Raw genomic sequence first — 72,089 nt, forward strand, 5'->3', positions numbered from 1 at the left:
GAATGTTGAGAGGATTGGGAAATAAACACTATTAAGAAGCACTTTCAAATGGCAAACACATTCAAATGGTAAGCGAGGTTCTGTGAAGCTAGCATTGCCACCAACGTCCTCACCTCGTACCAACTCTAGTAGGGGGTAAATACTAAGTGAAATACGAAAAGGCATAGAAGAACAAACGTAAACTAGTTAGTAAGGTAGCAAAAAATAAACCCAAAATGAAAGTAATGGGTAGAACAAATCCAAGACCATAAAACCTCATCTTGCTGCAAAGCACATACCTAGATCCACTTGCAATAAACCAAGGCCCAAAAAGTTGGAATCACAAAAAACAAACTAGTACCAAGCCATGATAGGTTCCCAAAACTCTATTGCATGCACAAGGGTATTATGCAGGTAATAAATGGATATGACTGCCAAAGAATTTTGGAGTATTTACTTTTGGAATAACTAAAACAATGACCTCGCCAACAATTAAGTGATTGCCCAAACAAGAAAATAACAAACACGTTCAAAATGAAACAAAATATAAACCTTCTAATGTTCTCAACCATGTGCTTCCATCTGGTGGAGCAAAGTTAGGTGTAACAACAACTTTAACACTACCTTGGGGTGACCCAAAGTCCAAACCATGACAAGGCAACTTCACCATAATAAGTAAGTGAGTGCATGTGATAAGTGAGCTTTTCTAGGCAATCTCCATTTCATGTTCCACATAGTCCACTTATTCCTCCTCTTCTCTTGGGAAAATATCAAGCATCATTACTGCTCCTCCACTACCACCACCACCACCATCTCCAGCGTCGCCTCCACCGCCACTACCACTACCACTACCACTGCCACCACCTCCACCACTTCCATCACCACCCATGTTTCTCACCCCATATTAAGTACCTCAAATACACGTATCTCTCTTTCTCCCTCTCTCTCTCCCCCCATCTCCCACTAAATATTCTCTCTCTATTTTCCCTCCTCGTCTCTCTCTTCTTTTCTCTCTCTCTCTCTCTCTCTCTCTCTCTCTCTCTCTCTCTCTCTCTATTGCTCACAAAGACACACACACACACTCTCTCTCTCTCTCTCTCTCTCTCTCTCTCTCTCTCTCTCTCTCTCTCTCTTCCTCCTATCTCTCTCTCTCTCTCTCAAAATTAGCAACTTCTCTCTTTCTCTCTCCACACACACACACACACACACACACTCTCTCTCTCTCTCTCTCTCTCTCTCTCTCTCTCTCTCTCTCTCTCTCTCTCTCTCTCTCTCTCTCTCTCTCTCTCTCTCTCTCTCTCTCTCTCTCTCTCTCTCTCTCTCTCTCTCTCTCTCTCTCTCTCTCTCAATTAACAACTTTCCTCTTTCTCCCCCTCTTTCTTTCTCTCACTCACCCACTCACACGCTGTCTTCTCTCACTCAGTCACATGCACACACACACTCTCTCTCTCAATCTGTCTCATCCTCATTTGCTTATCCTTTGACACAAATCCATGTCATGCATTTGTTTTTCAAAATCCTCTTAATTTTACAAGGGTCAAGGGTTTGCATGAGATCCATTGTCTTAGAAACTTTTAGTAGTTAACATCAAGACATCCCATATGCATATATACATTCATGTACCTCTCTCTTTTATGTGTGTGATTTGCAATTACATCCCAAGATATCATCACTTCCATTGTGTACACATAAGCAAAACTGCATTGCACATATTTTCTCTATACTCAACTGAGCATTATTGTATGAACTTACTAGAAGAGGGTACGATATCGAGCAATTTGTTACACTTATTGCAAAAGCATGTGATATTTATTGTTTTTTAACTTGTTAAAATAGTTAATACTGGAACAAAAATATTACCTCATTGTTATTTAGTCCATTATGCACATACATTCACATGCATGCATGCATCTACACTCCACCCTTCCTTAGATATTTTGCATGTGCTTTATTTATGCATCTTATCATACTACAACTGAGTGAAGGCCTATACACAATCTCCTTTACTTGCACATTCCTCTCTCTTTCTCCTATTCTCTCTCATCCTTATTTCAATGTACTTGAAAATTAACATAATCAAATAATTATGAAAGTACATATTCATTATGCACCTCAAATATCAATTGAGTTTCATTGTTGGAGGGTGGAATGGGTGATCCCTAATAGAGTCCAAGATTGAACCACGGAAGCACGCTAGCTCAATCAAGTAGGGAAGCATGTGCTCCAAGAGAACAATGTCCATCGGATTTCCCTCAAACATTAAAGGCATTAGGTGAGTTCCTCTACATCTTCTCCACACTATCATCCACAAATAGTGTCATTGTTGGGCAGCCAATCAATGTCATCAAAACATTTCAAGAAAAGGGGCTTTTTGTTTGGAAAAAGTGGTTGTGGGAGTTGCTTTACACTTGCCTTGTCCATATTGAAATACAAAGGTTGGTTCTTGCTTTGACTACTTCACACATTCACTTCTAACTAGTTGGAGTAGCTTGCTCAAGTTGTCTTCCCTCATTGAGCTCCAAATGGAAATGCCAAATAAAATGAATATTTTCTTTTTGCTTTGGTTGTCTATGTAGAAGAACCCCATTTACATCGAACATATTTAATTTTTGGGTTGTGTGAGGTAGTTGTATATGTGCACGTGGAAAGGTGAGCACACATGTATTGGTATGATGAAAAAGAGTACTACATTACAGTCAAATATTGAACAAGTTTATATAAACATGTTACCTTTGCTCTTAGAAATCTTCTATCTTTTGAAAAGCAATACAAACAAGCAATTTATGTATTGGAATTTAGTGCTATTGATGCAAGGTCACCATATCCCGCATTGCAATCTAAAATGGTGTCCCCTTTTTTGTGTATGTTTGCAAAAATGAGCTCCAAAACCCCTACCATGTTGCATGCCACCTACAGTATGTGCTATTCATATAAGGGATTAGGAATTTATGAGATGCCCACAAAACATCTTTGCATTAGATTAACAACATTGGATCTTATATTGACCTCTCACTAGCGATCCTAATGCATCTCACATGCACTCATTCGTAGTAATGCCATATTTTGTGAACTCCAAAGGGATAATTCCATTATAAGTGATGTCTGAATGCATGTGTGCTAGCATACATATCACATGTATTTGCATTTAAAGCATGAAATAATAATTTTAGTAATTGTACTCACTAAATGGAGCTAGTAAGTGTGATACGTAAATAGTATCTAGCATGACCACATCATGACTTTAAAACTCTTGCCTCTTTATCTCTAATAACACAGATAGGTGTCTCGCAATGAATAACCTATACCATACGTAAGGCCCAACACTTCTACCCCAACTTCATATGTTTCACCCTCCACACCTTTCTCGATGAGCTCTACCATGGAGTGTGTTGTGGCAAGGAAAAATAACATCTATGTGTCCTTATGCATACGATCAACCAGATGCATGGTATCAATTGACTCCATCTCAATATGGGAGTTCCATGACGGAATTCCATCCTCCAATCCATGCATGGCATCAACTAACTCTGTCTCAATATGGGAGTTCCATGATGGAATTCCATCTTCCAATCCATATATGGCACTATCTTTGGGGAGATGAACCACCATGATATCACATGTTGTGTTTGTAGTTTCTTCATCAACCTCGATCATCTTGTGTTAGTTGACCTCCTCCAACACCTCTGCCAATCAAGAGAATACCTCACTTGGTTGATCACTTTGAAATGAATTTCTTGTCTTGAATGGTTTACAGAGAACAATACGTCACTCCACCTTCACCATCGTAGTGGTATGGGAGACAACATCTTGCAAGGGGTCTTCCACATGACTTTCAACATGGACCTATGTACATTGACCTCATAATTAGCAACATATTCTTCTTTCTAAATGTTACTATAGATATTATTCTTGAGATACATTTATTTACCTATGACCAGCCATCCTCCACCATTGTAGTTGCATGGGAGACAATGACTTGCAAGGGGGCTTCCATGTGACTTTCAATATGGCCCTATGCACATTAACCTCACAATTAGCAACATGTTCCTCTTTTAGAATGTAACTATAGACAATATTCTTGGGGCACGTTAATTCACTTGTATGGTTGGCACATCATCCACCATTTCAGATTCATAATCTTGAATTGTATCCCCTTTGCAAAAAGATGGATCATCCTCATTGACATTGTGTTGTGGCGGGCCGCCGGGGGGGGCTTATTTATTGGTAGCTGCCATGTCCCTTGGCAATGCTAGTCTATGTTCTTACCTTCTTACCTTCCCTACATAGGGTGAAACATCATTATTAATATCTTGAAATGATAGAATTTTCAAAAGCTCTCATGTCATTTGATCATTGCATGTGAAATTCATGAGTATCGTTTCTTTACCTCTCTGCATATGGGCCACATCTACTATCGCTATAGATCTAATACCTTTAGTTCTTTCACCCTCTATACAATACAAAATATTCTTATTGTTACTTCAGTGATGAACAAGGTTTACATGCTTTCACATCATGAGTTTTTTGCACAAGCAAGCTTAATATCTTGGTGCTCTATAATATGTGTGTCAATGGGATGCGATGCCCTATCCTTGACTATTCCCTCACTACTTTTCATCACTATCCCGTGTCTCTTTATAGTGATGTGTAAAATAAGCCTCTCCACTGCAAGATTTGGCAAACTTTCTCTATCCTTCTATCCATGCCAATGATATGGACCTCCTCGGTGGTGCCTTCCACTATAAATTAAGTCCATTGGAAACATGTCAAGGGTTGAAACAATATCCTTTGGAACAATCTGGATGAATATGTAAAAAATGACAAACTTGCAACTTTTAGTTGTATTATCTCTATTGCCTGAATGCATTGTTTGTTACATCATTGGGATTGCTATATGCTCTTCAATGGTATCAATCAAGGGGCCTACATGGTCTAATGGTTATGATTCATGTTCGTTGATATATTTTCACTACAAGAATACAAGAGATGTTTTGGCTATAGTACTTTAAAACAACAAACCTTTTGGGTGTGGAGAAACCAAATCAATTGGCGATGAGTGCCGATCTCTGCTTCACCTTTTTTCAATAATACTAGGTGTTTACTTACTCTTAAGATTTCTTTTTTTGAAAATCGCACTTCTAGTATCAGTTTTTTGTAAACCACTCATACTCTTTTTAATAGGAGACAACAAAATACAATATACTCCTAAGAATGCGACTCATTTTACTTACCATGCCTTTAGAACCTTGTGTCTCTTGCATTTGTTTTTCCCTAAGTATTTTAGGTACAAACCTTTCTCATTGGAGGGGTATTCACCTTCTGGGTAGTCAAGAAATATGATAATCCTTATACATGGATTGATCATCCTGCACAGTGGTCCACCCAGTTCTCTTGGAAAAGTTTGTATAGCATCCCTCTCCATCTCCATACATGAACCTAATATGCAAAGTCACCATTATATTTTTAGAATGGATTGGTAAGATAGTATGGCAAACATACTATAAGAGAAGGATATTGCAAATTACCTGTACAAAAGCCTCCATATTGCCAACTTTGATGACTTGTGTGACTCTATATTTTCATCTGGCTTGAAATCATGGAAGACAGTGTGAAATATTTGCTCTCTATGTTTTCTCTTTATCTCCTACATGTATTGGGAGAACAAATTGTGTTCCACTCGAATGTTATAATAGTCCTCCCAACTTAAGAGTAGTCTCATTCCGTCATCTTGCAACATGGCCCAAAAGGTCTCGTCTTACCCAACTTCAAAAAGGTACATTTTCATCTACTCAAATAAAGTTATGTTGTTTAAGAATAATATGTCAAACTTATGATGCAGATAGTATAGATGAACAAGAATAGCCTACATTCAAGCATGCCCACCAACATTCAAATTTTCTTGTTAGAACTCTCTAGGGCCTCTAGTATCCTTACATGATCTACCTCGTTTAGCCTTGAAGACGCCAATGTGTATATTCTTTGCTCGTTCAACACACCCCCAATCTTGGAGCCCCACTCCAAGCATGAGACAGTTTTGAATTTATAAAAACATTGTTACTTTGGACCAATGTAGTTTGAGTACATATCAATGGCAAGTACAGAGAGGTAGCAACTTATCTATTCTACTTCTCTCTGAGGCTAGGTTCCACAACTCTTAGAAAACGTTGAATTTTTTTAACAAGCTTTTAATTAACACTATAGTACGCCTCACCCCACTTGGTTCTAAACTCAAAGTTAGAGAACTGTGTTCATTTTTGTTCGATTGGCTGCACTGCCATATCATACTCATCTTGCACTTGGTAATTAAGGACAATATTATTGCATTGAGGAAAAATGTATCGAGTGAAATGAATAGTTAAATTAGCTTGAAGAACTACCTATCTTCCATATAACATGGGCAAGTGCAATCAATGGTACCTTGTACCATGGAGAACATGTGCTTGCTTCCTATGCGCTTACACCCATCCCTTTGCATCATCAATTAACTTGTCAAAAATAGTTGCATGGTTAGCCTACTAGCATCCTTTCTTTGCAAACAAGGTCTGGATATGAGGTATGGACAACCTCCTTTTGTGCAAGCTTGTATACATTCTAGATTAGGATTGCATGCAAATTTATTCATCCATGTGACATTTAGCACACAAAGGCATTCCAAGCATATGAGAACAATCCACTGTATACGTATTTGTATGAGATATACCTAACAAAATTTCCATCTTTTCCATGCTTGTCACTTTCACAAGGCGACAATCAACAACACACATTGCATGCATTATTTGGAAAGGTTGTTGCAAACAATTAAATATATTAGTAGCGATGTATGCAACAAGCACATTGAAAAATGTTAAGGGCCTATGGTTTAGGGCCACTCATATGTGCGTATCTCATTCATCCATGCCATGAGATGATGGTTACCATCCCAAATATAAAACATGCAATTTGACAAAAAGGCCCAATCGGTGCCACTGATTTCTACCTCAAACTCCTCGTGCTTCTTTAGCCAATGGGGGTCCCACTCCTTTCTAATGGCATCATCAACCTCCTTGCACTAGCGCCTTTGAGTCTCCAATGATATTATAAATATACCCATCCCTCTATTGAGAGTGTAAGCATGTGAATCCTCCTTATGCTAGATGAGATAAGGGTAGCTAAGTGTGAAAGTCTCACGCTGTCAAGATTGCACTAGTTTTGCATTTTTTAGCAATGTCACCTTCCTTGTTGCCCAATATCAATGTTTGATATGCCATGCTAAAGCGCCCTTGTTAGAAACTAGAGTTGCAGCATTGGAATGTGTGCATAAGAGGGAGAAGAGAGCTCAAAGTACAAGAACAAAATCTTGCTTACTAAGTTTCTTAGAGTACAACTTGGGTACACTCTTCCACACTTTGATAGTGACCCATAGACTGTTTATATAGCCTCTGCCAAGCTAGGGTTAGGGTTTCCCCTGCCCCTAGGGCTATTCACACTCATCTTCCCTTATACTCCCTTGCTTATAGTGGGTTCCTATGCCTATCTTCTAACACCCCCCCTCAATGCCAGGGTGGCATTGGATTACAAGGCATGTAAGATGCCCCCCCCCCCCCCCCCTTCTTGGGATGCCTTTATAAATCAAGCTTACAAGGTTGTTTTAGGTAGATGATTTAAAGAGTCAAAACGGTCGATCTTCAAATGGATTGGAGGCATAGTTGGCCACCAATTATTTGGGTATATCAAGAGTGTTGGGTCATTTACTAGTGATATGCCATGTCTTCTTGCATTTGTTACATTTCATCTTCTCGGGATACTTCTTCCAACAGTTGTTTACAAGATGTCCTTTTTTCTTACAGAAAGAACATCTAGTGAGAGCTGTATGTACCAATACTTGATCAGAGGAAGTTGAAGATGCCCGACTGTTGTTGATTTCATTGTGGTTCCTCTTTTCTTCATCCAAACAAGATTGAATGGTACTTGCCAATGTAGGATCTGGAATGTTGGTGAGAGTGGTTAAAAGAGTAGAAAACACCTATTTTGCAGCTTTTAGGAGAATAGCAATAGCATCTTCTTCATGTATTGGAGCTTGTACAGAGGCAAGCTGTGCCATAAGTCCCTTCATGTGAGAGATGAATTTTCCCAAATCTTCTCCTGATCGATATTCTAAGCTAAAGAATTCAATTTTAAGGAAGATTTAGTATTTTTACCAATGGCTGCATAGATCTTTTCTAGCTCATTCCATTTTTCTTTAGCAGTGTTTAATTGATCAACATGATGAATCAGGGATTCATCTAAGTGTAACATTATGATTGCTTGAGCACGTTGGTCATCCTCTATATCAACCAGATTTGCAAAGTTTACAACTCTACTGCCTTGAATGAGAGGCCAATACCCTCTCTCCATCATTTTGTATTTTATAAGTACCTGCCATGGGTGGAAATCTTTGCCATCAAACTTTGAATTTGAGGACGGACATCAGCATATGTTGTGGTCATTGGGAAGGTCTTACCACTTGTTAGGACAAGGGCAGTGTCTAGTCCCTTACAATTTTTCCATTGAATACGGAAGCAAATCAGACAATTTGAAATCAAAGTTGCAATGAAGAGAAAGGCTGAAAATCATATAAATGTAATATTTCAAAGTATGACTATGGTGGTTCTTTCTTATGTGCAAACTTCTTCCAAGGTTTAATAGTCTTTTTAGGTTTTAATGAAGTAAACCTAGACTGGACTTCAGGCTCCTCCTTGTGGTATGGCTTAGTGGATGAAGCTTGTGTTGGACAAGGTTGGTCTATGATCTCAATGCTTGTTGCTGATGATTCCGAGGAGAATACAATGACACTCATCCTTTTGGACCACCATGGCAGCACATGTGTATGATCCAAGGTAATTTTTCTTACACGATTTTACCATCACAACACAAACTTAACAAACATAGTTCTCCTTAAACTTCAATTCCTATCTTGCACTTCTGTAGTATACAAGAGTTAATGACTCTGGCAATATGGAAGATAAACGAGCAGGATACAAATACACATGTACTTTTCTAGACAAAGATAAATAAAGTGACAGAGAAGTGTGGCCACCCAAGCACTGATTTTCAAGAATTCATGGTAGCCACCAATTGAAGGCCCATCCGCACAGTGTTTAATGGTGAACATAATGCAAGGAAGGGACAGATCTTGCTTATTTCATTGGGAAGAAAGTCTCCAAATACACATATCAAAGTATGTACACATGAGTTTTCAAGATGAACATAAGTGTTTGTGGTGCCACATGTGAAGGAAGCTTAGAGCTTGCTAGCTATGGCTGCCACAAGATACACAGTTACGGTTTGGCAGAGATCTCTCTCTATGGAAGGAATTACCAAAAGCCCTCTTATAGGAGGATGGCCCACTAGGGGGGCTATCAAAACCCCAAGGTAGCCGACATTATTGCGCCCTGTACCAAACAAGCTTCAACTCAAACCAGTCGCCTGCGAAATATGCGCCAAATCTGGAAAAACACGAAATGTCAGCTCCTACGTCGACTAATGTCCGCCTCTGTTGCACCAGACTGAGTCACCCTGGGATAGGCAAGAAGTCCCTAGAAGAAATCAGAAGGAGATATGGCCTCCTTTGTCCTTCCTAAGTCCTCCAATGGAGGTAGGTTGCAGGCAGCTATGGAGGAAAGAAGGATAAGATGAAAGAGATGATAGCTCATGTGCACTTAGTGATTGCTGAGGCTGAGGGAAGCTGAGGAGATCAGAGATGGATCTAATACCATGTTAGAAACCAGAGTTGCTGTTTACCGTAGCACAGAGGAGCAAGAAATGGAAAAAGAGAAAAAGAAAAGGTGCCTGAAATGGCAACTAGACCCGGGAAAAAATTAAATGCACGGGCACGATCCTCAAGAAGTCTTGGAGTCGCCCAAGGAGAGTAAAAGAATAAAAAATGCACCATTGAGTGCGAAAACACTTCCAAAACCTTGTAAAAGAGCCCCAAGCTCACCCCTGTGCAAATTGTATGCATTAGTTGGGGATAGGATGGACTAGAACGGTGGGAAATGAGGAAATGGGCCTAGGCTAATTGCCGGCCATGTAAAAAAGGGGGATGACCACCCATGGAAATTAGGGCATGTATATAAAGTTGGAAAGTGAATGGGAAGCTCATTCTTGTGTGTGGCCAAAGCTTCTTCTTCTTCTTCTCTTGGTTCTTGCCTGCTTGCTTGTGCTTGAGAGAGGGATTGAGAGAGTGTGAGGGAGTGAGGGAGTGATTGTGTGAGAGTGAGGGATCTTGGAGAAGAAGCTCTCCATCTTCACTCTTCATCTTCCCCTCCTCTCTTCTCTTCTCTCGTCTCGCGCGTGGCTATGGAGGACGAAGCTCATGGGAGAGGGATTGAGGTTGCTTGAGCTTGCCTCAAGGATCGTGGAGCTACCAATGTGCAAGAAAGAGGAGGGCACTCGATCGAGCATCAAGGTAAGCTCACTACACCCGTAAGGTAGGCATTACACGTTGGCTATGTGAAAGGTAGCCATGGCTGCTCAGTTCGAAACACTTGAGCAATAAGTGGTCCGTAGGTCTCGGGGCAGAGCTTGAAGCTCCCCTACATTTTGGTTCGGTTTTCGGGGCCGATGGAATCAAGCCTTGAGCGCCGCGCGCATCAGATCGAGCATGGAAGTAGGGTTTGCAGCCTGAACCAATGCTCGAGATAACTAGGAGATTTAGGAGGTTTTAATCCGTGGAACAAGTAAGTATTTGGGTTTGTTGGAAGCATTAGATTAGGACTATTGTTCTGCATTTCTATTTTTCATATTTCCTGCACTAGATTAAGGTTAGATTAGGGTAAGAAAAGAGAAAACAAAGGTTCTGGCTGCTACTGGAAACAGGAAAACAAGGGACCAGATTCAAGTTTTTGGGTGAAATAGAGACAGGGAACTGGCTGTAAGGTTTTGCAGTGCTGGGAAAGGACCTTAAGAGGCTTGGGAGGCCAGGACAGACCTCATTTCTTTAGTTGGCCTTGTGAGAGAGAGAGAGAGAGAGAGAGAGAGAGAGCTTCCGGTTCACAGGACGAGGAAATGCGACCCCGATTCTAGGAGCATTCGATTCGTGTTGCTTCAGGTGAGTTCGGTGTGTTCCATTAGTGCTCTAATTAGTTATGGGAAGTCTATGGTGATTGAGTGCAACAGGCATTAGGAAGGATTCAAACGTGCCAGAATCACGCCCATCGCTGACACAGTCGGACCAACCCGCAGTGGTCCGATCCCCAGAATCGGACCACCCGAGTCTGGAGTCGGACCATCCGATTCCCAGAATCGAACTGTCCGACTAAGAGAGAGTCGGACCAGACTGGTCTGATTGCCAGAATCGGACCAACCCAATCGGACGTGCCATGTGGCACTTAGACTGCTCATTAGAACCGGACCATCGTAGTCGGACCATTGTGGCTGGACTCGAACAAGTCCATAGTTGGACCACTTCAAAAGTAGGACCATCCTCCTGGTCCAATCCCTAGAATCGAACCACCAAGGTCGGACGATTCCCAGAATCAGACCAACCCCATCCAACTGTTAGAGTCAGACCAAACCGGTCCGATTGCCAGAATCGAACCACCGTCTGACTCCCAGAGTCAGACCAGCCCTGTCTGATTCTGAGAATCGGACCATCTTGCCAGAACAAAAAGATAAGGATCTTTTGCTGACCTTGCCACAGACCTGACCCCATGACGCAACCCTGAACACCCCCACAACCCAGTTTTACCATTTGGACCACAAAGACTAATCGAACTTAGGGTGCGGAAAGATCGTAGGATAACCGGGAACCGAGTTGAAAACTCAAATTAGGCTAAGAACGTGGGTAGAAACAAGGTGGAGTTTGCATTAAACGCTTCCTGCATCGGCATTTCACTCTTATGCTCCACTAAACCTGCACAGCAAGAAAAGAGAAAAGCCTGTTTTTGCATCAAGCACCACAAAAGCACTAAGCACAACGTGTGAGTAAGGATCGCCGCTGCTTTCAAATAACAAGGAACACATCTGGATACCTAATAACATTAAGGAACCCACTAGTAGGAGAAGACCCCAAGACTTAGATAGGTGCCTGAGCGCCCTACTAGTAGTACCTAGAGAAAACACAAAGACACGGGAAGCAACAAGATAGAGGAGTGGAAGCTACCGGAGCTAATTGGATTCATCGACAATCTCGTGGAGCTGGAAGTAGAAACAATGTCGGGATAAAGAGGCGACCAAGGGGAAAACCAATTAGACTTAGGAGAATTTCCAACCTCGGTCCAGGAACTCGTCCACGACTATGATCTACTCACTAGGACCGTGATCGAAGGTAGACCTGTAGAGGAAGTAGTGGCTAACCTGGAACAAGAGAGAAGAGCTATCAAGAGAGTGCTAGAAGGCATAATTGCCTACAACCATGAGCAAAGGGCTAGAAGGCTGCAGCAAGACGTGGACATGTACGAGGCTAGACGAGTACTAGACCTAGCTGGGGTAGCCAAGTCCGGACCGAACATAGAGAGGGAACGGGCAGCAGAGGCTGGCATGACGTTGAGTGAACTAGTGGCAAAGCGACTCATGGACAATACATCTGTGGAACAGAGTGCTACTGCCCTAGCTATCGCGCTACTGTCAATATTAGGAGTCACGCAAGGGGCTAAGGGGCAGGCTAGAATCCCCATAGTAGCAAAACAATTAGCTCGATATGAACCTAGCAGTGATTCGTACAACTTCATGGAGCAGTTCGAGCAAATATGTGAGGCGAACGGTCTTACTGACCCTGCGCAGCGAGCTCAAGCCTTCGGCCTGTGCTTAGGTGACAAGGGGAGGACCTAGTACTCTAGTCTGGATGACGCAGAATGTACAAACTTCGGTCGCCTTAAGGGCCTCTTCATCAAGAGGTTTTCGGAGGAAGGGTATTCGAATAACCTCATTGTTAGGTTGATGAATATTAGTCAAAGGGAGAAGGAGGACGTTAGGGATTACGTTACTCAGGTGCGTAGCCTCTACAAGAGAATCCTTGCCAATGAGCGACCTACCGAGAGGGCAGTGTCTACAATGTTCATGAATGGCATTCGGAGTGAGAAGCTCTACAAGGCTTTGGCTAGTAACTCCACCTTACAACGAGACGTGCTAGCTCCAGTCTTTGAGGAGGCAATACGCGTAGATGATCAACTTAGGGAACGTAGCATGAGGACTACCAACCGAGATAGTGCAACCCAGAGGGACCCTGAGAAATCAACCACCTTAGGGGAAAAAGCAACTGCTAGTACGCAGAACAAGGGAAAGAGTATAGACCACGACCAAGGGATGGCAGAGATGAGAATGGAGATTGCGCGGTTGCAAGAGCTCGTAAGAAATCCTATGAGATTGCATGTACAATGTGTGTACTACGGCGGCAATCACCTCCCAATGGAGTGCCAAGATCCTAGATCTCGGCCGTGCTAAAATTGCGGTAGATTCAGACATGATGCAGCACATTGCAGTATGCCGAGGAGATTCCCATACACACAGCAGTACAACCCTCCATACTTAGGTAATAGGCCACCTAATTTCTTTGGCAGGGGAACCCAGTTAGCTCTTCCAGCACCAACTGACTCAAGACCTGTCGTGCCTAGGCTGGAAATGAACCCAACTGGTATACCCAGGCCACCAGGGCCTTTTGTGACTCACCCACCTAGTGATGCTCATGTTCACTTTGTGGAGGAGCCTAATGAGGAAGAGGCATATGTCAACCCGTATGTATCCTACGACGAGGAGGACAACCCAGTTCTAACGGACTATCGGCCAGTGCCGGTGATGGCTTTAGGAAGAGGACGAGTCAGAGGCTTTGGAGGGCCTAGCCAAGATCCAGTCACATGCTGGACTTGCGGCCACCCAGGCCACATTTCATCACACTGCCCAGAGCGAGAACAAGCTAACAAAGACAAAGCGGATCTCCGATGCATAGAGTGTGGAATCACACATCTATTTCCTGATTATCCTAGGCGGAAGCCATCAACGAGCACTGCCAACATGCCATCGGTGCCTTTGGGGCTCTTTGGAGTGGAAACCTTTGGTAGTTAGGATACGCCCATCCCGCTACATGCTATGACGTGAGCTCAGACGAAACAAGTAGGCATCTCCTTGCCAGGGTCAAGTAACCTTGATGCAACCTCAATGGGGAAGAAAAGCCGGAGGAGACAGAAAAAGAGAACCGATGCGAAGATAACCCTTAAAATCGAGGAGACGACTACGCTGGTAACGGAAAAGAAGGTCACAGAAGCAGAGGCAGAGACCTTGGCTCCTAAGACAACAGAGCTAGGGAGTGCCAAGGTAGGGGAATATCCCCACCCCAAACGGCAACTCGAAGCTATAGCCAAGGTCAAGGAGTGGGTCAAGGACACCCAAAAGCACCTCGAAGATGCTGAACCCATATTGGAAGACCCTATGGACGACTTCTCCAGTGTTAGCACACCAGTCTCACCCTCAAAACCACAGGCTAGGAGCATACCTCCACCACTAGGAGTGACTCAGCAGAGCAAGGCCAGGGGGAAGCTTACCAGGGCAGACATAATGCATGGCCTAGAACTACTAGCCTCAGAGGAAGACAAGGGTCCAATGGCCTCCTCACAACTTTGTTGTCCACTCTAGTAACTCTAAGCTTGGAGGATCTACTTAGGCAAAATCACTCCTTGTGGCAGGAGTTAAAAGACTCAATCAAGGGACACGCAGGGCTTGCGGATGCTGATCCGCAAAATCATGATGCAGTTACACGGATCCCAAGTCTAACTCTACACTCAGATCCTAAGTCTTTGCACATCAATGCTTTTTGGAAAGGCACTAAAATGCACGCAGTTTTGCATGTCCTAGCCTTAGGAGACATGACTCGAAAAGGAATTGTAGACACAGGCACCGGTGTTAGTGTGCTAAACCATGTGGTCCTGGAGGCATGGGGAAACCCTCCTGTAGAGACTGGTAGATTCAATGTCACGCTAGCAAACAGAATGAGGGTAAGACTATTTGGGGTCTTAAAGAATTGGCCGGTAAAGATTGCCGGTGTGCAATTCTCCGTAAACTTCATTGTCATGAAGGGAGTGGATTACGACATACTATTAGGCCGACCTTGGATGAGGAATGCACGAGTCATAGAGGATTGGGGCAATGGATTGATTTTCCTAGGGAACAGAACTAGTGTAGTGAGGGTAGAGATGGACACTTGGACGACGACACCTGTCGACCTAGCTGCCATCTCGGCTATGCTAAAAGGCCATACTCAAACGACCAAACCTTATGGATCGCTCACTAGATATATACCTTGCCCTGAGGATGAGAGGGATTGGATGCACATTTTAGCAACCATTGACCTACCATTCTCGGATGAGGAAGGACCACATCAGCAGGCTGCTAAAGCCGCAACCATGCCAACTAAGGAGCCAGTGGTGCAGCTCTGCATGATGGCAGGAAGCTCACTCAACCCAGGCAAGCCGGCCTCATCCCGCATCCCCAACAACAAATTAGAGCTTCAGGAAATTGTAGAGTATCTGACCGATAAACTGGACGCCAATTTGGCTGCTAACTTAAAACCTCTGCGTGACCTTTTAGCTAAACCAGAATGGAAATGGACCAAGGTCCATGACCTGAACTTGTTATATAACTGGGCTTTAGTTACTGACGACAAGGAGATTGAAGAGGAAAGCTTGGGGGATGATGAGCAGTCAGAAGGACAGGACCCGGACGATGAGGAGTATGAGGACTGTCACTCTACTGGAGAAGAGAGTGAAGAAGAGGTAGACATGATACGATAGAGTACGACACGGAGGGAAAAGCGATAGAGCAAATCAAGGCAGACTTAAGGCCTAGGAAAGAAGGGATCAGTCGAAACGAAAAAGGAGTCATGCTAATGGAGTGTGACAAATCCTGGCTAGAACAAATAGGAGCCGTGGATTACGAGCAAGCCGGAGTAGCACAACCATGGGTAATTCCAGTGCTCAAGATAGATTCTCCTACAGAACTACGACCCCTTGGGGAAACACCTTGCTCAAGTGAGGGATGCGAGTTCAACTCAGAATCGGAAGTTAGCACTGAAAGTGATCCCAAGATACAGCAGCCCTCTAAGGTCAAACGCACCAAGGGAGACTTGCCAGTCCACCTGAGGCGCAGGAGGCTAAAGGAGGAGGCCAGGAAGCAAGCAAGGGACTAAGAAGCGGAAAGGCAGAGGAAACCACAGGATCTACCCAAACGGTTTACAAAATTTAAAAAGGGTGACAGAGTGGTGGTCCTGTTAGGTGCAAAAAGACAAGGTCAGACTAGTGAACCGATCGAGGGACCCGCCAAAGTCAAAGAGGTTAACTTGGCTGGGAAAGGCAAAAAACCAAGACCGGTGTTCGTTGCAGATGACTTGGGGGAGGAGGAAGAGACCAAACCGGTTGTGCTCCTATAAGAGTACATTGACGTGTTTGCCTGGACATTTTAAGGGAGTCAACCCAAGGGTCGTGACTCATAACATCCCAATGGTTCCAGATGCAATGCCAACAAAACAATGACCTTACCCCATGAATCCCAAGCACGCCCATGCAGTGAAGGAGGAGATTGATAAACTCATGAGGGCAGGTTTCATATATGAGATCGAGCACACGGACTGGGTATCACCTATCGTGATTGTCATGAAGAAAAATGGAAAAATTCGAGTGTGCGTAAACTACAAAAATTTGAATGCCGCTATGAAAAGGGATAACTATCCTTTACCTTACACCGAGCACATGCTAGAGAGGGTAGCAAGGAAGGAAGCCTACAGTTTTTTGGATGGTTTCTCGGGTTACAATCAAGTGCAAGTGCACCTCGATGACAGGCACAAGACTGCCTTTGCCACGGAATGGGGCGTATTTGCCTACATTGTCATGCCTTTTGGGCTGATGAATGCACCTGCAACTTTCCAACGCCTAATGTGCACTATCTTTAAGGACATGCTTAGGCATGAACTGGAAGTGTTCGTAGATGACCTAAGTTTACACTCTAGTTGGGCTGAACACTTGGAGAAATTGAGAGCTGTCTTTGAAAGGTGTAGGCTGTACCACCTCTAGCTAAACCCCTTAAAGTGCCAGTTCTGGGTAAAACACGGATGCATCTTGGGGCACATAGTGTCAAGGAACGGCATTGCTACTAATGTTTCCAAAGTGAGAGTCATTGTTGACCTACCACCACCGAACAACTACAAGGGAGTTCAGTGCTTCTTGGGACACACTGGATATTATCGACGATTTGTGCTAAATTATGCATTAATAGCTAGACCTCTGTACAAGCTATTGATAGTGTTTGAGTGGACGGAAGAATGCCAGTGTGCATATGAGGAGTTGAAAAAGGCTCGTACGACTGCACCAATATTGTGAGCCCCAGATTGGAACGTAACGTTCCATGTGCACATAGACGCCTCTAAGTTCGCTATTGGAGCCGTGCTATGCCAGCCTAGTGAGCATAACTTGGATTACCTGGTGAGTTTTGCCAGTAGGCAGCTCACAGAGACCGAGATGAACTATTCCACGACAGAAAGGGAGGGCTTGGCCATGGTGTTTGCGGTAAAGAAATTTAGGCATTACATGTTGGCCACTCCCTTTGTCTTCTTTGTTGACCATCAAGCCCTACTGTATCTTGTGAACAAGCCTTGCGCTACGGGGTGCATAGCTAGATGGTTACTCCTTTTACTGGAGTTTGGCTTCTCTGTGGTTGTACGCAAAGGAAAGCAGCACTACATGGCTGACCACATGTCTCGCATACCCACAGGAGAAGCCGCTGGGCAAGGCGTGTCTGACCATTTGCCAGATGCCCATCTCTTTAACTTTTCTAGTGAGAGAGAATTATTTAAAGCTGATCCGATGCCGTATTGGGTCGATGACATAGTGCAAGTACTAGAAAATGGATTACCAAAGTGACCCATTGAGAAGGCCAGGTTGACAAGACTTATCTTGAAATCCAGCCATACCAACTGATAGCTGGCCAACTCTACAGGTTGGGACAAGATGGTTTATTGCGCAGATGTGTATGTGACCATGAGATGCACGACGCATTGAATGAAGCACATGGCGGAATCGCTGGAGGACACTTTAGCACGGACACAACAGCCCAAAAGGTGCTACAATCCCAGCTATGGTGGCCCACCCTATTCCGCGATGCAGCTAAATTTGTAAAGCACTGCGATGAGTGCCAAAGGACCAAAGTACCTGTGCGAAAGGACAAGATTGAGTTGACCCCTGTCATAGCCCAACAACCCTTCGAAAAATGGGTCATCGATTTCATCGGACCTATCAGTCCTGCAACACAATATTCCCAAGCTCGATACATCATAGTGGCGACTGACTATCTAACGAAATGGGCAGAGGTACGAGCCACGAGGAAGAACGACGCTAGGACCACCGCAAAGCTCTTGTGGGAGCAGTTCATTTCACGGTTTGGCTGTCCAATCGAACTTGTAAGCGACCAAGGCACACACTTCATTAATGAAGTGATTGCCCACTTGCTCTCTACCTTCCTAATAATTCATCGGAAGTCCTCTCCCTATTACCCTCAGGCTAATGGCCAAGCCGAATCCACAAATAAAATCCTAGTCAATGTGCTTACAAAAGTCGTGTCTACTTCGAGAAGTGACTGGGACAACAAGCTAATGGCGGCCTTGTGGGCCTATCGCACAGCTTATAAAACGACTGTAGGACAAACGCCCTTTAGCCTGACGTACGGAACTGAAGCCATTTTACACTTAGAATTCTTCATCCCTAGCTTGAGGCTAGCAATCCAGGAGCGTTGGGAGGGAAGAGAGGCTTGGACCAACCGCTTGGTGGAACTCGAGCGCTTAACGGAGACCCGCCTCCTCGCCACTCACTCTCTGATTTGTGAAAAGCCTCGACGAAAAATGTGGTTTGACAAGCATGTCAAGCAGCGAGACTTCGAACAAGGGGACCTTGTTCTGCTGTACTCAGTAAAAGGACATAAACAGAAGATGAAGTTTCGGGGGCTAGAGCCTTTCAGAGTACGCATGATCGGTAGGACCGGGAATGTCGAGTTGGAGACACTTGATGGTGAAGGAATAGGCTTTTTTAATGGTAGCCGCATTAAGAAGTACTATCCTCCTTCACATCCATTACATGAGCCACCCATGCTACAACCCCCACTAAACGTCTGCATGGCTATTGTAACTGACCTTACAGATCAGGACAAAGAAGCAGTGGCACCGGCGTACCTGCGGATCACAATTGCAGCAGGAGCGGTGTATTCTTTCGAAGCCTTGATTGATGAAGGTGCTGACTACAACATCTTAATGCATGACCATTAGACATGCATTGGTCAACCGTAACTACAGCCCACTAACGCTAAACTCGCCCCATTTGGGGGTACCGCTTACCCACTCCTAGGGAAGTGCAAGGTGGTCGTTTCCATCGAGTCTGAAAGTTTGCCAGCCTTCTTTCATGTGTTACCTGACAATAAAGGAGCTGGTAATGTGTCGCTATTGGGTCGCACTTTCAAGAAGCAAACCAACCGTAATGTGGATTACAACCTAAATCGCATACATCTTGCTATCGGCAATGTGCGCATAGTGACGACCTTCAACAAGGACTGTCTTAATTCCCCCACCTTTACGAAGCCACTGGTAGAAACCCCTACGACCACGCTTCAGCTCGAGTCTGAACAGAAGGAAACTATGGCCTCGTGCCGGGCTCTCAACCCCAGGCCCAAACCCACCAAGGGCACTCACAAGGCCGAAGAGTCCAAGTTTCTATGGGTGCCAAAATGGCAAAAACCCCCATCCAGGTAGACCACCCAAGTATGATCCTTAACGTCAAAATTATCAACCGTCCCGGCCCAAGAGGCAGTCTAGGCGCTATTGCCGTAGACACACAACCACACCACGTTGGATTCCCAAAGATCTCTTATGGACACAAGGATACTACGAGGGAAATCCCTGGATTTGGGTGCCTAAAAGTGGCCAACTACGAAGCCCATCTATAAGCAATCTCACCCTAATGAGCGAGGCTTACACAAGGGGCGCCCAGCACATAGTCAGCAGGCCATGGCCAGCTGTGGTTAGCAAGCCTCAGCTCATCTATCGACCAAAGCAAAACCCACAGGCCTTAAACCTACCTACTCCAGAGAACTTACAAACCACTATGACTGTTCACTCAGAACCTAGCACGACCCCCATGCCTCCGGAGCCTCCTGCAACATCTCTAAGTGCATCAGAGTGCAAGGCCCAACCCGTGACACCAATGAGGAAGTCACAATTATCCAATCCAATTGCACCAGCCCCGCCAACGGGTCTTAAACCTTCATATGCAATACGACCTTTCCTCTCTTTGGCTAAGGACCTTGCTGCAACTTCTGGGGATGACTTAATAATCTGCATTAAAATGTTAAACGAAACTTTCACTACATTTGCTAGAAGCTACGAGAGGCTAGACCTAGGCCTCCTTAACGAAACGCTTGCTTCGGATGTTCGTGCATTACCATGCACTTGGGAGGAGTACGAACTTGGGAGGAGTACGAACTTATGACCACTAAAGTTCCCAAAATTTCTGCCGAACTGATAGCAAACGATGAAATCTCGAAGGATCAAGCTGCCCTCAGAAGACTTATCACTTTGTATCGTAAGCCTCCTCGTTCTGCTCCTAAACAGGAGTTGCAAGAGCTCAAGTAGATGGCAAGCTCGCCTTCCACATTCTTGCAGCAGTGGTTTACGCTAAGGATCCAATGGGAGAAAAAAGGTTGTCGCATAATGACCAATGCTTATCAACGTAGGGTGGTTAAAACTATCGAATATGACCCCACTTATGTGGCACCTATCTCGTTTAGGGTCTTGGCCATCACCCGTAATCAGCATTTGGATGACCATGTGCTCGCCCACCCCTACATTGACCAATTCCTCACTGAAGAGGAATTAATGTTGCCAGTCGCCTCAATACTGGAGATCTCTTCCACGATGTTTTGGCCTACATTTCCCAAGTCTCCATCCAACCATCTACTCTGGACTATCATGCCCAACTCGAATACAATCCAAGCTTCTATGATTGGCTATTGGCTAGGTAAGTCAACCCACGCGAAACAGCACTTACCTCGTCCTTCATGTGCTAATCCTAGGAAGGATTCTTTGAAAGATCCCCGATGGAGCGGGGAGCAATGTAAGCAAGAGCAGAGCAAAAATGAAAAGTTATGCTATCTAGCTAGCAAATTGTTATAATTAAGTAAGTTTCTATGGAAGAATATTGCAGAGTAAAACAATAGCAATGGTCAAGCCTCTAAGCAAGTGTACCCATTTTGGGCACATATATTTTTCTCTCAAACTTAGTTCTGATTAGAAATAAGCCGATGTTAGGCATTAATGTGGGCATGGTGTGTTGACAAGTCACCACCATGGCAGGACAAGACAAAGGGGGCAAACTCCCATTCTCTGAAGAGAAAATTATCAAATTCGGCATCAACATCGAGATGCGCAGATTCAGTCAGTTCACTTTCAAGCACACACTGAATCTGGACGAGGCCATCCTGGAGGAACCCATGATCAAAGACTTGGTGGACAGATGCCACCTCCACAAGTACATGGAGAAGGTGGGGCAGGCTGTGGATAACAGCATGTGTGCGGATTTCCTGAGGAACTTCAACAAGAGCCAGAACTATGACACTGTCACAGTAAGGACAGGGGAGCAAGAAAGAAGAATTAAAGTGCCCCTCAATGCAACAATCATAGAAAAGGCCCTGGGGCTCGTGCCCAAGAAAGAGCGAAGGCCGAGACGAGATGTTTACACCATGCTGGAGATCAAGAAAGAAGCGGTGCATACTGTGGATGGAATCAGCTTGGCTGACATCCCGGACCCAGCGGTGAAATTACAAGCAAAGATGATCCATACCCTCTTCTTGGGCCAACGTTACAATGCGCTGATGAACAGGATCGGGGTCCCACTATTGGAAAGCATAGCAATAGGAATTCTTGAAGAGATAGACTGGAATGGATTCATACAGAAGACCATTCAAAGTTCAGCTGCCCTCCTCACTCCGGCAGAAGCACCAGAGCAGGAGGAGAATCCCCTGCCTCAACCGCTCCGCAAGGAAGAAACCTGCGTCAAAAGCAGCTACAATCAGATACGGGGGCATCCTGATAGCCATCATAGACGAAGCAATAAAGAATGAGGGCGTCATGGATGAGGAAGTTGTGCATCAAAGCCCATCAAACCATGAAGGAGGGGAATCAAGCGAAAGAACAATAAGCGACAAGGGAGAGTAGGAGGTGCCGCCTCCACGAGCGAGCAAACCCGAAGAACAAAGCAAAAGTGATAAGAGACAGAAGGAGAAGAAAGAGAAATTAAGTAAGGAAGAACGGACTGACATCAAAAGGGCTCAAAAAGAGTCTCGAAGGGCTGAGGAAGAAAGGAGGAGGAAAGAGGAGGAGGAGCTTGCCAAAATAAGAGAGGAGTCGAAGAAGGCAGAAGAGGATAGGAAAAGAAGGGCGGAGGAAGAAGCCAAGGAGCAGCAACTAAAGGAACTGGCTGAACTGGTGGAAGCTACACAAAGATCGGTGGAAGAGATCCATGGGGGTGGAGAACTCGAACCCGCAAGCCCTGGCCATAAAGCCGAAGCCAGCGCAAGTGTGGAAGCAGCACCGATGGTCGTAGGCAAGGGCAAGTCCCTCCTACATCCACTCCCTCCCTCCTTTGTGCCGACAACGGCTGAAACTATGACTGCAACTACTGCACAACCCATATCTCCCCTCGACACGGCACAGCTCATGACCATGGTGCAAATGCTCGTGAGCAAGGTGGCCGAAATCGTCCCTGAAACTAGATTGAAAAGGCCCACCACCGCAAATGCAGAGTCACGGCAAGACCCCAAACGACAAAGGCTAGTGGCATCGACCACCACGCCCAATTCTCCCATACCTACCACAGACTATGACGCATATGTGGCCGAGTTACTAACACAATTGAACAAGGCAAAAGAAGAGAAGAAGGTGGCCCTGCAGGAACTAAAGAAAGAAAAGGAGATGTCAGGGGCCCTCAGGCTAGAGGTCTCAAGGCAGGAAGCCGACAGACTGAGAGAAATAAAGGCCCTACAGGACCAGCTAGCAGAAAAAAACGAAGGAAGCCCAAAACAATGAAAGCCGCCTTAGGCAAAGGCTGGAGGACGAGAAGCAGAGCCTAGTGGCGGAACAAAGGAACCTAAAACTACTGATGCAGCAATACAGTGATCTACAGCAAAGGGTTTCCCAAGAGGAAAAGCTCTACCGGGAGGTTCAGAAAAGTGAAGCCACTGTTCCACAAGAACGTGCCACGAAGCCCTAGTCATGGCAGGAGCAAGAAGAACAGAACATGTTAATAAGGGAAATCGAATTCCTGAAAAATGAAGGGCCGGGAGTCTCAGCAGTTGAAGCAAAACGGCTACAAGATGAAGTGCAGAGATTGCAAGATGCGTTGGAGACCTCCCAGGAAGACGTAGAAGCCCTCATGGCCATGACCTTTAATCAAAAAAGACTATTCCTCCGTTGAAATCCAGAGCCAAGAACAGTTGGTACAAGAGAAATAAGAAATCCTAGCCGAGGCACACCACAGGCTCAGCATTGTCGATCAAGCAAGAGGGATCGCTAAAGAACAGCTCGCTTAGAAACTAAGAGAAAGAAACCAGTCATGGTTTTTATCAAATGAGTAGCAACATGTAGTAACCACCCTGGCGAGCCAGCTGGAGGAACAAAGGCAAAGGATGGAGGAGAGAGCCATGGAGTGGGAAAGGAAAAACTTTGACAGGGTAAGGGACTTAACTAAACGCCTGGCGGTGGCAGAATGTGAAAGAATGCTTGCCGAAGCCAGGGTTGAGGCTGCAGAGATAACCACTAAGACCCAGCGACAGGCCTTTCTCAACACGGTGCTCATTGTGGCGCAAGCCGAGAGCGATGATACAGTGGAAAAGGTAAAAAGAAAGTTGGAGCTAAGCACTCGAGCTCTAAGATATGGTCTTCAAGAGCGGGAGCTTCCAACAAGTACAGGAATAACTAAAGAGCAACAATTCTACTACCTGCGTTGTACAGGCCTTTCCACTACGGAGCTCAAGGAGATAGGCTTTCAGGAGCAGGAGCAGCCACCGCCACCACCACCAGTCATTCCTCCTGTGGTTGAGCGAAATGTCGAAGAGGGCCCGGACTTCGAGCAAGATAATGACGAAGAGACACAAAGGATGCCGAGTCCGCCTCAACCCGAGATCCCACAGGAGGAACCTGCCGATGCCGAGCTACCTGAACACATAATTGCAGTGAGGAGAAGGAGACAAGAGTTAGCGGAGAAGGCCCAACGCCGAGCATACATACCTCCACAATAACTCCCTGAGGAGCCCATGCCACTGAGAAATGATACACATCCTATAGATTGGCCCAAGGAGTTGGTCATCTGGCGCCAGCAAGAGCTACATAAGAGGCCGTTCGAGCTTTCATTCGCTTTTCCACTCTCCTTGGACCGGGCCCTACCTTTAGGAGTTGTAGCCAATATCAAAGATCTAGTTAACAAACTCGCAAATAGATGGATGGAAGAAAGAAGCATGATAATGACTAGGTGGAGACAAGAGCCACGAGAGTACTAGGAAGACAATGTCAATCTGGTTCCCAAATTCGTCCAAGGCTACGAGGCACAGCCGAAATGGCGAAAGAGGATTTGGGACACCAATTTTGATGCCTGGACCGCATTTTGTAGCTCCCTCCCCGAAGAGCGTAATGATCCCATCTACATGCCCTACCCCCATAGGCATGGAGTGGACTACGATAGAGATTTACATGGGGATTATGACTTCTCGAAAATCTATAATGTAAATGCTAGAAGCCCGGAGGAGTGCTTAGTATTTAGGGTGGAAGATATACTTCCCTCCATAAATTGTTTTCTTGTAGATTTCTCTTCCTGCCCCGATCCAGCATTCTTAACCACTTGTAATTACCTCAGACTTCTCAAATTCCTGCTACTCCAGAAACCTGCAGTAGAGGAAGCCCATTTGCCCCCACTCTTTTTTTATATTAACCTAGGAATAGATAGTAGAGCCATGACTAGGTTGATGATGCACGCTACTCTCCTCCCTGCCTTCTGCTTAAAGCTCTTAGAGAATATGAGTGACACCCGTTTTGCAAGGTGTAATCACCTCTTCTTGTCCACCACTCCTCTAAGAGCTAAAGCCAGTATTAAAGAATACCTACAAAGTCGCGCATTTTTATCACAATGCCTGCGACCGCCCCGCGACTAAATAGCTGCCCCATACCTTGCCCAATGTACTCTCTCTCATTCAAAAAAAAACAAAACAAAACAAAAAAAAAAGTGCTTGCAGTCTTCCTTCACTATTATGGTGCACCACCCTCACTGCATCTAGAGTCCTCTCTAGCCCCTCCCCCACTTCACACTTGGGCATCAAGGGCAGGACTTTTCAGACCTCTCACCCTAAGTTTTGCACCGCACCTCCAACACCGCACGAACTCGGTCCTCAAGTGTGGGACATTACCAAGGGCTTGCCCAAGGTTAGACCCATCTCCCAATTCCACTGGCACGGGCACCATGCACTACACAGTGAGACAGACACACCCCCTAGGAGTGCACCACTTTTTTTGCAGGTCATGTTCATGTTTCAAGAATGGGCTGCTTGGTTGAAGGACATCATCTACTATATCCTCCAATGACAAGGAATTTTTTCACGAGTCGGAAATGACCACATTACCGCAACTTCAGGCGCTTCGCTGCGAAGGTTTAAATGGCTCAACAGATTTCATGTTGCCAATCATCCACCTACTGATGGCTGCCATGACTAAACCAAATCAAGCAGAAGGAAACCCCAGTGATGGAGCTGCCATTGGCATAGATCTTGGAACCTCATCGTCTGATGATCCATGCCCACCGCCTCAAGATCTACAGATCGCTTTTGATACCACAAGCCTGAAGACTTTCAACTCAAAATTGAAGATCCTCTATTCACCATCAAAAGTTTTCAGCCCAGGCCACGGCTTTTCAAGGCAACCAGTGTTCAGGGGGTTTCCCCAGAATAAATCCCTCCAATACCATCCTCCTAAGGGATTGCTTATTGCTTCAAGCATTTCAGATACTCAAAAGACGACCAGCTCCATAAAGGCTCCAGAACAGTGTGAAGGATGCCAAGAATCTTCATGAAGCCTAAAGCACGCTGGAATCTCTACTCGTCATCGTGATCAAACTCCATCACCTCTCATTCACAAGCATCAGTGTCACCTCCCCACCAGTTCCACCTAGCAATAGCACCATCTATCCCACTACTTCCCACCACAGTGCCATGGGGCTGGCACTTGGCTAGGAGGGGGCTAATGTTTACCGCAGCACAGAGGAGCAAGAAATGGAAAAAGAGAAAAAGAAAAGGTGCCTTAAATGGCAACTAGACCTGGGAAAAAATTAAATGCACAGGCACTATCCTCAAGAAGTCTTGGAGTCGCCCAAGGAGAGTAAAAGAATAAAAAGCGCACCATTAAGTGCAAATACACTTCCAAAACCTTATAAAAGAACACCAGGCTCAACCCTGTGCAAATTGTATGCATTAGTTGGGGATAGGATAGACTAGAACGGTGGGAAATGAGGAAATGGGCCTAGGCTAATGGCCGGCCATGTAAAAAAGGGGGATGACCGCCCATGGAAATTAGGGCATGTATAATAAAGTTGGAAAGTGAATGGAAAGCTCATTCTTGTGTGTGGCCAAAGCTTCTTCTTCTTATTCTCTTGGTTCTTGCCTTCTTGCTTGTGCTTGAGAGAGGGATTGAGAGAGTGCGAGGGAGTGAGGGAGTAATTGTGTGAGAGTGAGGGATCTTGGAGAAGAAGCTCTCCATCTTCTCTCTTCATCTTCCCCTCCTCTCTTCTCTTCTCTTGTCTCGCGCGTGGCTATGGAGGATGAAGCTCATGGGAGAGGGATTGAGGTTACTTGAGCTTGCCTCAAGGATCGTGGAGCTACCGGTGTGCAAGAAAGAGGAGGGCACTCGATCGAGCATCAAGGTAAGCTCACTACACCCGTAAGGTAGGCATTGCGCATCGGCTATGTGAGAGGTAGCCATGGCTGCTCGGTTCGAAACACTTGAGCAATAAGTGGTCCGTAGGTCTCGGGGTAGGGCTTGAAGCTCCCCTACAGTTGCAGCATTGGAATGTGTGCACAAGAGGGAGAAGAGATCTCAAAGTACAAGAACAAAATCTTACTTACTAAGTTGCTTAGAGTATAACTTGGGTACACTCTCCCACACTTGATAGTGACCCATAGGCTGCTTATATAGCCTCTGCCAAGCTAGGGTTAGGGTTTCCCCTGCCCCTAGGGCTATTCACACTCATCTGCCCTTATACTCCCTTGCTTATAGTGGGTTCCTATGCCTATCTTCTAACAGCCCTAAGCTGGGATGAAGTCTCTAGAAGAAATCAAGAGTTGATATGGTCTCCTTTGCTTGCACCACGTCCACCAAGGCTAGGGGATCAAGATGTGGCTATGGAGGTCAATGGATAATATGAAAAAGATGAAGGCTCATGTGCACTTAGTGATGGATGATGCTAAAGGAAGCTAAGGAGATCAAAGATGGCTCTGATACCATGTGGAAAATCAAAGCAAAGCAGCATTGAGATATGCATAAGAGGGAGAGAAGAGCTCAAAAGTATAAGAATAAGTCTTGCTTATTAAGTTGCTTATGAAAGTACAACTTGGGTCACTCTCACTCATCAATTGATGCAGACCCATGGGCTGTTTATATAGCCCCAATGGCTAGGGTTAGGGTTTCTCATTTCCCTCAAGACCATTCACACTCAGCTACCCTTATCTCCTCCAACATAAGGAGGATTCACATGCTTACACTTTCAACATTGTTTAATGTACCCATTGTTGAAAAAGATCTATGAGAGTTGCTTGTACCTTGATATAACTTGTCTTATCATAGGCATGGAAACCAAATGGCATAATAGGATCAATGGCAAAGGGTAAAACGTCCACATCTATATAAAACAATGAGGTAATACCCACATCAATGTAAAGTAATAATAACCATAATCAATAACATGTCACCATCTCTTATAACCACTTGTTATCAATGTTTCCAACTAGTCTTCAATGCAAGCTTGCACAATATATTTATTGTAAGTGATTATGAGAGTAGTCTCATCATAGTCATATCCCTAGCCTGTATCATATGCACCTTTTCTATTCCTTACATTCACTTCTTCTTGCTTTGCATGCGGCCATGCCCCTGTTGTGCACTAAAGGACTCAATGCTTTGTTGGTCATCACTCTCCTCATTGGTATCACTCTCTGACATTATGAGCTTTCTCTTACCCTTTCTCATATGTGTCATCAAAGCATGTCCACCTTCTCCTGATGTCACTCCTTCCCCACTAAGAGGTGTATTTAGGTGCCAAAACTAAAGCGAAAAATAAAGTATTTGTAGTAAAAAGTAAGAGGCACTGAAGTTTCCTAAGCTAAAGTAGGTGGCCCGAGACGCGTTGGAAGCATCTATTCATCAATCGAAGTTCATTAAATGGCCTATTTAAAGAGGTATAACTTTTGCCTTATAAAGCAGCTACTTGATCCAAAAGTTGAAAATAGTGTCCAAGAGGCCAAGTCAATAGAAAACTATGCTAGGAACGTGTCTATGTTTTCAAATCTCAAATCTGAGTTTGTATTAGCCTCTGTTTTAAGCAAACCACTTGGGTAGTATGAATACAAAGGGCTACACTAATTTTTTGAGTAATTAAGCTTAAGGGGATTAAAAGCTCACAAAATCTTCATGAGAAGGGGGTGGGAGGGGGAGGGGAAGGGGAAGGGGGCACATTTTTTGTCACATCCCCTCATGTCCTTAAAAAATAGATTTTGCAACCAATCGAATCAGAAGGAGTAGCCCTGGGCATGAGATGCAATAAATTTTCACCCCAAATCACTGTAACAAGGTTGAGAAATAATGTACTATATTGAAAGTTAGAAAATCAATATTTATCTCTTGCCATAATTGTTGTTCATGTGGATTGAGAGGATACGGAGGAAGGGGTGTCAAATCATGGCAAAATGCAAGAAATGGAGCGAGGGAGTGTAAAGGTGGTGAGAAGAAACTATGTGGAGTGTCAGCAGGCAAGTGGCCTAAGCATCTCTGGAATCATGAAAAATTAAGTGGTTTTCTTGTAATTAGTCACGGTTTTAAAGGAAATTCAATTGTATTATTATTTTCATAAAGAAATTGAGATGCATATGGGTTAAAATTCAATATGGAAGTGATGTGTGTTGTGTTTAAGGGTTACAAGCCCAAAATTTCAAAATATATGGCTGCCATAATGGAAAATTTAATTATCCAATACATACAGAATACGTAAAATTAAGAAATATGACAATAATTGATAAAATTGGTGGAAGTGATATTGTACGTGGATGAAATAGTGTATGCTAGTTGCCATGGTTGATCTTTACTACTATATGATCAAGAATTGTAAATAATGAGTATTTATACTAAAAATAATTAAGAAAAGAGTTTGATCTGTATGAGCATCACAATACTTGAGCTATGTTGGACCTGTGATTTAGTTTATACAAGTACCTAGAAAGCCCCATTTTGATGCAATTAGACACATATTGAGGCATGTGAAGTCCACCTTGCATTATGGACTTTTTTTATGAGATAGGTAAGGATGTACAAGTATTTAGATATACAAATGCAGAATGAGCTAGTGGTAAGCCTGATAGAGGATCTAACAATGGATTCATGTTTTCCTATACTAGTGTAGCGGTTACTTGGACCAGGCAAAAGAAACATTATTGAGTATAGAGACTGAGTAATAGAGATGTTGTTATGGAAACATGAGTTGATATGGCTAGAAAAGTTATTGGATGATTTAGATGTGCAGGAAGATGATCCAATTGTCATTCGTTGTGATAACATGAGTAGTATACACTTGGTTAGGAACCCAGTGTTATATGTTAAGACAAAATACATTGAGGTACATTACCCTTTTGTGAAAAATAAGATACTTGTAGGAGAGATCCACTTGATATATGTTAGCATACAAGATAAAATAACTTGCATATTTGCAATGACATTGAGTGTAGAGAAGCTTCGAGAATTTTGAAGCTTACTTGGAGTTGCAGAGATCTAGTTGACCCTGAGGGGGAGTGTTGAGATGGCAAGCTCAACACTACAAACATTGATGATAGACAGTCTGGTTAGATGGGACTGCACTCTACACTTAGCAGGTTGGTCATCATTATGATCCTCACATGGCCATTCACTTGCCACTTATTATGTTTGGTTTGTTCAACCTATAGCTAATTCTAGATACTTAGCCCTTCTAGGATGAGAGTTGATAAAATGCAAGGAAGTGCAAGAGTATCGTGCAATGTGCTAAAATGTATGCGTGTCTTAATGTGTGCTTGTGTGGTCTTGTGAGTATACAAGAATTTAAATGTATGATTGAGGATGTGTATGATATGGATGCATTCCTTGTGCTTTTCTAAGTCTCACCGCATTGATTGACAGATTGTATGGATGTGGCAGCCCTGTAAGTCACTCATCTTTCTTGTCTGTAGTTACCATGTTTAATTAGAATGCATTATTGTATGGTGGACTGATGTGTAATTGTTTCTTTTTTTACAGAGTCCGTTCGATGCTCCTTTGCGACGGGACGAGGTTTTGGATGGCAATGATCTATAGCTCGCCCTTGGATCCCTGGAGCTCACACACCCTTATTTTTTGGTCACGTGATCTGTGTAGACATTTTCTATGTAGTAGTGATATCTTGCCATGATTGTACCGGTCGCTTTCATTATGCGATCATGTATTTATTTCATGTATCAGTGTTATGATTTAAGTACACTTTGTCTTTATTTGCACAAGCATTGTACACATTTATGAAACTATTTTGTATAGCCCAAGCTGTCCTGCCACAATTTATTTTTTCCATGTTACCATCGCTATTAGCATTGCAAATTTACTGTACGTGTCGCTATTAGCGTCATTATTAGCGTTGCAAAGCATCATTATATACGCGATATCAGCATCACAAATGCAACACTGATACCGACGCAAATAGCGACGCTGATAACGATGCTAATACCGACTCTTCTATGGCATCACCAATAATGACGCTTTTTGCGACGACGGGGGCAAATTTCTTTATTAACATTTTCATCGCTTTTAACGTCGGTATAAGGTCTATATCTTGTAGTGTTTTTGTGGAGAAAGTTTGTGTGAGAAAACAATAAATATTATAGATTTTAAAAAATAAACATAGAGGACTATGTTTTGTTGTTCTTTATGTGTTAAGATGGTGCATCTCAGAGCCAATCCTTGGGGTGCCCTATGTATGTGTAAATCAAGGTAAATTAGTCACCTACGTATGGGCAGCTCCATGTGCTTGGAGTTGGGATGGGAAAACCATTGGGCTACAGTTTGAAACTTATATCTACAAATGCATTAATTAGATAAATCATTTTAGATTATCTAGATAGCTCTTAGCCGCGAGGCCCTTAGGATTGTTTGGTGTGTGTAGGAGCCCGGTTAGAGCCAATAGAGCCAATATTGGGCTCATTTTTGTCCTGACAGGTGATACGTTGTAAGAAGCTACTACTAAGTGTCAGTTTTCGAATGTTTGCTAATAGGGACTTATATAGTTAGTGTATACCAAAGAGTGTCAAGATAGATCCAATATATCCTAATAAAAGCTGTCAAACCGAGAATTCAATATCAAGAAAGAGCCAAAAGGGCTAGACGGAGAGAGAAGATCCTTAGGAGGTATTCTCCTAAGTGCAACAATCCAATCACTAAGAGTGAGAGGTCTTACTAACCCAAATATACATGTTAGTCCGTTAGGGAGAGGAGGAAGCTCTAGCATTCCCCTTTCCCCAAAAAGTTTGTCTACTTTGAGTGGGAGTGTACTCCCTTCGAGTTTTTCTACTTCAAGTGGGAGTGTACTCCCTTCCCCTACACAAACCCTTAGAGCAAACCCGATCATTATTATAGCACAACCAATTGTAAAACCTATAGGAACGGTAGATTCACTAGTGCTTAGATATGCTAAACTTTGATTATCATAGTTACGAATAGACGAATTGACTATGGCTAGTTGTGTAACCCTTTATGTACCTATACAATGTATTTTGATGGAGCATCCAAGGGTCCCAATAAGAAAGAAAGCATCGGGGTAGTTATTGAAGATCCTCAGCATAGAGTTATAATGAAACTAGTTGCCTACCTTGGGGTAGGCTTTACTAATAATATGGCAAAATATAAAGCCGTGATAATGGGATTGAATATTGCTAAGAGAGGAATACCATTTATTAGTAAAAGGAGATTTCCAATTGATATTCAAACAATTAAATGGGATGTACATAGTATGCAATCCCATCCTTAGCATGTATTATCACACTACTATAGACTTGATCGGTGAGTTTGAAAAAGGGTATCTCTTTAGATGGTTCCATGATATTGAAAACAATTTACCGATTCATTAGCAAATTATGCATATGGAGAAGACCTCTTTTTCAACTGTGGCCCTAGCTTGAATATATCTCTTAATGATGGGATGGGACCTAATCGATTATGGGGACTATTATCTCAACATGCTTTATATGGCAAGCAATGGTTAGTTTGAGTGATGTAGAAAGTACCCTAGACCCATCTACCATTATTGTGTTGGACCCATAGGCTCATTAGATGCCATGTTATGCATACGCCTCTTACTATATATGTAGGAGGTATAGATCATAATTTGATGCATTTAGTTTAGGGATGAGAGTCCTATTTTCTCATTTAGTTTAGGGATGAGAGTCCTATTTTCTCCTTGAAATGGTGCATCATGTTGTATATTTAGTACCACTCTAAGGGGGGATGTTGTATAACCTATACTGTGTTATTTCGTTAGGCCATGATGGCCACTTCTTTTGTTGCAGTAAAATGATTTATCTCGTTAGGCCAAGAGAACCATGTGTCTGTTCAGTGCGGGTACATTTAATGGTTCTTTGTTTTAGTGTTGCATCAAAAAAGTTTGAAGAATCACCTAGAGGGAACCAATTGTTGTATGGATGCTTCTTGTGGGGCCAGTCTAGGTAATGTCTTTCCTTTGCAAGTTCCATCTCTTTAAGCAAAATGTGTGGGTGTACTTAGGGAATGGTTTTTCTTTGTCGGGGACCAATAGTCAAGGCATGAAGTTCCAATATTAGTTTAGGCATGTCTAGGGAGGTTTGAGTAGTTGGCCACCTCGTGTGAATCATTATCGAGCATGCAAAGCTTTGTCTTAGTCATAGCCCTAATGACCCTATCTTGCTAGTTTGCCAAGAAACTAGTTCTAGGAATTCCTGTTTGTTGTGAGGCAATTAGGAAAGCTTGATGAATAAAAGAAGAAAATGATAAATATGTCTAAAATACATACAATGAGAATATGTTGCTTGATGCTCTCTATGCTTTCTTTGTGTGCAAATTTGTTCGTGAGTTCAACAGACTGAGTCACCCTATCCCATGGTCGCTAATGAGAGGTGTATTTCGGTGTCAAATATGAAGCAAAAGATAGAGAATTTGTAATAAAAATCAAGAGGTATCAGAGTTTTTTGAGTGAAGGTAGGTGGTCCGAAATGCATTGGAAGTGTCCGTTCATCAATCAAAGTTCTTTAGATGGCCCATTTAAAGAGGCCCAACTTGACCATTAATGAGACTAGCGCAAAAAATAATGTTTGTAGTAAAAATCAAGAGGTGCCAAGGTTTTCTAAGAAAAATCCGGTGTTTTGGAATGCATTGTAAGTTTTTTTTCATCAATCAGAGTTCGTTAGATTGCCCATTTAAAGAGGCACAACTTTCATGTCATCAAAGTAGCTACTTGATCCAAAAGCCAAAAATAGCATCCAAGAGGCCAACTCAGTAGAAACAATGCCATGAACGTGCCCGTGTTTTCAAATCCTAAATTCGAGCTCTTTTGGACCTTCAATTTTAAGAAGACCACTTGTCGATGAACACAATGGGTTGAACTAGTTTTTTGAGTAATTCAACTTAAGCGGGTTCAAAACCCACAAAATCTTCATGAGAAGGGAGGGGGAAAGGAGACACATTTTTAGACGCATCCCCTCATGGCCTTAAAAAATGGATTTTGCAACCTATCGAATCAGAAGGAGCATCCCTCATTATGAGACACAGTAAATTTTCACCTCAAATCACCACAACAAGCACGAGAAATAATGTACTACACTAAAAGTTAGAAAATTAGTCTTTCTCTCTCACCATAATTACTATTCATGCGGATTGAGAGGATGAGGGGAAAGGGATGTGGGATCGCAATGAGATGTAAGAAATGGAGTGAGGGAGAGCCAAGGTGATTGATAGTAGTTGTGTAGAGCGTTAAGGGCAACCTATGTGTCTCTAAAATCATGAAAAATTAAGCGATTTTCTTGCAATAAGTTGCAATTTTAAATAAAATTCAATTCTATTATTCTTTTCATCATGAAATTGAGATGCATAAGGACTAAAATACGATATGGAAGTGATATGTGTTGTGTTTAAGAGCTACAAGCTTGAAATTTCAAAATGTGTGGATGTCATAATGTAAAAATTAATTATCTAGTACACACAAAATACATAAAATTGAAAAATATAATAATAATTGATGAAATTGGTAGAAGTAATCTTATATGTGGATGAAATGATGTATATTGGTTGCCATGGTTGGTCTTTGTTGTTGTATGATGAAGAATTGTAAAATCATGAGTATTTACAATAGAAATAATTAAGAAAAAGTAAAAAAGTGAAAATTTTAAAAATAATTTTTAAATTCAAAAAAAAAGAAAAAAAGTAGAACATATTTGGATGTATGGTGGGCTATAGGGCATGAGATTTAGACTCAGTCTACACCCATTTGCGTATTAAAGTGTCCATTTAGGGGGTGTTTCTATAGAAAAATATTGTATAGTGTAAATAATGGTCCATATAATGAATCAATGTGCAATGAAGGCTAAAATGCCAAGTTTTCTTTTATGAAAAAATGAATAATTGTGCATTGAAGTGTAGCATTTAAGTTTCATTGAATATCTAAAGGAGCAAAATTATGTGTTAGCTTAGTTCCGTCTTCTCAACACTACACTACATTAGGGAAAAGCATGGAAAGAATGTCTTTATACATCATACGGCTAGGTTTTAGTTAAGAATATTTGAGCACACTGGGACATGACACGTTGCATATACATGAAGCACAATATCAAAGAAGAACTCTTGGATGCATAGCACCTGTCTATCAAATTATTGACCTACATTGAGCAAAAGGGGTTTCTTTGCCATAGGTTAGAGTGGATAATTTTGGAGAAAGTTTATGTGAGGAAATAATAAATATCTTGGAATTAAAAAATAAACATAGAAAACTATATTTTGTTGTTATTTATGTGTTAAGATAGTGCATCCAAGTACAATCCCCGAGGGGTGTAGGAGAGTTGTAGGAGCCACAACATTCAACAGGGGGGTTCCCTCTATATGTGTAAATTGAAGTGAAGTAGTCACCTATGTCTGGGAATCTCCCTATGCTTAGAGTTGGGATGGGCAAACCATTGGACCTATTTGGCATGTGTAGGAGCCCACTGGCTAGAGCCAATAGAACTAGCATCATGCCCATTTTTGGTCCAACACCCACATGCAAGTACAATGGTTGCTTGCAAGTCAGCGAATGTCAGTGATCGTGTTTGTGTTGCTCTCTCTCTTGCTCTTAGAGGGCGGCTTCCATCTTCCGATTGCATGCTATTAGTAACAACAACCTATCCTGGTCTAGGTTGGGGAGGCAAGTCAGAGTCCTCGAGAGACTCATTGAATCATCACTCTCTTTCCTACAAACAATGATCCGAAATAAGGTAAGAGAGGTAGATAAAGCAACCATAACAAAAATCAAGAGAGGAGTTGCTTACCATCAATTCCATTGGCCATTGCACATTTGCATTTTCCTCAAAGTCAATCTTAGTGTATTACCTATACCGTGGGCCTTCACACCTCTGAGATACATGACAATGATAATAACTCCCACTTGTTCAAGGAGCAAGCTCGATGAGGGGAATGTCTGATGAGCTAAACCTTCTCATATGCTTTCATTACCCTCGAAAAGGGTGGCATGATCTTGTCTTTTGAAATCCAATCTAGCCATGATGGATGGGTTTATATTTACTTCTTGCAGATGAATCACTTCCTAGATTTCTTGCCATCAAATACTAATTGTGGTTTATGTAAATACAATAGCAGGGTAAAAACAAATCCAAGTACACACACACACACACACACAGAGGAGGGGGAAGCCTAGGATAGAAGGTGATATATATATATATATGTGTATATATAACCATACCAAGGGTAGGGGACAAAAATCATGAACTTGAATTGCAAGGGGAGAGGGGTCTATTTATATAGACAAAGGAGAGAGAGAGAGAGAGAGAGAGAGAGAGAGAGTGTGTGTGTGTGTGTGTGTGTGTGTGTGTGTGTGTGTGAGAGAGAGAGAGAGAGATATTGAGAGTTGTGGAAACGATTTGCAATGTGGATAAGGGGGGAGGGGTCCTTTTTATATTAGGCAAAGGAGAGAGAAAATGAGAGGCAGAGAGAGAAAGAGTGATGAGAGAGAGAGGGGAGAGAGAGAGAATGCAATATGTGTAATTTTTTCTCATCGAGAAGGGGTCATCAGTAGCCCCTTATTGAGGACTTGTGACTTGAATTTTCATGTGATAAGGAGTTATCAATGACCCCTTAGGTGGAAAAAAAAGTCATAAGTCCAAGAAGATACACTACAAGATATAGACCTTATAGCGACGTCTAAAGCGACGAAAATACAAACAACAAAATTTGCCCCCGTCGTCGCAAAAAGCGTCGTTATTGACGACGCCATAGAATCGTCGCTATATGCGTCGCTATATAGCGACGATTACAGAGAATTTGCGACGCTCATAGCGACGCCAATAGCGATGCGAGCAGTAAATTTGTGACACAAATAGCGACGGTAACAGAGAAAAAAAAAATTTGTGGCAGGGCAGCAAGCTGCCCTACCACATATAGCACTATGTGCTGTATGAGAGCCATACAAAATAGTTTCTGCACTGCTGCATACAAAGCGCTTGCAAACAAAAAGAATGTATACTGAAATCATAAAACTGATACATGAAATAAATACATGATCGCATAAAATGCGATTGGTACAATCATGAAACGATATCACTAATACATAGAAAATGTCTACATAGATCAGGCGACTAAAAACTAAAGGTGTGTGAGCTCTAAGGATCCAAGGGCGAGCTACAAATCCTCATCCCCCGACAGCTCGTCCCGTCGCAAAGGAGCATCAAGCGGATTCTGCATAAAAAGAAACAACATATCAATCCACCATACAATAATGCATTCAAATATCTCATGGTAACTACGGACGCCGCATCTATACAATCAGTCGATCAATGCCCTGAGACCGTGCCTCTTTGCATATCGAGTCTCAAGGCCTTGCGGATCGCGATTTGTAATGGAGTGCTACAAAGAAAACAAAATGCTAACTGTTAGAAACATGATTGTCAGTACAAAGAATATCTCAAAAAAACAAATAAGCAAAACAAAAGAGAAACTTACAAAGTCCTCCAAATATGTCCTGTGGCCGCCATTCCCAAGATGATGCACCGATCCGACCTCGATTCGTGCCCTCACCGCCTCCCGCTCTGCTGACTCCAACGTCCTGGCGAATTTGTAGCCTCCTCTCTCAGTCAACGCCAGTCGTCTACATCTAACCACTTGGGCTTTAGAGCCCCACTCTTGATTGCCTTGCGTGCGTCGGATCGTCTATGTGACATGTATGCACGCATGCAATCCATCATCCAGCCCATAGAGAATCTATCTACTGCGGTTGGCACCGGGAACTCATTGTGCAAGGATGCTACTATGTAGTCCTTGCTCCCCTCCGGTATGTTCCTCCAATGATCTAGGATGTTGTGCCAAAAAACTTGTTGGCACAACTCCCTCATGCGAGCCATCACCCTCCTCCCCTCATCATTCATGATTATGGCTCCTGACCTACTATCCACTAGGTATCCATAACCCCTAGGAGTCTACCTAAGATGGGCCCTCTCCCATCTCTGTCCACGCTCCTGGGCATATCCAGGAGACCCCTATACATCCGGTGTACCGATGGGGGTACCCTCTCCTGGAGTGCCACTCAAAGGGGTGCCACCAAAGGGGGTGCCACCAAAAGGAGTGCCACCAAAAGGCGTGCCATCTGTCAACGACTACGCAAAAGCTGGAGTCGACATCCCCACAGGTGTGACAAATCCTAGAGGTGAAGCAACTCCAGCTGAACGACGAGACAGTGACACCGCGTTCGTGTCTCCACAGCAGCACCCCCCTGATCCTCCTGTAGTCGCAGTCCCTCCCTCTGGCCCAAGTCGCGAGCGTCGAGATCGTCTGCTCGAAGCTGAAGCATCTGATCGCGCTGAAGTAGATCTAGCAGAGCACCCTGACGAAGAACGAGACAGCTCCTGGTCTACCATCTCTCTGAATCTCGTGAGCTGATCTAGAGACATGCGTGCCATCATGTCCTAAAACTCCTCATCGCTCATCCCTCAACTCATCCTGAAAATGTCAATACCTGCACAGATAAAAAATGATGTTAGAATAATCAATTTAAACTATACAAAGCACATTAATATAAATCATTTTGGAAAAATCCCTCTTAAAATGCATATCTTGTCTACCTTTATGGAAGATCTAAACAACGAATTGAGTAATACAATTCTCCAAGAATGAAGTATTCTATGGTCCCATGTTAATCTCCTGACACAACTCTGCATACACTGGAAGGTCGATAGACATGTCACCACAAAAGAACGAGTCTGCCTCGTTCTCAAAAAATTCTACGACTTCTGTATTTCCATCATTGTTAGCCGATGCGAGCTCCAAGCTTGCGGTGGCCTCCACCCCTTGTAATATCGACCCCTCTATTTGCATATTTTCTTCATCTATGCCTAGAACGTCGCTTTGATCATATACTTTCGCACCTCGAGGAGTTGAAGTTATAACATACTACCATCGAGGTTGTCGGGGGTTTGGATAGAAGATTACCTATTCACAAACACTTACAAAGCGAGTTCAAACCATTGTGACATAAACCATATCGTGTTACAATTAGCAAGCAAATGACTATTTGCACCTATTCACAATGGGCCGGTAACACAAAGGTGTCGCGCAAATCCGTCCATTTTTTATCAGAATCAATTTCGAGAAATCCAGATGGACCTCGTCGAACTGTTGCTCCAGCTCCTCCAAGTACCACTTTGAATCACTGCACGTCGAATAGTATCATCTAGAAGCTACGGTAATCCACCATAATAATACTTTGCAAGTTCCCAAAATACTCCATCTCATCCACAACCGTGTTCGGATCCTTTGCTCGTCGCCGGCTCTCTTGCTCAAACCTTGCCAGGACACCACAGTCCATTGTGGAGCGCATTTTGTCAATACGCTCCACACGAAAATGCCGTCCGCGCGATCACGCTGCACTATATATTTTGTACTGCACATTTGAAACACTCAAATTAGATGTAGCAAGCAAATTTAGATATGACACATTCTAAACCCCTCATCACCTTTGGACTACATCCCCTCGAGAACTCCCACTCCTCCATTGAGACCTCAGTCCCTTCGCTGGATGTTGGACTCAAGGCTCCATGCAACCATCGTGTTGACATAAACCGCGGCATCTCCTCCATGCCTTCGGGATATCGAATCGGTCGGTGACGCATACTGTGGAATTCAGCTCTCGCTTCCTCTCGATCTTGCCTTGCAATCTAGTACTTGGCGAGCCACGTCTCCATGGAGGCATGGTGCAACATACAAAAGCGATTCACCTTCTCTTCCATTGAGGCATCCATTCTTTTTTCTACCCCATTTCCAACCACCACATTTCCAGTCAGCCTATCATCATCCTTCAACGTCCAAAGCATTTCATTGTCCGGTTCCACCGTTGGTAGCCATTGTGAGATATGCACTAACGCCTCTAACACCAACCAACCTTCCGCCATTCTATCTTCTGGACAAGCTCGTTGTCGCACAAAGCCTTTCAGGGTTTTCATGAAGCGCTCCAAGAAGAACATCCATTGTGTATGGACAGGTCCAGCAATCTCCACTTCGTCCACAAGATGCACAAGAAGGTGAACTTATATCGTGAGCATGCTAGTGGGCAAGTATTTATCAAAGAGACAGACCGTCTCAACTGCTCCCCGCCTTGCGGATTCAATAGAGGACGTCTTAATCTCTTTCTGTGAGATCCATTGCACCAAAGTCGACAACATGTACATGGCCCCGCGGATTTCTGGAGTAAGGCATCTCGCGACCGCGATCGGTAGGACAAACTGCCACAAATGAGAAAGCATTATGAATAATGGTCACTTTTCAAATTTCAAAATGTCCATACTAATTAAAATCCATTCTGTTCACAAACCTGACATATCTTATGCCAATCATGGGATTTTAGCCCAGACATTTGGTCATCTTTAGAAAATGAGGACCTGAGAGAACGCATCATACCCGTCGGAGTGCGGATAGACTTGATTACTTGCTTCACAATGCGCTCTTCTTTGGTAGACAAAACCCAGGGAGCGCGAGGAAGCTGCACTCCCCCTTCAGCACTCGACTACGGCCAAAGCACCTCTATCTTACCTACCTCCTTTAAATCCATTCGTGACCCTATAGTGTCTCTCTTTCCTGTGATGTGGTCCCATAGCAAGCTACCCACATTCTTGAAAATATGCATGGGATCCAACAAGTGGTTGACCTGTAAGTGGGTCCAATATGGCAACTCGTAGAAAACTGAGAACCGTCGCATTCCATTTGGATGTGATTCCGGGTTTACCATTTTCAGCTCATACCAGCTTGCAGCGTTCATACGTGCTAGAGGTCATCCAAGAAAACCTTCCCTGAGTTCATGATCCTCCGGCAAGAAAGCGGCGTGTCCTTGATATACCATCTTCTTCATGGTTCGTGACCTTCGGGAGTCTAACTGTGGCCCACACAATGGACATGCATGATAACCTGAGGTAACCAGACCTGTAAGGCGAGCCCCGACCTAGTGAATACTTGATTGAATGAAATAAAATATAAATATTACTAGCGAGAACAAAGGTTTGCTCACCTGAGCACTCTGCCAATCCCGGACAGTCATGCATCGTCCACATGAGAATGGCTCGAATGTTGGCTGACCGCCGACCATCGCGCCTACTCATATCTTGCACCGTGATCCCCTCCTCCCACAAAATCTTAAGCTCATCGACTAATGGACGAAGATACACGTCCATATTTTTTACTTTGTAGTAGCCCGGGACAAGCAAGCTAAGGATGAGATGTCCTTTCTTCATAGAAAGCCATGGAGGGATGTTATAGTTGACAAGCACTATAGGCCACACACTATAAGAAGTCGAGCACAGACCGAATGGGTTCACACCATCCATGGCGAGACCAAGCCGAAGATTCCTTGGCTCTCGCGCAAAGCCTGGGAAGGTAGAGTCAATGTGGCTCCATGCGCGCGAGTCCGCTGATATTCGTTGAACTCCATCCGTGGACCTATTCTGCACATGCCACGTTGTCAAGCTTGCCATGGCAGACGTGCGAAACATGTGGTTTATGTGGGGGATGAGCGGAAAGTGTCTGAGAACTTTTTGAGGGATGGTTTGCCCTTGCAAGTCCTGCCGATACCTGTGAGCACCACACTTTGGACATGTCTCCATAGTCTCGTATTCATCTCGAAACAATATGCAGTCGTTGATACATGCATGGATGTTATTGTAATCCATGCCAAGCTTCCGTAAAACATGTCGTGCATCATCACGAGACTCAGGCATGGTATTTGCAGGTGGCAATATATGATATTTCAATAACCTGAAAAAATCATAAAATACCTTGAAAAAACACAAATGTTTGCAATAATACTATTATTAAAAAAATCAATGAAGCCTGTGTGCAAGGTACTTGAATAACTCAGTCACACTCGTATCGCTCCAACCGTATTTTGCTTGCACACTTAAGAGTGCAAGCAATGTCTTCAACCGAGATACTCGGCACCCATCATATAATGGTATGGATGCTTCCTCTCTAAGCGGGTCAGATGTCTCAACATCCATGGGAATCAATGCATCGATCATTGCCTCCATCTCAGGCTCCAAGATTGTAGGCAGGTCGAGAAGGTTGTCTGTCTCCTCTGGCATTGACGGTATAGATGGGCCTTGCGAGTGGTCAATTGGCTCCTGCAATCCATCCATCGCACGTCCACGAACTCTTCTAATTGGCCGCAAAGGGTGCACTCCCCCTTGGGTCGAGACATCACCCCCCTGGATAGAAAATTTGCCAACAAGACCCAATCTTATTGTGTATGGTTTTCAATTAGCTTGAGAGTACAATGCATGATTAACTTCAAATTACCGTTTGCTGAAAATCCGCAATCGCGTGATCAATGATCTCAGATTGAAACTCGCCAAATCATCGTATGTGTTCTATAGACAATCGGAGTTTTCATCTAATTGCCAACTTGCATTGAGAGCAAGGACATGGGACATGCTGATTAAGATACGTCTCGCGGTCTTGAACAATAAGACCTTCGTTTTCCATCTTATCTACATTACAGCAAACGAGGCTTAAATGGATAGCTTTATGGAGATGTATGTCAAGTTGCAAGTTGACCATAAATCTTGCATTGTATATAGTAGTTGAGAGATTTTCCGATGTTATATCTCGGCCTTGTATCATGCTCAAGGATTTGTTTGTCCCGGTAGATAATTATTTGTTATATCTCGGCTTTGAGTATAAGTAATCCATTTTAAAATTAATGCCGCCATCTATGAAATTTAATAACTATAGTAATAAAATTGATTTCAATCAATTCTACTCATAGTCATAAGACCTGAGAGAAATTATCCTATACTCAATTTAAGGGTTTCTTCTTCCATAACAATACTTTTGGGTTCATTTTGATGAAGTATCTTAATGACCATTAGCTAGGGTATCATTTTCTTTTAGTCCTTCCGTTGACTAGTTGGCATGATTTCTAATTTGGCATGCCTATAAAGTTAATACAAAAACAATGAATTATGCATATCACAATTAGATCCCCTACTTGGACATTATGAAGGAATTGACTATTTTTAAGCCATCTTAAAGAGTTACCAATGTACGTGGCCCATGGCAAAGCACATTGCATACCATTATCAATAAGTCTATTATCTTAAATTTCCTTCCCCTCCCTCTCCCTCTCTTTCTCTCCCTCTCTCTCTCTCTCCCTCTCTCTCCCTCTCCCTCTCCCTCTTTCTCTCACCCTCTCCCTCTCCCTCTCTCATTTCCTTCCCCTCCCTCTCCCTCTCCCTCTCTTTCTCTTTTTCTCCCTCTCCCTCTCTATCTCTCTTTCTCTCTCATTTCCTAAACAAGCAAAAAATAAAGTGATTTAAACATCCTCCAAGCAAAAGGGAGAGGGAGAGATACAATGCACTCTCCCTCTCTTTCTCTTTCTATCCCTCTCTCATTTCCTTCCCCTCCCTCTCCCTCTCACTCTCTTTCTCTCTCATTTCCTCTCCTAAACAAGCAAAAAATAAAGTGATTTAAACATTAAACAAGCAAAAGGGAGAGGGAGAGAGAGAATGCACTCTCCCTCCTTCTCCCTCTCTTTCTCTTTCTCTGCCTCTCTCATTTCCTCCCCCTCCCTCTCCCTCTCCCTCTCTTTCTCTTTCTCTTTCTCTTTCTCTTTCTCTTTCTCTTTCTCTTTCTCTTTCTCTTTCTCTTTCTCTCCCTCTCCCTCTCCCTTGTAAAATATTACACGGCGCAGCGAACAGAATCTGAGAAAGAGATAGAGAGTACACAACAGATAAGAGGAGAATCAGTAAATTCTTTAACTCCAAACAACTGATACAAAGATGGCTCTGTCCACCCGTGCGCTTCCACTGTGTGAAGCTTAGATGGCGATCTAGACAGAAGATAGGTGAAGAGCTTAAGGCTAGCTGGAACAACAACTCTGACTGCGTGAAATATGAGTATAAGATGGCTGTGAAGGGGTTTAGCTTTTATAGCCTGCGAAGGTCGTTAGGTCGGCCTGCTGACCGACCTACCATATGAGCCTCCACTAGTCGGCCAGGGAATATTCCAGGGAATAGGGGCCCCTTTTAACTCCCTTACACCGCAACTCGATGCAATGCGCCTCGAGTTGCTACCAGCTTAACCACTCTGTGTAACCCAAAGATTAGACCCACAATGGTCACTTTTTTGCCATCCGATCACATAGACCTCATCTGATATACAAGTCAGGACTCCACCAATGTCCGGGCTCACACTTGGCTTCTCCTCATAATGGGGGCCTTACAACTTTGAGCACCATGGATCATTGGTAGCACCTAATGAGGGTGGGGCATTGATCATATCTAACACCCCCCCTCAATGTCCACCCATAGGTGAACTATCTCCTTGGCCCAATGCCGAGTCTCTGAAGATGAACTTGAAGCAAATCCTTCGTAAGTGCTTTGGTGAAGATATATGCTCCATTCTCCTCTGTTGGACAGTAGACCAATTCCACTATCCCATCCTCCATCAAATCACGTACATAGTGATACTGGATCTCTATATGTTTGGTGCGTGCATGAAACACTGGATTTTTGGCAATGGCGATGCAACTCTGATTGTCACATCTCATCATAGTTGGTTCTTCATCCTGCACTCCCATATGCCATAGAATCCTTCTCAACCATACGGCCTCACATGCAGCAAAACAAGCTGCCTTGTACTCTGCTTCGGTAGAAGACAATGCCACTGTTGGTTGCTTCTTACTAATCCAAGAGAAAATTCCTGAACCCAAAGAGAAACAATAACCAGAAACTGACTTCCTGGAATCAATGTCTCCTGCCCAATCTGAGTCATAATTCCCCACAAGAGAAGTTTCGAAACTGTATGTGATACCATAGTCAAGAGTTTTCTTCAAGTATCTGAGCACCCGCATCCCAGCCTTCCAATGACTCTCATGAGGTTTGTTTGAGAACCTGCTCAAAACACCAACAGCAAAACTGATATCTGGTCTGGTGTTACACAAGTAGATCAGACTACCGACCAACCTCCTATACCTCCCAATGTCTGCTAGTGCTGATGTATCCTCGACGGATAACTTTGCATTCACCTCCATAGGTGTAGCTATCTCCTTGCACTCGATCATGCCAAATGCCTTCAAGATCTCCCATGCATACTTCTTCTGAGAGATGAAGATCTTTCCTGGCTCTTGCCAGACTTCAATCCCCAAACAATAGTGCAGCAAGCCCAAGTCTGTCATTTCAAACTCAGAACTCAAAGCCTTTCGAGTTTGGTTGATCATATTTTCATAGTCACCTGTAATAAGAAGGTCGTCCACATATAGGACAATCACTTCAGACTTTTTACCATCCCTGTAAACATACAAGTTAGCATCTGAGGCACATCTTTTGAAGTTTAGGTTTAAAAAGAACCTATCTATCCGCTGGTACCATGCTCTGGGGGCTTGTTTCAGCCCATACAATGCCTTCTTTAGTTTACACACTTTGTTCTCAGAATGGGGGGCCTCAAACCCTGGTGGCTGAGCCACGTACACCTCCTCCTTGAGGTCACCATTTAAGAACGCTAACTTAACATCCATTTGGTATACTGGCCACTTCTCATGGGCAGCCACTGCAAGTACCGTGCGAATAGTGGTCATTCTGGTAGTTGGGGCAAATGACTCTTGAAAATCAAACCCTTCAACTTGTGAAAATCCTTGGGCAACCAGTCTAGCTTTGTACTTTTCTAAGGTACCATCAGCCTTGTACTTTACCTTCCAGATCCACTTGGTGTCAATAACCTTCCGCTTTGATGGTCGATCCACTAGCTCCCAAGTGTCATTCTTCATTATGCTGTCATACTCCGCCTCCATAGCAGCCTTCCATGATGGATCTACAAGTGCTTCTTCTAAGTTAGTTGGCTCATTTACTTCTCTCATAATCTCAACCATCAAGGCCATATTGACTATGTGTGCAGAAGCTCTCCTTTGCTCCTCTATTCTCTGAGACCTCCTTGGTCCGTCTACCTTCCCCTCAACAGATGCAGGCATAGGATTATTGTGGTCATAGAGCTGCTTCACCCAGCGCGGCAATGGCTTTTCCGGTGGGGTGATGTCAGGTTGGTGAACTTTTTTCTCATCATCTGAAGATGATGCTTTCTCCTCCTTAAGGATAGGGATAGCTCTCGGGACAGGTTCATAGTGGACTACTTCTTCGCTTGATAATAAAGTGGAAGAACTTGCCTTCTCCTCCTCCACTGTATGCGGCTCCTCCTTGAACACCACATCACGGCTCGCGATGATCTTCTTTGCCTCTTGGTCATATAATTTGTAAGCCTTCTGCTCATCACTATAACCCAAGAAGATACATTTTCTGCTTTTTGGTTGTAACTTGTTTCTCTTCTCATCTGGAACATGTCCATAACATTCACATCCAAAAATTCTGAAATGTGAGACAGATGGTTTCTTACCAGTGTAAGCCTCATGAGGTGTTTTTCCCTTGAGAGTCTTTGTATAGCTCCGATTTAGAATGTAGACTGTAGTATTAACAGCTTCAGCCCAAAAATGGTTAGGCAATCCCTTGCCCTTTAGCATGCATCTTGCCATCTCCACAATGGTGCGATTCCTGCGTTCCACAACACCGTTCTACTGAGGTGTGTGAGGCATCGTCAATTGACGCTTGATCCCTTTGCTCTTGCAAAATCCTTCAAACTCCTTTGAGTTGAACTCACCACCACCATCTGTTCTAAATTTCTTCACACTTTTCCCTGTTTCATTCTCAACAAGTATTAGCCATTCTTTAAACTTACCAAAAGCTTGAGCCTTATCATGAAGGAAGTACACCCACATCTTCCTACTGTAGTCGTCGACAATCAACATAAAATAAGAAGATCCCCCCAAGGCCTGTGTAGGCATCTTACCACACAAGTCAGCATGCACCAACTCTAGAGGAGCCTGTGCTCTATTCTTGCTTTCTTGTGGAAATGCCTTTCTCTGTTGCTTGCCCATCATACAAGCTTCACATGGTTCCTTCAATTCAGTTATTGTAGGTAGGTGAGCAACCATACCTTGCTTTTGCATCTCCTTCAATACTGCAAATCCGATGTGTCCAAACCTTTCATGCCAAAGCTTACTTGTGCCCACTCCAGCGGTGGCTGTAAGAGCACTTAGCTTATACAGGTTGTTCCTTCTTTCTCCTTTGCCAACAATTGTGCCAGCACTATCAATAATTTTTGCACCTGTCTTCTTGAACCTCACTTCATGACCAAGATCAGTTATGGCAGCAACTGATAAGAGATTTCTCCTGATTTCGGGAACATACAACACATTTGAAAGCTTTTTGACTTCACCATTTGCAGCAACAAAAGAAATAGTACCTGTGCCCGCAACAGCAGGGCATTTAGCATCATTTCCAACCGTCACAGTGATGGATTCTTGTAGAGGCTGCATAGAACTGTATAGACCTTTCTTGTTGGTCATGTGACGGGAGGCCCCACTATCCAACACCCAAGAGTCAGTGGTAGATTCTTCTTGCGCCGAGGAGCACACTTCCTCAATGGTTGCCATGAATAATTCCAACTCTGCTTCAGCCGTATTGGCTGTCTCTTTCCCTTTACTTTTAAGGGTACCATTCTTTTCATCTGCCTTCTTGACACGACAATCTGCAATTGCATGTCCTTTCTTCTTACAGTAGAAGCACTCTCCTTGAAACTTCTTCTTGCCGCCCTTCTTCTTTTTGTCACCATCATTTTTGGTGGAGGAAACACCTTTGCCTTTTGCATTGGCAGAGAATGCAGCATCTCCATTGTTGCTTCCTTCTCGAGCTTTCAGCCTCAACTCCTCCTCCATTAATAATGCACAAAACTCCTCAAAAGTCAAAGCTTGAGGTCTCACCTGAGTATTAAGGGCAGTTACTAGTCCATCAAACTTTTGTGGACAAATCCGAAGACACCTCTGAGCTAGCTCTTCGCTAGTCTTTTGTATCCCAGCACCAGCCATCTGGTCGCGTAGATTCTTAATCCGAGTGATGAATGCTTCAACTGTCTCTCCTTCAGCAAACTTCTCCGCTGCTAGTTGATTCTCCAAGTTTTGAATCCTTGTTTGGTTTCGTGTTTCATACTGACTCCTTAGTACATTCCAAGCATCTCATGCTTTGGTTGTATGCTGAATCAGAGTCAAAACACTGTCAAAACAGCTTGTAACTAAGGCACACAATGCATCTGCATTCCTTCGTTTCCAAGCTCGTAGAAGATCTGCATTCGGAGGAATCATCACACTAGGATTTGATGGGTCGAGGGTAGGCTGTGGTTCTGCGTCAGTCCCCAGCACAGTCTCCAGAAGCTCATAAGAATCAAGGATAGTTGTAATTTTGAACTTCCACAAGGTGTAGTTTGTACCATCTAACTTGCCTTCGCTGAAGGTTGGTGGACGAATCCTCAGTGTTTGAATAGCCGGTACCGCAGCACCACCTCCTGCACCGCTTCCTGATGCGCCAGAACTGCTTCCCGGAGTCGACATAGTTTCTCTTTGCTGTTGAAGCCTTTGCCTCTTGCACGCTCTCTGATCTCTAGAGCCCCCTGGGCTCTGATACCATGTAAAATATTACACGGCGCAGCAAACAGAATCTGAGAAAGAGATAGAGAGTACACAACAGATAAGAGGAGAATCAATAAATTCTTTAACTCCAAACAACTGATACAAAGATGGCTCTGTCCACCCGTGCGCTTCCACTATGTGAAGCTTAGATGGCGATCTAGACAGAAGATAGGTGAAGAGCTTAAGGCTAGCTGGAACAACAACTCTGACTGCGTAAAAGATGAGTATAAGATGGCTGCGAAGGGGTTTAGCTTTTATAGCTCGCAAAGGTCGTTAGGTCGGCCTGCTGACCGACCTACCATATGAGCCTCCACTAGTCGGCCAGGAAATATTCCAGGGAATATTCCCTTTACCATCGGGCCGGGGGCGCTGCCCCCGGACCCCCGCCAGGGGGGCCACTGGCCCCCCTGGGACCCCCTAGCCAGGGGCCACTTCCGCGGCCCCCAAACCCCACAATAGGGGCCCCTTTTAACTCCCTTACACCGCAACTCGATGCAATGCGCCTCGAGTTGCTACCAGCTTAACCACTCTGTCTAACCCAAAGATTAGACCCACAATGGTCACCTTTTTGCCATCCGGTCACATAGACCTCATCTGATATACAAGTCAGGACTCCACCAATGTCCGGGCTCACACTTGGCTTCTCCTCATAATGGGGGCCTTACAACTTTGAGCACCATGGATCATTGGTAGCACCTAATGAGGGTGGGGCATTGATCATATCTAACATCCCTCTCCCTCTCCCTCTCTTTCTCGTACTCTCTCATTTCCTCTCCTAAACAAGCAAAAAATAAAGTGATTTAAACATTAAACAAGCAAAAGGGAGAGAGAGAGAGAGAGAATGCTCTCTCCCTCTCTTTCTCTTTCTCTCCCTCTCCCTCTCCCTCTCTTTCTCTCCCTCTCCTTCTCTTTCATTTCCTCTCCTAAACAAGCAAAAGAGAACGATTTAAACCTTCAACGAGCAAAAGAAAGAGAGAGGGAGACTCACCAATGAGATATGGCGAGCGTGGGGCGGCTTCTCTTTGCAATGAGGGCTCCTCCTCTCCTTCGCGAACAACGGCAATGGCGGCGATGGCGGTGGCGGTGGCGGTGGCGGTGGCGGTGGCGGTGGCGACGGCGGCGGCGGCGGCGGCAGCAAGTCTTCTTCCTCTTCTTCTCTCACAAAGCCTTCGCTCTCTCCCTCGCTCTCGCTCTCAAAAGTCGAAGCAAAAGAAATGAAAACGGCGCTCGGGTTTTGGCCACGTTTTTTTTCCTACGGCGTCGCCAATAGCGACGTAAATAGTGACGCCAATAGCGACGCCGATATCCGCCGTCGCTAATCAGCGTCGCTAATTGCCCAATTCCTTGTAGTGATACTTGTGACTTTATCAAAGAAAATGGGGGGGAGAGTAAAAGAGTGATGAGAGAGAGAGGGAAGAGAGAGATAGAGAGAGAGAGAGAGAGAGAGAGAGCATGCGATATGTACTATTTTTTATTGTTAAGAAGGGGTCACCAGTAGCCCCCTTCTCGAGCAGAAAAAAAGTCACAAGTCCACTTGTGGCTTTATTTTTTTCCTAAAAAGGGATCACAAGATAGCCCTTCTCGGGCAAAAGAAAAAGTCACAAGTCTGAGAAGGGCCTTGCGAATTTATTAGAGAAAATGGGGGGGGGAGAGAGAGAGAGAGAGAGAGAGAGAGAATATGCGATATGTACTATTTTTTCTTGCCAAGGAGTCTCCACAGTCCCTTGCCAGGCAAATAAAGCCACAAATCCACTTGTGGCTTTATTTTTCACCCAAGAAGGGGTTACCAACGATCCCTTAGTGGTGGAAAAAATTTTCACCAGGTAAATCCTTCATCTCTCGTAGGTCAAAGAGGTAGAGAGCGAAACCCTAGTGGGGGTTACTGGCAACCCCTTCCCACTGAAGAGAATTTCCACAAATCCCATGCTTCTACTCTTAAAGGATCAATGGAAATTTTTCAAGGGGCTACTGACAGATCCTTATTTAGTGAAAAATAATTCCATGTATCCTCCTTTGACTGGAAGCGAGGACTTGTGGAATCATTCTTCACCAAACAAGGGACTATCGACTAATCCTTCTCAGTTGAAAAAAATACACATCTCTCTCTCTCTCTCTCTCTCTCTCTCTCTCTCTCTCTCTCTCTCTCTCTCTCTCTCTCTCTCTCTCTCTCTCTCTCTCTCTCTCTCTCTCTCTCTCTCTCTCTCTCTCTCTCTCTCTCTCTCTCTCTCTCTCTCTCTCTCTCTCCATATGTACATGCATCCAAACAAACATTATTAAATTTATTAGCATATAAAAATGAGTGAGTTAATAAATAATATATTAATTACTTAATTAGTAAATAATAGATATTAATATTACTAATATATTAATTTATAATATTACCATTAATTAATTTATTAGTATTAATGAGCATAAATTAATTAAATTAGTTAATTAGTCTTAATTATAAAATTATTTATTAGATTAGTATTATTTAATTCATTACTAGTATTTATTCTTAGATATAATGATCTACATTAGTATTAATTATTAGATTACATTAGTATTAATTATTAATGCCTATGCTCCCTTTGGGGAGGGGGGATTTTTCTCCCTCCCTCCCTCCCCCCCCCCTCTCTCTCTCTCTCTCTCTCTCTCTCTCTCTCTCTCTCTCTCTCTCTCTCTCTCTCTCTCTCTCTCTCTCTCTCTCTCTCTCTCTCTCTCTCTCTCTCTCTCTCTCTCTCTCTCTCTCTCTCTACCATTTAAGCACTAGCATTTTAAGCATTTTTATAGTTTTCTTTTTACTTTTTGTAGTTTATTAATAAGTTTGCTTTTTAAAGTTATTTTACTAATAATTATTAATTTATTAATTCGTACTAATTAGTATTCACTAGTTTATTAGATAATTTATTAATATTAATTGATTTACTAATTAATATTAATTAGTTTATTAATTATTTAGTTTATAAATATAGATTATTTTATTAATTTATTGGTTGATTGATATTCATTAGCTGTTACTTTGTTTTTAATTGATTCATTAGTTTATTATAGTTTATTAGTTTACTGATATAACTTAGCTTATATTAAGTCATATTATAATTAGTAAACATTAATCAAATAAAATCAATTAATTAGTTAATATTAGTTTGTATTAATTACAAAATTTATTCATATTAATTAGTATCAATCAACCAATATTTATTACTATAAATCAATTATTAGATATTACTTGTTATTAATTAATGAGTGTTTTAATCTAGACTAGTTAATATCAGTAACTAATTAACAAACTCAAAACTAAATGATAAAATAAATAATATTATTCATATATTTAATAATATAGTTAATACTAATTGATATTGATTAATTAAATATTACTTAATTTATACATATATTAATTAATTTTAAAATAAAATTTAACTAGTTAATTAGCAAGTATATTTAAAAATTAATTAATATCAATTGACTACTTGATATCAATTAAATAATAAATAAACAAATTTTTAGTAATTAAAAATTAATTAATTGACTATTGATATTGATTAACTAAATATACATTAATTTATACTAGATAATATTATTTTTCAATAATAATTAATTTATACTTACTAATATTGATATTCTTACTAACCTCATATATGACATACACCCCCATACTAAGTCTCCATCACCACCCATATCTAACATGCATATATGTACATGGGTAGATAGCTTTGGAAATGCATTCATTGTCAAGTGCTATGCTAAATACTGTGGTTTGCATATATGTATCCTCCCTCTCTGCCAAACCTATTATGCACTACACAAGCAGTTGGTTCTTGATGTTGAAGGAGAAAGACATTTGCAATAGCCATGGCTCTACTGTGTTCTTGCTATCACCCATGTGTATGGCTGAATACAAAAGCATATTGATCCATTGCAACAATGACCATGAAGCTAGCTAGGTATATGTCTAAGCATGGTCTTGCAAGACTATCTTGTTGAACAAGGAAGCATGCCTATGTTGTAGTCTTCCCCCATAATAGACTTCACTCAAAGCCCTTGCAACATTGAGAAAACAACAATCATTGTGGAAGTGGAGCCCAAAGAGAGACACCAAGGAAGAAGGGTTTCTACTACAAGAAAATCTATCTTGTAACATCAATAAGCTTTTGTTTTATTCTTTTGAGAACCACAACAAAGAAAAGAACAAATCTTCACGCAGCAACATAGTAGATATCTCCCACGGATTTGATAGAATCAACTATAATCTTCAGCATCTTCATATAATCCATCAATAGAACAAGAAACACAAAAGAACACACCAATTTTGAATGGAAATAATCACATAGTATTCATCTTCATTGTCTTTATAGTTTTCTCTCTCTATCTCATATTGATAGAATTGGCTCTCTCTCTCTCTCTCTCTCTCTCTCTCTCTCTCTCTCTCTCTCTCTCTCTCTCTCTCTCTCTCTCTCTCTCTCTCTCTCTCTCTCTCTCTCTCTCTCTCTCTCTCTCTCTCTCAATCAATCAATCAATCAATCAATCAATAGTATGTCGTCTCCTTAATATAATACTCAATAATCACTCTCAATAATCCTCTCTTGGTCATGGATGTACCTCCCAAGAGGTATGGGAGGTGTGAAAGGGCACTAGAGCCACTACAGTGACTCTTCATAGCTCATCACTATCACTTCACTTTAGTCTTCTCTTTAGTCTTCAACACCTGCTTCTTCCATTTGTTTTAGCTCTTTCAAACTTAGATTCATCCTTTCCAAAGTTAGAAAACTTTTCCAAACTACACCCTCATATCACAGAACACATGCAAAAGATCTACAGAACATAACAGAATAGGAACAAAGACTCTACAAAAGGTCTACAGAGGTTCAACAGAGAACAACAGAACCTCATAACTCATACTAAAACCATTCCAAACTATCAAAAACTATTCAATAAGATTTAAAAAGACCTCAACCTTCATCAATCATCAATCCATGCTTCATACAGAAGAAAATCAGAACAAAACAGAAGCTAAACAGAAGATTTCAAAACCAATCAGAACCTCAACAGAACCTATTAGAACATTACAAAACCTCATATTTCTACTGAGAATCATCATGAGCTTCCAAAACATAATCAGTATCATCCAAAACACTCTCAAACACTTCCAAAACAACCAATAATTTCTCAAACAACTCAAAAATCAACCATTCAAGCCTCAAAAATAATAAAAATCAACCAAAAATTCTAGTTATTTCAGCATTCAACAGGAAGCCTCACCAACCCCGTAGACATGGCAAAAACAAGACCATCCCAATCATGCTTGATGTGGAAGAGAAGGGGATACAACCATCCTTTTATGCTGTAAGTGTTGCTAAGTACATAATGTCTTCAAGGGACCGACACTGAGTCTTATGTCATTTGCTTCAGAATACAAGTGTTATAGAGAGAGTGGAGGAGATCCCAATTTTGTATGATGGCAATGTGGCATACAAGCTTCCATCGGTAGCAGACAATATGCCTCCAATGGAGGGTATGGAGCAAAAGTATGATGGACATTTTTGGACAAAGCCCACATCAACATCGACGGCATTACCTGGTACTATTCACCGAAGCAAATGCATCGGAGCACTAGAGTATCCAAATAGAAATTGTGTTGGCCGCTCAATTTTTAGCTCACCAAACTAGGTGGCATGGACATGTATAAGACTCTTCATTTGCAAAGTCATTAAAAGGATTGCGGGATAGCATGACCTAGTTTTTGTACCTATTACAAGTAAATCGTACTAATTAATTCCCATTACATGCCATGAAAGAAAACTTAATAACAACATATCAGCTGTCTAAATGTCAGTTGATGGTCTTGAAAGCCTTATATACTTCTATTGTAAGCATCCCCCCATCTTGCTCTCCAAGTGCGAGTGTGTAGTGTATTATGTGATGTCAATAAGCAACCATGAGGTGCAAAGAGGCACGTGCAAAGCTAATGCCAAAGAGGTGCAAAAGACCATAGAGGAAATGGTAAGAGACTTTGCAGTTGGTGGACCTCAACACTTGCCAATGACTCTGGCTAGAAAACTAGTGAGACGAGTGCCCTAGTTCACGAGCAAGGGGTTCCCATATCTAATACTAAACTCTCAATGATGCTCAAGGAACTCCAACCACTCATTCAAAGGAACATGTAATATATTATTCCATTCATAGATACCACGCATCCCAAAAATATCATTAAAAATCCATGCATATGAAGAGTATTCCGTGCATGTAGGTTCAAATACATAGTTCAGCAGCACATGGTGAGAGAGATCAAGGGATGGAATCTCATCTTTTAAAGTTAAAGCAACATTGTACATATAGATTTTTCCATGGATGATGCTATAGTGCAATACTGATTCATTGGGGCTTGATAGGCCTTAGAGAAAGTTGCGGATTGCAATATTCTAGCAATAGATTGTTGGCTTAATTGGTGGCATATTAGATACCTACGTTGGAGGTGACACTTTGCTAGAGTAAGACTAATCCATAAGAGTAGGATGTGATGTGCGGTGCAATTGTTTTCTCACATTCCATGCCCTCTCGTGCTAGTATTTTTCTAGGTAGTAGAGGATATTGCTCATATGCCAACCACAAACCTAGTAGACCAATCAAAGGTAATATCACCAAATTCTTTGAAGGAAATGGTGGTGGAGATAGTCCTTCATGACACCATTTGGTCTATAATAAGGATTCTAGCTCGCAGTAGTTTGCAATGTTAAGGATAGTTGGAAGCTAAACAGGGAAAATTCAAAAAACCAATCGAAAGCAAGATGCATGGGTTGCCTCCACCTTCATTTTGGGGCATCACAAAGTGGTGCAACTCAAAACAAGAAGCTAGCAATCAACACAGAATGTGGAACCAATTCATGTGGTCCTGTAATGATAGTGTGGACCATACATGGAACATTTGTTCTTCCATTTAACACACACCACACCCAAAGTTCCACAAGTATGGCCAATGGCATGAGGTCGTTTGTTTGTTTTACAAAAGGCGGCAGTCATAAGAAGTGGATGCTAACTAGGGCTCATGTAGATATCAAAGAGGTGTTTCACATGCTACAGGAAAAAGGATAGACTCAACATTGGCTCTAGATATATCTGTGAAGGGCCACACACCATTGAAGCCCTTGAAGCATGAGCTTTTCAAACTAGGGACACCTCACTCAACTGTCTTATAAGAGTGTTATGATGTACACATTGCAAAGAAGCCAACATGTAATTGTTGGGATTTCATGGACCATGTAGTAGAAAGAAAAGCATATTTGGTATGCAAGCACATATACTATGTGTACCTTTAAGTGTTTGGAATGGATGAAAATGTAAACATGTTTATACACCAACCTATGCTCATGAAAAAAAACTTGCACCTCATATTTGGAAGCGGTCGTGGTAGTGGTAGTGGTGGTGGAGGTAGCCATGGTGGTGGTAGTGGTAGTGGTAGTGGTAGTGGTAGTGGTAGTGGACGTGGAGGTGAAAATATCTAGGGTGGAATAAGTGGACTATGTGGAACAAGAAATGATAATTGCCTAGAAAGACTCTCTTCTTTCCCTCCCCCAACTAGGCAAAATAATCAAAATCTCCATCAACAACTACCACCATCTACTTCTATTAACGAACTAATAAGAGGTGGGAACCCAAGTAGAAGAAGATTGCAATATCAATAATCGACTCCACCAAGAACATCAAGAAATATGTTAAAGAGCCAACCTAAGTGCAAATGTATCTCGGTTCTTGCCAACCCCGCCTACAATTGGCTCTCAAAACCAACATTCATCGAAAGAACAACCCTCAACTTGCACTAGTGACACAACATCAATGACCATGACCAATCCTATAAAGCCAATAAGTAACCCCTAGGCAAATTCTCTTACAAGGTAAGGTAATTCTATACACCAAGCATGTAACATTAAACTTGAACCACCTCCAAGATTGCATCCTTCATACCACCAACCCTCCATGATAGAACTCACTCAAGACATGGCTACAGATATAGGTGAAAACATTGTCTCAATAGCATTCAACACCTCAACAACCTCCACCTTGTACTCTCGTGGCTACAAAAATTTGAACCTAAGACTTCTAAATGATGATGTAACTGTAGCTATCAAAAGCCTTTTTGTGCTCATGGGAAGAATATAAATATATTTTCGCAAAACACCCTACTATCTTGGAAGAGCTACTAGCTACTCAAGCGACCAGAGAGCAAACTCTCAAGGGACATTTGATCACCTCCTTTAAACATAGCTATGTAGAGCCCACACAAGAGGAACTAGATGACTTAGATTCTACTCAATTGGTAGATGAAAATAGACACAACTCCAAACATGACTCATGACTCATGACGCTTGTAGATTTGTCTCTTAATACCTCGGCATGTGGTTCATCCACTATCCAATGCCCAACACATGGTATGCATTGGACTTGAACCCACTAGCACTCCTCCTAGATAGAATTACATGGGCCAAGGATTGTTCCAATCCATGATTTCATGTTGTCACCATCGCTAATAGTAGATACCATCCGGAGTCAATTATCACTGTCACCTTGATCATCTAGAGTAGACTCATCCTAACTTGCTGCTAAGGAACCAAAACGTGAACATGTGGACCTAGACTAGAATTGGAAGTGGAGGAGGGGGCCAATGATGGACCCTTTGATGGCCAACAAGGTGGACAAGGTAAGGGTGTCAATGGATGATAATTTAGGTGATGTTGCTACCACCACCACTGGTTGATATGGTTCCAAAGAAAAGGTTGTAGAACATTGAAGAAAAATAGCTATGTTGCCAAGATTTCAAGGTACTATACACCTTGTCAAACCTACTACTGTAAGTCATTCCATTCCAAATGGGACATCACCAAATGGTTCTCAAGATGATCAATTCTCTAAAGCTACAGGGTTGCTCATCCTCCAAAGTGTAGTGTATCTTTGAAGATAGTGCTTTTGTTGAAGTAAGATGATCTTGCAATTACACTAGTTTGGAATGCTTCTTGACATCTAAAGGAGGGTCAAAACTAGCACTCAATGTGGCTGCTCCTCTTGTTTGGCCTTAGAGATCCTCTCTTGCTTTCCATTTGGCCTATCTAATTGGGCTAAACTAGAAGCTTTTCCAAAGTTCTTGCCCCACAGAGTGTTTGGAGACCCTTCAGCATTGGGATTGGGTCAGAAGAAGTAGTAATAGGAAAAGGAATAATGGCATGTTGCATATGGGTCACCAAAGACTTCCACTTCTCAATCGAAACATGCACTTGAGCAAATACATCAACTTCTACATTGGCCAAGAACTGGAGGGTATTAGCTTCTAGTACCCAAATATATTCTTATAGATTTGCATTTTGTTGCTCCAAAACTTTGCAGTGTTTCATGAGCAACTCTAATCGTGGGTCAACCAAATTTCCACCTATAGGTAAATAAAAGATAAATTGGCAATGAAACTAGAGTTGGATGATCATCATTGTCACTAAGGGCGGTGGGTTGTAAAGAAGCTAATTCCCACAGGAACCATTAAATTGAAAATACAAGAAATAAACATAAAATGCCAAGAAACCATAGCCAAGGTGGCTAGGCATGAAATGATATTACCAATGTTGGCTAAAAATCAAATGATGAGTGGCTACAGCATGGTATGCACCCCAAGCCTTGGTGGCCAAGAGTATTCACCCTCTTAGATGGTGGGAGGTTGAGACCTCAAACATGTAATGTTGTAAAATGGCAAAAAGATCCTTCACATGTTACATCTCCATCTTTCATACTTAACCCTACCCTACCCTAGACTAAGGCATTTATGCTTTATTACAAGCCATCCCCGCCTAAAAGAGCTTTGTCCTCAAAGCTAGAATTGGGACAATTTACAAGGAAATATTACAAGGATAGCATTGTAAGTAATGGATCCATGCTGAAATGAAACTCCAAGTTGAAGAAGATCTCATATGTCAATGAAGTACAAGTATGAAATTTAAGCATACTGTTGGAAACTGTCCAAAATAGGCTACTGCATAAGAATGGCCATAACTTGAAGAAGAAATGTCCAACCACATATATGAGCTATAGAAATGTAGAGGATAATCCCTAGTATCTAGCCATGCCATTTAAAAAATCCAATTTTGATGACTGTAGAGCAATTATTTTTATGATAGAATTTTAATAAAGCAACATGTCCTATAAAGATTTTACTCTATTTCCTGCAAAATCCATGGCAAAGAATCAAGGTAGGATGATGGTTTCCAAGTAGACTCCTCCATGGGAAAACCTTGCCATTTAATAAGGTATTCTAGCAATAAATGGTTCCTTAAAACCTTTTCTCTTTTGCCAATAATCTTTTTAGGCTCATAAATGATGAGACCATCTTCATCTATGGGAGTTCACAATGCCTTGTCCAGCCACTTCTCCCATGGGGATACGAGACAGATGGTCAGCCATGTGCATCGATGTGCACATGGAACATGAGTGTCCAATCTTGGGCTCATAGTATTGGCACGATAGTTAGAGCCTTTTTTAGTTCCTCATATGTGCGCTGGCACTTCGGGGTCATTCGAATACAATCAATAGCTTATATAGAGGTTTAGCAATCAATGCGTAGTTTAACATAAATTGTCGATAGTACTCAATATGTCCTACAAAGTACTGAACACCCTTGTAATCAATTGGGGGTGGAAGATCGATAATGACCTTCATCTTTGAAAAATATGTGACAATGCTATTCCTTGACACCACAAGTCCTAGGATGCATCCATGCTTCACCCAGAACTAGCATTTCAAGGGGTTCAATGAGAGATGGTATAATCTACACCTTTCAAAAACCGCTTGGAGTCTATCCAGGTGTTCTTGCCAAGTGGAGTGAACACACAAGTCATCCATGAAGACTTCTAATCCTTCCCCAGCATGTCTTTGAATATTGTACACATCAATCGTTGGAAAGTGGCTGGCATATTAGTCAATCCAAAAGGCATGACAATGTAGGCAAAGACTCTCCATTCAGTGGCGAATGCAGTCTTATGACTATTGTTAGGTTGCACTTGCACCTAATTGTATCCAGAGAAACACTCCAGAAACCTATAGGCCTCCTTGCCTGCTACTCTCTCAAGCATGTGCTCGGTGTATGGCAGTGGGTAGTTATCTCTCTTGGTAGCTGTGTTTACCTTCTTGTAATTGTGACATGCATTCTAATCTTCCCATTCTTCTTTAGTATGATGACTATGGACGAGACCCAGTCCGTGTGTTCAATTTCGTAGATGAATCTTGCTCTCATCAATTTGTCAATTTCCTCCTTAACAGTGAGAGTATGCTTTGGATTCATGGGATACGGTCGCTATTTGGCAGGTGTTGCGTGTCAAGCATCATGGGTATGTTGTGAGTCATCATGCTCGGGTCTACTCCTTTGAGCTCTTCTAGGGACCAAGCAAAGACGTCTATATACTCTCGCACGAGAGTAATGAGACTTGCTTCATCTTGCTCAGCCAAGTCATCTGCTATAAAGACAGGTCATGGGGTCTCCCCTTCCCTGGCTAAATTGACCTCCTTGACCTTGACAAGTCCCTCGATTGGTTTGCTTGCATGCCCTTGTCGTTTAGCTCCCAGCAAGATCACCACCCTATCTCCCTTTTTGAACTTTGTGAATTGTTTTGGTAGGTCTTGCAATTTTTGTAGTTCATCCACTCGCATGTCCTGGTTTGTGCTTGTCATTTCTTCTTTAATCATCGATGTCATAGGTGGATAGGTAGGTCCCCCTTAGTGCGTCTAGTCTTGGGAGGTTGAGGTATTTCGGGGTCACTATCTAAGCTGACCTCAGATCAATCGCAGTCCTTGTGCTTGACTCCTTTCCCTACTCTAAGTGCACTCTGCTTACGTGGTCTGGGGTCAACTTGTATTTGTTTGATCATTTCCCCCCCAGTGTCATACTCTAGGGTATCGACTTCCTTTTCACTCTCCTCACTCACTGAATGACCAACAATCCTCATATTCATCATCAAAGTTGTCTTTGTCTAGTTGCTCTTAGTTTTCCTAGTTCTGACTATTCCCTTCTTGTTGGTTAGGAAGTAAGGCCCAATTGTACTTCAAGTTCAAATCATGCACCTTGGACCATCGCACTCATGCTCGTCTAAGAGATCTTAGAGTGGTTTAAGATTCGTTGCTGGGTTTCCCGTCAACTTGTCAGTCAAGTACCCTAGGATCTCTAGGAGCTCTCTTCTATTGTTAGGGATTTGGAATGCAACAAGGTCGAGTTTTCCATATAGGCTTCGAGTCATCATGCATATCGCACCGAAGGTGTGTCCTTGAGTTTGTGAGTTGCCTTGATGACTTGTTTGCGCTCCTCAGTATCTGAGAACGGTAGGTCAATGGTAGCCAGAATTGATCCAGTCTTGTTCGTCCTCGGGGCACATGATATACTTGTTAAGAGCTCCATAGGATCCCCTAGCCTATCCATCGCCCTTCATCATGGTGAAGATGGCATCTAGGTCAACTGGCATAGTGTTCCAAGTGTCCATCTCCACTCTCATAGCTTCTATTTGATTGCCTAAGAAGATAAGACCATTGCCCCAATCTTCTACGACTCTCAGATTGCACATCCAAGGTCGGCCTAGCAGGATGTCGTAGTCCACTCCCTTCATGACTATGAAGTCAACATAGAACTAGATTCTTGTGATCTTTACTGGCCAATTTTTTAACACTCCAAATGGCTTCACCTTCATTCCATTTGCCAGTGTGATATTAAATCTAGCAGACTCGATTGGTGGGTTATCCCAAGTTTGGAGTACTGCCTGACTCGGCACACTCACTATTGCCCCAGTGTCCACAATCCCCTTTCTAGTGACGTCCCCCAGTGCTAAGACTGGTAGGATTGCATGCTTTTCCGTGCCTTCCAAGAAGGCATTTCCATGTAGGGACTTAGGCATGGAGTGCAGCATCAGGCTCGATATTTGAGTTTTTGCATCATCATACTCAAGCAAGTCTGCAAAAATTGGCTCATTTGGTTCTTCAACCCACTATTTCAACTCTAGCCATAGTGTTGGGTGCTTCCTAAGCACGTCACCTAAGCTTAAAGTTACAGGGGTGGCCACCAATGTATTGAGGAGGTTGTTAGTAACTTGCCTCTCTCCCAAGTCTACGGTTCTTGGCCAATGGCCTTGATTGGTTTGCTAGCACGGAGCATTTAGTATTTGTCTAGGCTACCCAGCTTGGGGTGCCATCGCCTCCCTTCATATTGGTTGTGGGGGGAAAGATTGCCGTGCTTATGCTTGAGATATCATTGACCTTGTCCTCTAGTATGGGTTCAATGTCCTTTACGTGCTCATGGGCCTCCCTTACCCATTCCTTCACCTTCTTGATGGCTTCGAGTTGGCACTTCGTGTTGGGGTACTCCCCAACCTTAGCACTTTCCTTTTTAGCCATTTGAGGTACTGACGTCTCTTCTTCTGCATCACTGACTTTCCCTCCAACCAGCAGAGTCATGGCACTTTTGGTTTTGAGGGCGACCTTAGCGTCAAGTCTCTTCTTCCTTCATCTCCGACTTCTTTTTCCAACTGAGGTTGCATCAAAGTTGCTAGGCATTGGTAATGATATGCCATCCTGCTTCGTTTGCGCACAGGTCATGACATGCAACGGGATAGGTGTGGCCTCCCTGTCAAGTGTCTCGACACTAAACAACCCCAATGGAACCAATGGCTCGCTTGCTGAACTAGAGGATGGTCTCTGGCTAGTCAACAAAGAGATGTGTGATTCCACACTCAGCGCATCTTAAATCGGCCTTATCTCTATTCGCTTGCTCTCTCTCGAGGCAGTGCGAAGAAATATGTCTTGGTGCCTACAAGTCCAACATACAATTGGTTCTTGGGCTTGCCCTCCTAGGCCTCAGCCCCTCCCTCTACCTAACGCCATCACCGGTATTGGTCGATAGTCCATAAGCATAGTGTTGCCTTCCTTATCATACGACACATATGGGTTTACATAAGGCTCATCGTGCTGTTAGGCTCGTCCACATAGTGGGACTGGAATATGGTTGCTTTAGGGATGCCTGTAGGATTTATTTCCATTATAGGGATGGCTGGTTTAGCATCATTATGTGTCGGGAGAGCCAATGGGGCTCCCCTTCTGAAGAGGTTCAGTGGCCTATTCAAAAGATAGGGTTGACTGTAAGGCTGCGGGTATGGGAGCCTCTGAGGTAATCAACAATGCATGGTGTCATGGTTAAACCTACCACAATTAGCACAAGGTTGTGACCTAGGGTCCTGATACTCAGCTGGCAAGTGGGCTCCACCACAATGCACACATTGGACGTGTGAAGTGTTGGTCGTATCATCATCTCCTGTAGTTTGGCTATGTCCATCCTAATCTCTGCTAGCTCTTGTCCTGACTCAGTGCCTTTCCCTTTGTCTTACGTGCTTGGGTCAACTCTCTCACCCAGAAATGAGGCTCTCTCGGAACACTTGGCACTAGACTCTTCTTGATTCAATCCTCTGGAACTTCCTTCCTTGGGTTGGCCATCCACTCTAATAGCTTCTTCAAAGAACCTTGACAATGCGTCTCGTTGTAAGCTTGAGTTGCTGGTCAAGGCTTGTAGAGATCTTCGCGTTGTATTCCATTGAGGAATACTACGGATACTTCCCTTTCACTTGACCTCTCACCCATGGTAATTCTCTTTAAAAGACTCGTCATATGGATCATATAATCTCGAATATCCTCTCTCTCTCTTTGCTTGACTTTCATAAGTCGCACTAACAGGTTAAATGTATGCATAGTTATAGCTTTCAACAAGGGTTACGTGACTCCTTCCAAGTCTGCAAAGCCACCAATAGAGAAACCCACCACTAAGTCTAAGGAGGGGGGTAGTGCTTTGTCACAACTCTCCAAGCCTCAAGACCAACAAATCACTGAAGTCAAAGTTAAGGCCCATGAGCGAAACCTTCAATGGATGCCTAAACTGCAAGGACCGCCATCTAGGAGTAGACAAGCCACAATGGGTCCCCAAGAACCTATTGCAAGAGCAAGGCTATTATGAGGGTAATGCCTTGATATGGATTCCTAAGGCCAAAACAGCCAAAGACAAATGCCACCCTCAAGTTGACCGCACAAGCCCACATGACACATCCAAGGCCAAGGCCACAAAAGCCACTAGATTCAAAGCCTTCAGAATCACCAACACACAAACCATTGAAGACTGAGCAAGTCTATCGACCCAAACCATAACCAACTACTCACACACATAACATGACTAGTTCTACAACTCATGAAATGTCACCCAAATGGCACAGTGCACCGTCATTAACCACAACCCAACCTACTATACAAAAGGCCCAACTGCAAGCTCAGGAACAACCAAAGTGGCGACCATCAGTTGCTAAACTCTCTAGTTTTGTCAAACTCCGACCCCCTGCCAACCTTAGACCCTCTTATGAGCGATAATCAATTCTGACTGTGGCCTTGGACTTAGCAGAGAACACAGGGGATGACTTGGTTGCCTATCTTAGACTCCTAGATGCCACCTTCATGTCACTTGCTAAATGCTATGACCGCTTAGACTTGGGACTCTTGGATGAGCCTATAGTGACAAAAGTACAGACACTCCCTCATTCTTGGGAGGAATTAAAATTTGTGTTTGTCAAGGCTTTCGAGGCAGCTAAGGAGCCGATTACCACCGATGTTTCCCACGAACAAGCACAGAAACAATGCCTCGTCACCTCATATGACAAGCGCACAGCTTATGCCAACAATTAAGAGATAAAAGGCTTGAAATAGCTTATTGATAGCAACTCCCCTTTTTTAGGAAATGGTACACTCTTCGGCTCTTCAATGGGAGCTCGAAGGATGTTAGATCATGAAAAATGCAGAGCAATGACGCGCATTCAAAACATCGAAGTATGACCCACCAACCTCTTATAGGGTATTGATGACCATTCGTGACCAACCCATGGAAGAACACATTCAGGGACACCCTTGCATCCTCATTGAGGAGGAACTACATATTGCTAGTTGCATAGACTTTAGTGACTTCTTGCTCAATGTCCTTACTTACATCACCCAGGTAGGCATCCGACCCTTCGACATGGACCGATACGCTCATATGGAATATAATCCAAACTTCTATGCTTAGCTCATTCGAAAGTGAAACACTATGCCCATGTGTTGAACGCCTTTTACCCTCTAACCTTCAATCCTAGGAAGGATTCTTCTCAATTCCAAGGAGGTGAGGGTAAGGGGGTAAGGTGAATCAAAATCAAATCAAACACATAAGGAAACAAGAAAAGGAAAAACATACCTTAAAAGCCTCAATCCACACTTAAGAACAAAAAAAGGAAGGAAAACATTAACTCGCGAGTGAGGAAAATGTCACAAAATTTTGAAATAAAACTTGAAGGGAAAGTCTATTTCTGTACTAAAAATGTTTCAATTCAACAAGCATAAAATCTTTTCTTCCAGCAAGTAACTGTTTTGGAAAGCACTAATGGTGAACCATGGTTCATGATAGGAGCTGAAGATGTCACAACAAGACCGAGCCCATCACCTTCCCTTGATGGAAGAGGAAAGAGCGAAGTATGGCCTTTCCCTTGAAAATCGGAGCTCAAATTCAAGAGCATTCACAACATCAAAGAGGTGGTGGCCAATGAGGAGGCTGCCAAGAGGGTTGTAGAACAATGCAGCCTTGCCAAGTACATTGAAAAGTTTGGCTAACCACACTAATTGTGTGGAATTCTTAAGAACATACGACCTTGACAAGGAGTGTGGGATAGTAACTATGGGGAGTAGAGAAAGAACCAAGTGCAAATATCCCGCTTAGTAAGGCCTTGGTAGAGAAGGCACTAGGATTGGAACCGAAGGTGGAAAAGAGGCACAAGAGAGATGTTTATGCCATGCTGAAGATGAAAAAGGAGAAGGTCTTGACAAATAATGGCATAAGCATCCAAGACATCCCCGACTCAGAAGTCAAATTCTAGGCTAAGGTAATCCACTCCCTCTTCTCTAGCCAAAGGTACAACTCGCTTATGCACAGGATTAGCATGCTTGTGCTGGAGAGCATTGCTTCTCACTCGCTGGATGAGATGGATTGGAATGGCTATGAGCAGAAAACCGTTGATCAATCCGCTAAAGCACTAGTCCTTGAAAGCAGACCGGTGGGTGGAGAGTCCCTAGCGTCAAAAGGAGCCGAGAAGAAGAAGCCTTCAACCAAAGCCTCGTTCATTAGATATGGAGGAATCTTGACCGCTCTTATCTAGGAAGTAATAAAGGAGGCACATGATGGAGAGGAGGGAGCGGATGAAACACCTGACAAGTCACCTCCCCAACATGACATAGAATAATCAAGTGAGAGAACAATTAGTGAAGAGGAGGGAGAGCAAGAAGCTCGGTCCAGCAGAAGGAAATCAAATAAGTCCAAGAAGAAGACAACACAAGAAAAGAAGGAGGAAGAAAGGAAGAAAAAGGAGAAAGTGGATTTACAAAAAGCCAAGAAAGAGTCTAAGAAAGAGGCAAAGGAAAGGAAAAAGAAAGAGAGAGAAGAGTTTGAGAGGTTGGAGGCAGAGTCAAAAAGAGCCAAAGAAGAGAGGAAGAGAAAGGCCGTTGAAAAGGAGGAGGAGTTGAGGAAGAAGGAAGAGGAAGACATCGAGCTAGCCAAATGCAAGTCAATGGAGCAACAAGGCGAACAAAACGAGGTGGACACTTTGAGCCCGAGGAGAGATGAGGGCCCGAGTTTGAGAACACAGGTTCCTGAAAGGATGCCAACCGTAGTGCAGGAGAGCAAAGGCAAAGTCTCCATCCACCCCATTCCACCCCTCATGGTACCTACCCCCACAACAGCAATGCCTACCTAAGGCAACCCAACCATAGTAGATGCCAATAATCTTATGGCCTGGGTGTAGTACTTTGTTAACAAGGAATTGGCTCAAGCAAAGAGCATGGAAACCCCAACCGTAGGGCAAAAGAGACTAGCAGCAGACACCAAGTCAAGGCAAGTTCCTAAGCGGCAAAAGGTGGGAACTTCCACAACTCCCATCCCCACAACTATGACGCCACCCGCTAACTACGATGAGTATGTCAGAAGAGCTACTCTCTTAACTAGAGAAAGCCAAGGAGAAGAAGAGAATAGTGGTGGCTGAGTTGGAAGCTAAGAAAGAGTTAGTGGCAGCCTTCCAGCTGGAAAAAACCCGGCAGGTGGCCATGTACCAAAAGGAGATTAGTGAGCTAAAAGAAAAGCTCAGTGCTAAGGAAGAAAGAGAGGAAACCTAGAGAAAGCAACTTGAAGATGAGAACCAAGAGTTGGTTGGACTACAACATGAATATAAACTCTTATTAATACAACATGAGGACCTAGAAGCTCGACTGAAGAGAGTCCAACTGGGCATGGATGAGCTCACTGCAAGAGAAGCAAAAACAGAGCAAGAAGAGGAAGAGGATCACTGAGAGGTCAAAGACCTAGTAGTAAGGGTGATGCTAGAGATAGATGAGTAGGAGAGGTGAGAGATCGAGTACTTGGAAAAGGAGAAGGAGGTGATAACTCGGACATGGAAAGAATAGGAATCGACAATAACAACCTTAACACAGAGACTGGGGGAGATCTTCAGGGAGATGACAAAGAGAGCAGAAGAGTGGGCAACTCGCGATGAAAGGAGGGTGAAAACCTTGGCACGTCATCCAGTTCAAGTGGAGAAAGAAAAAGTACTCGCTGAAAGCAAAGCAGAGGCCACCCAAATGGGCTTTCAAACTCAGCAACGCACATTCATGAATACCTTACTCAATGTCACACAAGCAAAGGAAGGATAATCCATAGAAGTTGTAAAGAAGAAGCTAGGAATAGCATGCAGGGCCTTGAGAGTAGGCTTGCAGATGCCACCACAACTCATGGGAGTTGGCCTTAGCCTTGAAGAGAAGCACCACTATCTCTTGTTGGCAGGCCTAACCCCACAAGAAGTAGATGCACTTGGATTCACAAAAGGGGCATAGCAAGAGCCAAGGCAAGAGGAGGAGGCTGAAATGAACTTTGAAATGGGGCAACAAGAGGAAAAGCTTGTTTCACCACCTCCTTCCCCACAACTAGAGAAGCAGCAACAACAAGCAAATACCTCCACACAAAAAAAAAGCGGCACTAAGAGAAGGGAGAAAACAAAGGGTGGAGGAAAGAAGAAGAAGATGGAATGTTAAGGGAGTAATAGCACCACCTGTACCTATCCCACCATGTAAAGACAAATCCCCAACAAGCTTCCATGTCAACCTTGTGATCTGGGAATGGTAAGAAACGACCACGAACCCCTTCTATTTTAATTTCCAATTCCCCACCACCGTATATAGAGTTTTGCCCATCAAGCTAGTGGAGGAGGTGATTAATATTGGAGGCAAGCTCGAGGAGAAATGGCTGAAGGAGCGAGAACAAAACCCCACTCTATGGGGCACTGAAGATGCTGAATTTTGGCAAAACAAAGTTTTTGAAGTGCCGAGGTCTGTGTTTGGTTATGAATGCCAACCTACATGGAGAAGACCGATCTGCAATGTCAACATGGACACTTTGATGGCCTTTTGCAACACCCAACCCTTCGAGAGAAACAATCCAATATTCATGCCATACCCTCAAAGGGTAGGAGTGGATTTTGACCCCTGTGTCCATGGTCAATATGACTTCCCGATAATCTACAATCCGCATTGTACTACATATGAAGATGCCCTTATTTTCACATAAAAAATTTGTATGATACCATGGTCTGCTTCATCAATGATTTCTCTTTGTGCCCTGACCCCGCCTTTATTACCACATGTAATTACCTTAGATTGCTTAGGATACTCCTAAGCAAGACCCCACTTTGTAGGAGTGTGGCCTCCTAGCCCTCCATTTTGATCTTAATGCTATAGATAGTTGCACAATGGCTCAATTAATGATGCGAGCTGCACAGCTACCTTCATTTTGCTTAGCTCTTCTAGAGGATATGAATGATAGCCGCTTCACTCGCTACAATCATCCATTCCTCTCCAGCACCACCCTTCAAGTCCACCTAGACCTCAAGGGGTATCTCCAAAGTCACCAATTCCTTAACAAATCTATTAAGCCTCATTCTCCGCCGCCCCACTCCGATGACGAAGACTAACTTCTATCATGACTAGTAACTCAAAAAAAAAAAAAAAGGCAAGAAAGTACAAACAAAAATAAAAACAAAGAGAATGGAAATGGAAAGAGAAATCATATACGAAGACACTACGAGGTGCACATAGACCACAATCCATGTACCTAGGGGTTCTCAAGTTAGGTGCATCCGATGGTCTTGGTCGGCCGAGGCTCCATGTCTACCCCCTAGCCCTTTTTGATCCCCCACTACACGCGCTTTAGGGCACCTCAAGGGTAGGAAATATCTAGGGAGGTAACACCACCTATGGTTATCGACGTGTCTCTCTAAGCCGCAACCACCGCACCTCACTTCCGCATGCACGGGGTCCTCAAGTGTGGGACATCATGTAAGACCCAACTCCCCGTTCCACCAGCACAAACATGACGCACTATACGGTGAGGTGTAGATCACATCTTCTCTTTTCAAGTACTCCCCGAATGCTACAACCACCAACATCGGAGACTTTGCCACCCACTCAACATACCCTCAGTCTCCAACAACATAATCATTACTAAGATCCTCAACCACTACCAATTAACACAAGGCCCCATCATCCATTAGGCAACCATCCTTCAAAACACCAGACCCTCAACAACAAAGCCTCGCAAGTGCCATGGGACTGGCACTCACCTAGGAAGAGGGTAATGTTGACCCCAGCTTACGACGGAAGTAAAAGAAGTGAAATGCGGACGAAATGGAAAAAGCGGGATGGAGAACAAGCAAAGGCGCAAGGGCGGCCTCTAAAATCAAGTTAAAGGAAAAAGTTTATTTTTTAAGTGAAAGGTGCCACGAAAATTTTGTAAAAGAGCGCCAAGATCCCTCATGTGCAAGTTGTAAAAGGGTAGACGGGCATAAGCTAAAGAAGTAGGCAAGGTAGAAGGGAATGGAAAAGAGGACCTTGCCACAATGGCCCGTCATGTAAAAAAGGGGATGGGTGCCCATGGAATTTTAAGGCATGTATATAAAGTTCAAAAAGTGAATGAGAGCTCATTCTTTGGTTTGTGGCAACAAGAGACTCTTCTTCTTCTCTTCTTCTCTTCTCTTTGCTTGCTTGTATATGCTTGAGAGAGGGAGTGTGAGAGTGTGAGGGAGTGAGTGTGTGAGAGTAAGGGATCAAGGAGGTGAAGCTCTCCACCATCTCCTCTCTTCTTCTTCTCTTCTATTGTCTTGCACGCGACTATGGAGGATGGAGCTTGGAGGTGGAGGCTTGAGGATGCTTCAGCTTGCATCAAGAATCATGGAGCTACTAGTGTGCTTGAGGGAGGAGTAAACTTATTTGGGCATCGAGGTAAGCTCACTACACCCCGATCGGATCAAAGCCATGTCGGCTAGGTGAGAGATAGCAATAGGTGCTCACTTGAAACACTTGAACGAATAAGTGGTCCATGGGTCTTGGCAATTGAGCGTGAGCTCCCCTCTACATAACCAATGGTTGTTTTATTAAGTACAGAGGCTGAGTGTAGAGGTGCTACTATGGTAGCATGTGAGGTAGTATGGTTGCAAAAGTTATTGGGTAATTTGGATGTGTAGATAGATGGTCTAGTTGTCATTCATTGTGACAAGAGTAGCATACAATTGGCTAGGAACCCTATGTTCCATGCTAGAATAAAGCACATTGAAGGGCATTACCACTTTGTGAGAGAAAAGATGCTTGTAGGTGAGATCAACTTGGTATACGTTAGCACACAGGATCAAATAGCTGACATCTTCACGAAGGCATTGGATGGACTGAAGCTTCAAAAGTTTCGAAGCTTATTTGGAGTTGCAAAGATGCAGTTAAGCTTGAGGGGGAGTGTTGAGACGGCAAGCTCAATGTATGAAAACATTAATTATGGACCACTTAGTTAGATGGGTTTGCACATCTACACTTAGTATATCAGTGGCCATTATGACTCTTACATGGCCACTAACTTATCACTAATTATATTTGGTTGGTTACACCTACTTACATTTGGCATAGTTATAGCACAAGTTGATTAGTATAGTCAATTATGCACTATTTGACTTAGTAAGCCACTTTCCTTCCTTTTGTATCTTATCTATACCTTATGTACATTGAAAAGTGTGTGAAAGAAGAAGAAAAACTAGCAAGAAAATGTTTTGGCCTCCATCTCTCTTTGTGTGTTGTTGAGTGAGCTTCTCCTTGTGTGTATTGTGTGTGTTTGACACAATAGCTTGAGTAAGTCCCCCCACCATGTGATTCGTGAGACAAAGTATGCTAAGATATATGTATTCTCTTGGGTGGAAATACAAAGTAAACTCTCAACTTCAACATAACTCAATGGCAACCATTCATAGCTATTACTGTGGATTGAGTCTTGAACAATGTTTCACCTCAAACAAATGGAATAATGGCATTATATACAACAATGACTTTTAATAATAAAGAAGCTAATTTATTTAGTTATGGATACTGAGATTTGAGTGCCTCCTATAGATGAATGGTAATGGTGGTATGTACTTAGCTTATTCAATGTAGGTCATGATGACCAGCTCCATAGTGAACATAGTAAGGAGCAACTCATTCTTTCTCTAGTTTAGCCATGATTTGAAGGTAGAAACATGAATAAAACAAATTGATGTATATAACTAGTGACTCAAACTTGACCAAAACCAATAAATGATACAACCATAGCAACTCCACATTAGAAATAAAGACATGAATCAATAGTTTGATGGTACTTTAAAGAACTCATGAGACCCTTCTTGCTAGTCATGAAAACTCAAACTTTCATCATGATCATTTTGTTGTTGTGAAACCTCTTACCTCCCTCTAGCACTCCTTGCTATTCTTTTATCAAATTCTTGAATTTCTTAGATTTCTTGCAGTAGGTCTATAGGGGCTAAGTTGATTCACTCCTTATTTTCTTTTGGCCCAAGTAAAAGCCAAAACTTCAATGTCCTCTAGACCATCTTCTACTAAGATGCAATTAGAGCAATCACACCCCATATGTTTTTCCAACACACTTCCTACCCTATAAATATCTCCTCTTCACACATGACATCTCTGTTATCAAAGGTTCATTAGTTTTTCCCTTCAATTGCTAGCCTATGGACTCTCTCTTGGTAATTTTTACAAGGATTTCTACTTAGACTAGGATTGCAACTGCCCACAGTTGTTGTCCTCGAGGTGCTCTTGCCGGTTGCATTTCTTGCTAATTCTCAGTCCGCATTCCTCTTTCAACCTTATGGCATATCCATAATTTATAGTTTGGTCCCAACATGTGCCTGCCATCCAAGTAGTAGCTTGGTCCTCTTGGCCTTTGATGTACATTTCATGGTCTTGGTTGGTCATTGACCCACTATTTTTGTGGCTACCTTCCTACTAAACCCTCTAAATCCCCTTTTTGGTGCCATCTCAAGAATTATTTGATTTACATGTGTTTCTACTAGTGCTCATTGCATCCTTGCATTCCTCACAATTGGATTATACCAACATTATTTGGCTTCATGCTCAATTTCTTGACAAATG

This window comes from Lygodium microphyllum, chromosome 20, assembly GCF_053477565.2.
Source record: "Lygodium microphyllum isolate KBCC chromosome 20, Lygodium_microphyllum_v1.1.10, whole genome shotgun sequence".
NCBI lineage: Eukaryota > Viridiplantae > Streptophyta > Polypodiopsida > Schizaeales > Lygodiaceae > Lygodium > Lygodium microphyllum.